Genomic DNA, 71,635 nt, shown 5'->3' with positions numbered 1-71,635 from the left:
CTGTGGACGACTAAACACTACTCACGCGTCTCTACAGTCAGGAGGGGAGCACGCTTCCTGATGTCCACAGCGCACACCTCTCAGCAGCCGTCTGTAGCCAAGTCATCAGGGCGAGGATGGGGCTCGGTTGGTAGATTGCTAACATAGCTCGCACAAAGCCCTGGGTTTCATCCCAGCACTGCATAATCAGTAGTTCACACTTGGAATCTCAGCACTGGGGATATATATGGAGGCAGGAAGACGAGGAGGTCACAGCTGTCCTCAGCGACACAGTGCTTGAACCACAGTCTGGGCTACAAGAGACCACCCGGAAGAACAAATGCAAGATGGCTCAGATGCCCATGAACACACTGAGAGGATAAAGCTCAAGGGGTCCCTGGGTGGGGAACCATGGCAAATTCCATGGCAGGCGAGGGTGACCGAGGCAGAGGGGCAAACACTCCAGGCAGACAGAGCTTAAGTGAGGAGTTTTATTAGAAAGGGGAGGGGGGGAAGGAAAGAGAACAGAGGTTAAAGAGACACAGAGACAGAGAGAGGACAGAAGAGAAGAGGGAGACAGGAAAAGTCCTGTCTGCCCCAGGGGAACAGCGGGAACAGTGGGAAGAGGGCTGGAAAAGAGCAGAGAGAGAGAGAAGAGCAGGAAACAGAGAGTAAAAAGAGAGCACAAGTGGGCAGGCGTCTGTCTTTTAAAGGGGTGCTTTGGGCCTGAGTGCAGACTGGAACTCATGGAACCCTGGGCTGACCAGAGGACAGTCTAATCCTTACACACACAAAATAAGTAAGTAAATGTAAAGCAATAGGTTCAGCGAGACGGCTGAGAGCGTCAAGGAGTTCGATCCTCAGGGATCCACGAGGTAGAAGGAAAGAGCCAACTCCCACAAATTGTTTGACCTCCACAGGCACAAAAAACACATTTGGAAAAAAAAGTTTTGAGTTAAAATTACTCAGCTGAGATAGACAGCTCGGCACTAAGAGCAAATTACAGCTTTTCCAGAACCCATACCAGCTGTGTTCTTGGAGAGGACCTGGTTCAGTTCCCAGCACCAACATGGTTTCTTACTATCTCTAACTCCAACCCCAGGGGACTCTGATGCTGACCTCTGGCCTCCTCTGATCCACATTTTGGCTCCCAGAATCCACACCATGTAGCTTGTCAGACCACTTGATGCTCTTTTCTGCTTTCCAGGGGCTTCTGCACACATATGTCCAAACCCACATACATACACACACGAAATAAAAAAATAAACAGTAAGAGCTAGAGGCATGGCTTAATGGTTAGGAGCCCTGACTGCTCTTCCACGGGACCTGGGGTCTGAATCTCAACACCCACATTTCAGCTCACAACCATGTATAACCCCAGTTCCATGTATAACCCCAGCCCCCCTTTCTGGCTTCCATGTGCTCTGTACATACTGTGCAGTGTAAGGCATGCAGGCAGGCAACAGACCGCAGACATAAAAATAAAACTTTCCTTAAAATGTTCCACTCTGGGGGCCGGAGGGATGACTCAGAATTAAGAGCACAGGTTGATATTCAGGAGAATACCATTCCACTCCAAGCACCCACGTGGGTCTTTCCTGCCCTTGCCTGCTAAGCTTTCACACAGATCCCGATGCCAAACGTTAGCTATTCTGGCAAGAGATGCCAGCAACCACTGGTTCCAAAAAATCCCAGATATGGCATTGCCCCTGTGGATCATCCTGAGGATCCAAAAAATGATCCAGGGATCCTAAGGATCATATTAAAATAAGATCAAGACTCTAAGGGAAGAGGCGTATCTGTGGGTGTGGTTAAACAGTACTTAAAACCACATCCGTACCTGCCATACCTACCTTACTTGCAGAACGAAGTACCTGGGAGCAGCTAGCGTCAAGATGCGACCCTCTTGCGTTCTTTCTGAAGGTAAGCCAGGAAAAAGGGTTGTTGCCTAGTTACCAATAGAGTCAGAACCAGTAGGTATCAGAGACATCATTGCTGATGGAATTCTCCACTTAGGTATTTGTCAACTACAGAACCCAATATGGAGAACGAGTTCTGTCACTCAGCAATTCCTCCTTGCTTTTTTTTTTTTAATTTTATGATCTTTTACTTTTGTTGTGGTGGTTTTGGTTTTGTTTTCAAGACGAGGTTTCTCTGTGTAACCAACAGCCCTGGCTATCCTGGAACTCACTCTGTAGACCAGCCTCTGTCTGGTTCAGAGATTCGCCTGCCTCTGCCTCCCAAGTGATGGGATAAAAGGTGGGCACCACCACCACCTGGCTTTTGTTGGTAAAGGTATCATATTATGGCCAGGAGAAGCCTAGTTAGAATTGGTTCTCTCCTACAGGTACTGGGATTTGAACTCCGGTAATCAGTCAGGCATGGCTGCAGTTGTATTTCTTACTAAGCTATCACTTTGGCTTTTCTACTTCGGTGTTTAATTTCCTAGTTAACCAACTTGGGTCTGCAGAGACCACTGGGTGTTTAGAGAAAACTGTGTGATGTTGTGCCAGGTTCTTGGAGCCCAGAGACTAACTCAAAGAGTCCAAATTCTGATGCAAAAGCAAAAGTTTATTTTATTTTATCTTTATTTCAACCTGGCCAGCCAGCTGCATGGCAGGCAAATGAGGTCAACCAGCTAAAAAGAGACGCTTTTAAGGGGGCAGATTATAAGGTTGAAGGCCACAAATTACAGTTTCCATGGTTACTTAAGGTCATACAAAGGACAGTCAGTAACTATATATGTTAAGGGAGATACATTTGACTGAGATTAAGCTATGCTGCACACTTCCCTTTAACCCTACTGTGGTTCAGAGACCATCCTTCATATGACTGAAATCCTTTTACATGCTTTGAGGCTTGCAGTACCAAGCTGAACATGGGACTCCCCACCAACAACTCTGACTTGACAGATTTTGGTGGGAGGGAGAAGGAAATTAGATTGTTTCTAATTGAAATAAAATGTATAAAATTGTTTCCAATGTAAATAAAATTTATGAAGAAAAACAAGAGTTGTCATAGACTGACAGTATTGCTGCGAACCTTTTAATCCTGGCCCTCAGGAAGGAGAAGGAGGCAGACGTCTGAATTTGAGACCAACCTGGTCTACAGAATGAGTTCCAGGATTACCAAGACTACATAGTGAAGCCTATATTGAAAAAGACACAAAATAAGAAATAGAAAAGACAAGACAGGCATGGTGGTATATGCCTTCAATCCCAGCAGTCAGAAGGCAAAGGCAGGCAGGTCTCTGTGAGGTCAGCCTGGTCTACAAAGAGTTCCAGGACAGCCAGGGCTGTCACACAGAGAAATCCTGTGTCAAAAGAGTTGCCATGGTTCTGATGTCCTATCTGGAATGTACATTAAATAATATATTAAACATATCTTATGTTTCCATATATCAAAAGAAAAGAACAGATCGGGGGTGGTTCAGCAAGTGGGGACAATTTGTCTACAAAGCCTGACAACCTGTTAAATCCCTCGACTCACACAGTGGAAGAAGAGAACCAATTCCACAGTGTCCCTTGATGTCCACAATCATGCCATACCACGTGCATGCTCACACATGCACACAAGAAATATTTTAGATGGCTGGAGAGCTGGCTTAGTTGAGAGCACTGGCTTGCTCTTCTAGATGACCAAGGTTCAATTCCCAGGACCAATATCATGGCTCATGACCACCTGTAACTCAAGTTCTAGGGGATCGAACACTCTCTTCTATCCTTAGCAAGTGCCAGGCATGCACTGGTACACAGGCAAACATGCAGACAAAATATGCAAACAAAAAAATTAAATGACATTTAAAAAATCAGAAATCAGAAGAGAAACAGAATATGGTGGTGCAGGCCTTTAATCCCAGCACTCTGTAGGCAGAGGCAGACACATTTCTGTAAGTTGGAGGGCAGCCTGGTCTGAAGAGCAAGTTCCAGGACGGTCAAGGCTACACAGAGAAACCCTCTCTCAAACATGAGAAACAAGCCAGGCGGCGGTGGCACAAGCCTTCATTCCCAGCACTCAGGAGGCTGAAAGAAACAAAAAGCTGGAGAGGCCAGGAGACAGAGATGGAGAAAGAAGCAGGAGACATGGAGGTGAGGATGCTTCCAGCTGCCTTGGTAGAAAACCCTCCCAAAGTCCTGTCTTCTCTCCCCACCTGTGTATGGGCTCAGGAATGTTGCCAAACTTGATGACCATAAAGAATCATCAGGTGCTGTTAAGTGCAGACTCCTGGTCTAGAATGAGAGACAAGTCTCAGAACGGAGGCTTGATTCAACCCAGGTTGTACTTCCTCAAAGGTCCTGGCCCAGAAAGCATCACAAAAGCTCCACGACTGCTGAGGTCCCCAAACCCTTGGAAATTCCAGAAAGCAGAAATTGTCTGAGGCCATCTCCAAGGTGAGCAACGGTGGGTGGGGGAAAGGCATAGAAGGTTAGAGAGTGGATCCAGCTGCCTGGGTGTAAGTATGCATCAATGCTAGGGCTGCGTGTTGGGCTCCCCAGAGCTGGGGACCCCATCTACGGTGTGGCTTCATCGCCTAAGGAACATAAATTACGGTGCACGTCTTGGGAGGTCCTTGCTCTGTCCCTGTATTTTTATTGTTGGTTGAGGTTGGCTCTCGTGTAGCCCAGTAAAGCCTCCAAGTCACTGAGCAGTTGTAATTCTCCATCCTGCTGCCTCTACCCACTAAGTGCTGGTACTAAAAGAATCCACAAGAACTCTAGGTTTGGTTTTGTTTGATGTTGAGACAAGCTCTCACTAAGAAGCCTTGGCTGGCCTGGAACTCAATGTAGACAAAGCTGGCCTGAAACATAGATGCAAGTGGCTCCGCCCTCTCAATCCTGGGATTTAAGGTATATGTCCTAACACTTGACTTGTATGTTTGGTTTTGAGTCATAGTCTCTCTTTACCCAGGCTTCCTTTGAACAAATGTAAGTCAAGGATAACTCTGAATTCAATTCACTTTAACTAAACTTCAGAATACTGAGATTCTTGGTTTTCTAGAATATCCAGATTCATGTGTTGTTGTTTTCAATAGTACTGGGCATTGAACCCAGGATCTCTTAGCTGCTCCTGGTAACTCACAGTTAATTGACAATTAAAGCAGGTCCACAGTAGCCCAAGCCTGTACCCCAGCACTGGAGGCTGAGGCAGGAGTCACAGTCCACCCTTGTAATTGGCCCGACCCTCGGGATATCAACCTAGGGCAAGATGTCCAGGGAGGGGAATGGGGACAAGCGAAGAAGAGAGAATGACCACAAGACAGGATTCTGATCAAGTGGTAAATTGTTTTTTTCCCAGGCTAGCTTATATAGTCAGCAGAGCAGGGCAAAGGGAAGGGAGAGAAGAGGCCAAGAGCCAAGTGTTAGTTTAAGCACGGTGTCAGAAAGCCATAGGAGGAGGATATTGGCAGGGTGAAAAGTTCTTGGGTGGTGGGGTGAGGGAGGGTTGCTGAGGTAACTGAGCCTGTGGTTGGAAAAAGGGATTTGTTGTTCCTTCTGGGTGCTCCTGCTTCTAGAAGCCATTTATAATCAAAAGACAGTTCTATAACCATGTAGCCGGCTAAGGTTGGCCTAAAGGTTCATGCCAAGCTGTATGGCTCCCAATACAGCCTGGGCTAAATAGTGAGGCCCTGTGTCAAAGAGCAAGATGACCCAGCACTCGGGAGGCAGAGGCAGTCGGATCTCTGTGAGTTCAAGGCCAGCCTGGTCTCCAGAGCGAGTGCCAGGATAGGCTCCAAAGCTACAAAGAGAAACCCTGTCTCGAAAAACCAAAAAAAAAAAAAAAAAAAAAAAAAAAAAAAAAAAAAAAAAAAAAAAAGGCAAGATGAGGGGCTGGAGAGATGACTCTGCATTAAAGAGCACTTGCTGCTCTTCTAAGTGCTGAATTGGATTCCCAGCACACGGCATATGGAGGCTCACACACAACCCTGTGTAAATCCAAGTCAAGGGATCTGCCACCTTTTGTGGCCTCCGGAGGCACTCATGCCCAGCAAATATATTATATATGCAGGCAAAGTACCAATGTATGTGAACTAAAAATCTTCTCTTTAAAAAGGAAAAAGAGTGGGGCAGTGGTGTTTGTGGTGCACACTTTTAATCCCAGCACTCGGGAGGCAGAGGCAGGGGGATCTCTGTGAGTTCTAGGCCAGCCTGGTCTACAGAGGGAGTTCCAGGACAACCTCCAAAGCTACAGATAAACTATGTCTGGGTGGGGGAAGGGGGTAAAGGCAAAATAGGTGCCATCCTTGCGGTTTTCCTAATGATACACTGCAGGCTTTAAATTAAAAAACAGCCAGGTGTGGTTAAACAGAGCCATGGGCAGGTGGATCTCTGTGAGTTGGAACCCAACCTGGTCTTCAGACCAGCCAATGCTAAAGTTGAAGCTGGCAGAGCCATTGGCTAGCATCTGAGAGGCTAGGGGTTCAATTCCCAACACTGCAAGTCAAATAAGATAATGATGCCCTAGTGTGAGAACTATAGAGAAAAAGTTCTTCCAGGCCCAAGGTGGTAACCAGTTAGCTGACAAGTTGCTATGTTAGCCTACTGATGGCATCTGGATGTTGATGGATGCAACCAAGTTTTAAGCAGGTATTCTGGGGACCAAGTAAATGGCTAGGTGACTGAGTATAGGGACCCGTCACCAAGCCCAAGTACCCGAGTTCAATCCCTTGGGCCACATGGAAAACAGAACAGACTCCTAGAGCTGTCATCCATGGGACCTCTACATGGGTGTGACATTGCATGTTCACCCATGAACATGAAATACACGCCCAAAAATGTAAGTGAAAACAAGCTTATTGCTGCTCAGTGGTGGCTCATACCATTAATTCCAGTACTAAGGAGCCAGAGACAGGCAGATCTCTGTAAATTCTAGGTCAGCCAGGTCTACCTCAAAAGCTCCAAGCAGCCAAGGCTACTACATGGTAAGACTCTGTCTCAAAGGCAAGCAAAACAAGAAAATGGATTTTGGTACCAGGTACATTCCTAGCACTTAGGGATAGATGCCAAAGGCCAGGCTTTGGGGGCTGGAGACATGACTAAGTGATTAAGAGTACTGGGTTTTCTATCAGAGGACCCAGGTTCAATTCCCAGCACCTACATGGCAGCACACGACTGTCTGTCATTCCAGTTCCAGAGGATCTGACACCCTCACACAGACAAAATAACAATAAATTTAAAAACAGAAGGCCAATATTTAGATTGTGTGTGTGTGGGAGGTGGGGGTCAGGTCTCATTTATGTAGCCCTGGCTAGCCTAGAACTGACTATGGAGACCAGGCTGTCCCAGAACTCTCAAAGATCTACTGGCCTCTTCCCCCTAAATGCTGAGATTAAATGCTTGTGCCCCAAGTCCAGAAAAGAAGGGATTTGGAGCTTATTAGAAACAGATCTGAGGGGCTAGCGGTCTGAGGGACTCTATGGTTCAAAGACTCAGAGGGCAATTCCCGGCACACATGGTGACTCACACTCAATGCTACAGCTCCGGAGGACCCAACACCCTCTTTTGCCCCCCACCCCACAAACACCAAAGCATTTTATTCAATCAGTGAAGAGACTATATGCCATCTAGAAAGACACTCACACCATAAAGGTTTTTTTTTTAATTTAAACCTTTTACAAAAAAGTAAAATACTTGAATAAAACCAGACACCCCTCTGTATGTGTGTTTGTCTCTCTTTTTGTGTGTTTGTTTGTTTTTAAGACAATCTCATGTAGTCCATGCAGGCCTCCAACAAGCCACCTAAATGAGGATATATTAAAAAAAAGAAAGAAAACCAACAACCGCTTTCTTATTGTTGGAGTTTTGATTGGTTTTTATTTTTTAGATTTATTTACTTTTCTTTGGATCTCAGTCCTTTTTTTTTTCTTGGCTTTCCAAACACGGTATCTCTCTGTAGCTTTGGAGCCCTTTCCTGGAACTCACTTTGTAGACAAGGCTGCCCTGGAACTCACAGAGATCCCCCGGCCTCTGCCTCCCAAGACTTGTGCCTCCTCCACTATACAGAGTCCCAGGCTTATTTTAGAGGTGGGTGTTTATTGTTGCTGTTCTTCTTTATCATTTAGTAAGTATGTACTTGTATGTGTGACATATATGCTGTGAGACACAATTACTGCATCTGTGCAACTCGGATGAGGGCTTCAGGGGGCGGGGTCTGTCTCTTAAAGAGGTAGAGCCTATCAGCATTAAAGCCTGAACCTTTCACCTACCATAGGAATGGACTTTAGGAGCCCATCCCACATGGAGGGATACTCCCTGAGCCTAGACACAAGGGGGTGGGCCTAGGCCCTATCCCAAAGAATATGACAGACATTGAAGACCCCCCCCAATGGAAGGCCTCACCTCCCTGGGGAACAGAAATGGTACTGGATGGGTAGGGGGTTAGTTGGGGGGGGGCAGGGGAGGAGGGGAGGGAAAGGGACCTGGGATTGACATGTAAAATAATTTTCTTTCTAATAAAAAAAGAAAAAAAAAGTTTGTCCCAATCTCAAAAGACCTCAATGTTGCCTGTTACCTTGGCCTAAAATCTTTTCTATTAAGCCTTGCATGGGGAGAGGGCAGGGACTTGAGGGGGTGAGGCACAGTGGGGCAAATCTCTATGAGTTCTAGATCACCAAGGTCTACACTGAAAGCTCCAGTCCAGCCAAGGTTGCTTCCTAATACCCTGTCTCAAAAAAAGAAAAAGAAAAGAAAACAAGAATGGAAGTTTGGAACCAGGGATAATCTTAGCATTTGGGAGACAGAAGCCAAAGGATTGTTGTAAATTCAAGACCAGGCTTGTTTACATAGTCAGTTCCAGGCCAGTGGACCTACAGATCCTCTAAAAAAAAAAAAAAACAGCAAAAACCAAAAACTGAACAACTACACAGAGAAACTCTGTCTGGAAACAAATTAAAATTAAAAGCTGGAGAGATGGCTCAATGATTTAGAGCACTTGCTGCTCTTACAAAGATCTCGTAACCCATAAGGTCCAAATTCTTCTCATGGCTTCCAAAGGCACCAAGGACTTATGCATTTGTACACAATCCCACAAGAAGGCAAAAACACATCCACGTGATGTAAAGTACTGAGCAAATTGGGAGCATGGGGGGAGGGGAGAGGGACTAGGAGAATGAGAAGGGGTAGAGAGGAAGAGGAGGAGGAGATGAGGGAGCAGGAAGATAGAGCTGGGTGAAGAATGGAGGAGAGCAAGGAAAGAGATACCATGATAGAGGAAGCCATTATAGATTTAAAGAGAAACCTGGCATTAAGGAAATATCCAGAGATACACTAGGATGGCCTCAACTAGGAATCTAAGCAATAGGGGAGAGGCTATCTTAAGTGCCGTTCCTCTATACTGAGACTGATGGCTACCTTAAATGCCTTCATAGAGTCTTCATCCAGTAGCTGATGGAAGCAGAAGCAGACACCCACAGCTAAACACTGAACTGAACACCTGGAATCCAGTTGCAGAGAGGGAGGAGTGATGAGCAAAGGGGTCAAGACCAGGCTGGGGAAACCCACAGAAACAGCTGACCTGAACAAGGGGGAGCTCATGGACCCCAGACTGACAGCTGGGAAACCAGCATAGGACTGATCCAGACCCCTGAAGGAGGAAGTCAGTTTGGAGGTCTGGACAATCTATGGGGCCACTCGTAGTGGATCAATATTTACCCTTAGTACACAAATGAACTTTGGGAGCCCACTCTACGTAGAGGGATACTCTCTCAGCCTAGATACACTGAGGAGGGTCTAGGCCCTGCTCCAAATGATATGATAGACTTTGTAGATCCCCCATGGAAGGCCTCACCCTTCCCATGTGCAGAAAGGGTTAGGATGGGGGGGTGGTGGTCAGTGGGGGAGCAGGGGAGGAGGGGAGGGAGAGGGAACTGAGATTGACATGTAAAAGAAGCTTGTTTCTAATTTAAATAGAAAAATAAATTACAGAAAATAGAAGAGCCTATCACTGCTTAGGTGAAATCTTCTGAGAAGTATTTCCTGAGGTGCTGTGGTCCAGAGGCAGACAAGCCCACCCCAAGTGATACACTTCCTTCAATAAGGCAACATTGACTCCAAGGTGGACACATCTCCTAATAGTGCCATTCCCTATTAGCCTATGTGGACCATTTTCATTCAAACACCATAGTATCTATTAAGTATATTTGAAGTATGATATCAATTAAATTTAATGTTTCTCTGTTTATTTCTCATCTTGATGACATGTCTACTGGAAAAACTGGGGTTACAGAAGTGACCTATGGATTGTTGTTAATCCGTGTCTTTAATTCAAGTAGCAGCTTTTTAAAAAAGATTTTATGCCAGGCGTTGGTGGTGCACGCCTTTAATCCCAGCACTCTTGAGGCAGAGGCAGGCTGATCTCTGTGAGTTCGAGGCCAGCCTGGTCTCTAGGAACGAGTGCCAGGATAGGCTCCAAAGCTACACAGAGAAGCCCTGTTTCGAAAAAACCAAAAAAACCAAAAGATTTTATTTATTTATTATGTATACAACATTCTGCTTCCATGTCTATCTGCACACCAGAAGAGGGCACCAGATCTCATAACGGATGGTTGTGAACCACCATGTGGTTGCTGGGAATTGAACTCAGGACTTCTGGAAGAGCTGAGCCAGCTCACCAGCCCAAGTAGCAGCAGCTTTTTTTTTTTTTTTTTTTTTACAAAATTGATTGCCCTGAGTTTGCTGTAAATTTGTTTATAATAATACTGTCTTCTTGGTTAACTCTTCCTTTGGTTGGAATGAAGTATCCCTGACTTTTTTCTTCTGATTTGTTATAGTTTGCTGTCTATTTTTTAGCTATTAGACTGTTGTTTCTGGCTTGCCCTCTGGATCTCATTTAATTGGAGCACTTTTGTCTATCCTTTTCTCTAAGGCTGTGTCTATCTTCAAAACTATGATGCTTTTCTTTATAGAGAAGAGAGAGTTGGATTTGCTTCTTTTAATTTTTTATTCATTTTACATACCAGCCACAGTTCCCCATCCCTCCCTTCCTCCTCCTCCAAACTACCTCCTCCCAACCCACTTGCATCCAGTCCTCAGAATAAGGCCTCCTATTTGGTGTCAACACAGCCTGGCACATTCAGTTGAGGCAGGACCGAGCCCTCACCTCCTCCCCTACATCAAGGCTGTACAAAGCATCCCACCATATGGAATGGGCTTCAAAAATCCAGCTCATGTACTCGTCCCACTGCCTGGGGACCCACAAACAGGCCAGGCCACAAAACTGTTGCCCACATGCTGAGTGCCTGGCTCTGTCTGCAGACTCCCCAGCTGCCAATCTAGAGTTCATTAACTCCTGCAAGTTTGGGTCAGCTGTGTCTGTGGGTTTCCCTGTCATGATCCTGACCCCCACGCCCTTATAGTCTCCCCTCCCTGTCTTCCACTGGACTCCTTTAGCTCGGCCTAGTGCTTGGCTGTGGATCTCTGCATCTGATTCCATCACTTATTGGATAAAGATTCTATGATGACAGATTTGTCACCAATCTGATTACAAGGGAAGGCCAGTTTAAGCACCCTCTCCACTATTGTTAGGGGTCTTAGCTAGAGTCACTCAGAATGATTTTTTTCTAGCTCCGTTTTTCTGCAAATTTCATTTTCACAGCTGAGTCATACTCCATTGTGTAAATGCACCATATTTTCTTTTCCTTTTGTTTTTTGGTTTTTCAAGACAGGGTTTCTCTATGGCTTTGGAGCCTGTCCTATAACTAGCTCTTGTAGACCAGGCTGGTCTCGAACTCACAGAGATCTGCCTGCGTCTGCCTCCCGAGTGCTGGGATTAAAGGCTTGCGCCACCAACTCCCGGCTAGCACCATATTTTCATTAACTTCAGCTGTGGGACATTTATTTTGTTTCCAGGTTCTGGCTATTATAAATAATGCTGCTGTGAACATAGTTGAGACCTTTGGGTATAAGGCCGAGTGGTAGTGCTGAGTCCTGAGGTAGACTAGACTGACTCCATTTTATAAGTAACTGACATACTGATTTCCAAAGTGGCTGTAAAAGTTTGACCCTGTTTTGACACAAGAGGCAGAGACGTAACAAGAAGATTTTTAGGAGTCTGCAGAAAAGTGCTTTGGTTTGAAATTGTTTCTTCCTGTCATTTCAAACTGGCACTTAATACACTTCCAGGATGTAGTTAAGAGCGTGGCTATTGGCCTTTACAATGGTAGTGTCTTGATGCTTCACAAAATCTCTAAGAAGCAGAGCAGTGAGTACAGAGAAACACAGGGCTACACAGGCTACAGCCATCCCTAAGGAGTCTCCATAATCCAGAAAGTTCATAGCTTTGTGGAGGCCTGCTGCTCAGTGTTGCCAAACTAGTCCTCAGGGAATTTCACTTACTACTAATCCGGGTCACCTGGGGGAATGAAAGCATCAGTTCAGCCTCAGCCTTTCTTGTTGATAGTGCCCTTTCAGTAAGTGTGTTGGAAAAGCTTTGAAACATCCCCACTCCTTGTTGGTGAGGATGTAACTGAAGGACACTGTTGCATAACAATTCATCCAGTTCATAATGTCCGTCGTCTTCAAGAGGAAAGCAACCAAGATAATGCTTCTTTTCTTTAATTATGCCGTATGGTACCATTATTTATGTTGCCCAATGCAAATGTTTCCTAGCATCTGATGGAGGTGATGAGAATATAATTTGGACTAGGAAATTCACAGAAGTTAGAAATAGTTATCCATTAGCACGTGGTTAGTGTATTTTGAAATCACAAATCTCATGCCATGTAATCTTTCTATTTTATGAATGGCCTTATAGAAGATGAAGACTAAGTCTTCTCCAGGGAAGAAGGTCTTTGACAAATTTTCTACTCCCTAGTGGTTGGATCTAAACATATATATCAAGGAGCATCCTTAATGGACATAATGGGGCCTGACTGTGTGTGAGTGTGTGTGTGTGTGTGTGTGTGTGTGTGTGTGTGTAAAATACACAAAGAACTCATGAATTTAAGAATACGTACAGGTTTAGGGAGTTGGTAGGAGGTGGAAAGGAGGAATGAAATAAGTATCAATATATGATTAATTTATAATTCTCAAAAAATAAAATGTTCAAAGAAAATGATACCCATAGTTGTGTCTTCATGTAGCTAAGGGATATCCATTTCACCAGTATTTTTATGAATAGCAACAATCAGCACATCCTTAGCACCAGAGCACTACATTTCAGTTTCAATTGGCAGCACACAATACCTTCCTTTCCCCTGTATTTCTATCTCTATGAGATACGGCTGCACTCAAGGGTGAGTAAGATCGGTAAAATAACCTGAGCGAGATAAGAGAAGAATTTCCAGGGGAGAGCGGTCACACGGAACATGAAAATTGAGCAGTAATATCTACATTTTAAAAATACTTTATTTAACTATGTGCATTGGTGTAAGGATACCAGATCCCCTGGAATTGGAGTTATACACAGGTGTGAGCTGCCAAGTGGGTGCTGGGAATAGAACCCGGTCCACTGGAAGAGCAGCCACTGCTCTTAACCACTGAGCAATCTCTCCAGCCCAGTAGCCACATTTTTAAGTTGTAATTTCCACCATGGCAAGTGTAGGAAATGCCATTACAGTTGTATGGAGTTGTTAGATAATAGAGGAGAGTGATTTTATGCTTCCAAGATTTTAAATCTTTCTGATCTCTCTTGTTTTCCAGAGTGGCACTTCTCTTCCTCGTGCAGTCTGCACCTCTGTCCCGACTAGAATGATGGTGACAGCTGAGGTACTGAACATCGGGAGAGAACTCTATGAGGGCAAAAGAAGTCTATGAATTGTTAGATAATCCAGAAGAGTCCTTCTGCAGTCCAAGGACCAGATTACAGCAGGAAATGCAGCTAGAAAGAACCACCTGGAAGGCAAAGCTGCAATCTTCAATAAGATTACCAGCTGGGGCTGAAGAGACGGCTCAGAGGTTAAGAGCACTGACTGCTCTTTCAGAGGTCCTGAGTTCAATTCCCAGCAACCACATGGTGGCTCACAGCCATCTGTAATTTGATCTGGAGCCCTCTTCTGGCCTATAGGCATACATGTGGGCAGAACATTGTATACATAATAAATAAATAAATAAGTCTTTTTTTAAAAAAAGGTTAGCAGTTTTTCAGTTGTTAAAGGAAGCTGACATCAAAACTGACTTCACCAAGTAATGTGGGGAGACTGCTTTCATTGCACTCCAGTGTGAAATGACTCTAATGGAACGTGAGTGCCAAAGAATGGCAACCTCATCTTTTCTCAAAAGGAACCCTGGTGTAAAGGAGGGGTACAAGTTTTACCCACCAGAAGTAGAAGTGTTCTTCAAGGACGATGCAATAATGAGGAGGAACTCGTTTCTGCAATGTTTTGTTTTGCTGGACTTGAGCTATAGGCCAGACTGAAGTAGACATCATGAGCCATGCTACACAAGCTACTTTTGAAATACCAGAGAAATCCTGGCTGCCCCAGAACTGAACGCTGGTTGACGTGAAGACTGAATTTGGTGTTGGTGTAACCACCAGAGATTGTTCTCGCTGGTGTTATTGATTCCTGGAGACTCTGGCAATCGGGAGTTTAGAGCCAGCAGAAAGACAGACAGTCCTGCTGTGATCTCAAAATAACAACTCTAGAAGGACTCCAGATGTTAAAGAAAACCTCTGAGTGGGTTGCAGATTGTGTGGATTTGCCTCTGAAGTCAGTTAGTCAGCGCCAGGGTTGTAGTACTGGTGGATTCAACTTCTGACCTTGACCACTGAGAGAGAACTAAGAAGACTTGTGGAAATTCTGGGATTCCATGTGAAACTTGAGTAACATCTTCCCATAAAAGATTAGATGCAAATTAGAGCATTAAAACAGAGTATGAAGGGGATGGCAACCTACTGTACTTGTTGCAGTGGCAAGCAGAGCAACGGTTTGGACCCAGTGGTGTCTGGTATTACTGTATATCCACTTATCAGCTGTGCCTTCATCACACCAGGCTTGGATGCTAAGGATGTGTGGTCCTCTCTTCAATTGCCTAGTGGTCTTGAAGTTCAACTATACTTCCTCTGGAAGGATCAGCCCAGTTTCTTGCTCAGATATTTGAGTTAAACCACCATTTCATGGGGGCTAAACTTTGAGCAAGCATATAGAACATGTGGATATCATTAAAGTAAGCTGACAAGAAAATCAGAGAATGCAATTTGTAAAAAAGTAACTTATGGGCTGGAGAGATGGCTCAGAGGTTAAGAGCAGTGGCTGCTCTTCCAGAGGTCCTGAGTTCAATTCCTAGCAACCATCTGTTATGAGATCTGGTGCCCTCTTCTGGCATGCAGACAGAATCCTGCATACATGATACATGATAAATACATCTTAAAAAATTTAAAAAACAAATAAAAAGTAACTTATTATTTTTAGGAGAAAAGTTATATGTTCCGAGTTTGGATTTAAAAAGAAAAAGAATTCAAGCAAAATGATTTCACATCAGAGAAGGCAATTCAATTTACTAGGGAACAAGTGGTCCTCTAGATTCATGGGTTAACAAATTGTCAGTGAGCATTTGTTATTAATATTTTCTAGCCCGGAGTAGTGATGCATCCTTGTAACCTCAGAACTCCAGAGGCTGAGGCAGCAGGATCACCAAGTCCAAGGCTGCCCTGGAGAATGTGTTGAGACCCTGTATTGAAAATAAAAGACTTTATAGTTAGTAAAACTTGTGTGACACTGTTAAATTATATCTCACCTACTGAGAGGTCATTGTTGGGTAGTTATATAACATTAGCAAACAAATGCCATTCATGGAGCTGGAGAGACGTCTCTGTGGCTTAAGAACCACTATGGCTCTTTTGTAGGGGACCTGAGTTTGGGTCAGTGCATCCATGTGGGGTGGCTCACTTTCACCTACCTGTAACTTGTACGTTTATTTCTAAATGATAATAATGATTTTCTGTATATCAGTAGTTACTGCTTGATCTTCTGTGGTTCCCATTTTGAAAATTAAAATTCTTGTATGCTAGTAACATAAAAACACTCATCAAAAAGATCATCCACAATGGTCAAGTAGGCTTCATTCCAGAAATGCAGGGATGGTTGAATATATGAAAATCCGTCAATGTCATCTATCATATAAACAAGCTGAAAGAAAAAAAATCTTCCAGGGCTGGAGAGATGGCTCAGCGGTTAAAAGCACTGACTGTTCTTACTGTTGATCAGTAAGGACATTTCTGAAAGTTTCTGTGGCTTCAGGTCAACGTTACAGAAAGGCTTTTTCCACAAAAAGACCGTCATTTGCAAGGAACTGGGTGTGGTTTATTCAGCCTCATGGCATAGCCGTGCATCTCAGATTTTGCATCCTCAACCACAGAATTGTAGTCTGCCAGTGTCAAGCAATACAGAACAAAGTGTCCGTGGCTTTGTCCCCAAGCATTTGATTTATGTAAATTCATTTGATATGACCAGACCGTGGAAATACCTGTCACGTCATTTATCTCCTGGAAATGTCAATACTTTCTTCCTAACTATAATAAAACATCGGTAGAATACAGTAAAAAAAAAAAAAAAAGGAACATCCAAAACTTCAGGGGAAAACAATACATGGTATCAGTAAAGGATATTATGCCGGTGGAGTATAGGAACATAAAGACTGATTATTTGTTGGTTAATGTCTTCGTTGTTTCTTTCTTTCTTTTTTTTTTTTTTTTTAAATTGCTGTGAAAAGACACCATGGCCATAGCAACTCTTATATGGAAAACATATTAGATGTTTTCCATATAAGTTATGTATGGAAACTTTTCCATATAAGTTATATACAGTTATATAACTGTAAGCGAGGGGGCTCGCTTACAGTTTCTGCGGTTCAGTCCGTTATCATCATGACGGAGAGCATGGCAGTATGCAGGCAGATGCTGTGCTGAAGGAATAACTGAGAGTCCCACGTCTTGTGGGCAACAGGGAGTGGAATGATTGTCACACTGAGGGAAGCTTGAACAAAGCAACCCTCAAAGCCCACGCCGCCCACAGAGACACACTTCCTCCACCAAGGCCATACCCTCTCCAACGAAGCCATAATTCCTAAAAGCGCCATTTCCTGTGAGGTTCCGGGGGCCAATTACGTTCAAACTACCACAGTTGTTCATGCTACTTCTGTTACATAGTGTGGACAGGTAACAGAATTGATACGTTAGTGGGGTTATTATTGCTGTGATGAAACCTCACAACCAAATGCAACTCCGGAAGAAAGGTGTTTATTTGGTTTATGCTTCACCATCTCTGCTCATAATTAAAGTGAAACTCAATTAACGAGCTAGTTCGATGAGCAGATGTTATATTAGGAAAGTACTCACGAGATGGAGTCAGTCCTGTACAACCAGGCAGGTGAGGGAACAGAGAGAGCCGCGTGTGTGCCACCCTCATATTTAAAGTCTTGCTACATCACTCTGACCACACCCAAGTGTGCGTGGTCTGCCTCACGCGTGCCAGCCCCCGAGAGCGCTTGGCCAGCATTTCCCTCTAGACATAATTGAAGAAGTTAGGACAGGAACTCAAAACACTTCAAAAACGTGAAGGCAGGAGCTGATGAAGAGGCCATGGAAGAGTGCTGTTTGCTGACCTGTTCTTCATGACTTGCTCATCCTGCATTCTTACAAAACCCAGAACCACCAGCCAAGGATTGGGCCCTCCAACAATGTGCTGGGTCCTCCCATATCAGTCGCTAAATAAGAAAATGCTCTACAGGCTTCCCTGCAGCTCAGCCTTCAGGAAGCATTTTCTCAAGTGAGGCTCCCTCCTCTCCAACGACTCCACCTTGTGTCAAATTGACATAAAACAAGCCAGTACAATTGTAATGGATAATTCCACTTCTGAATTTATGTTCCACGCCTAGACTCCCAGTACTTGGCAGGGAGTGGAGGCATGAGTTTCAAGGCCCACCCTCAGCTACACAGTAACTAAGGCCTAGGCTACCCAAGTTTTGTCTTCAGAAACTGACTGTAGCATGAATAATAAAAACCTAGAGACAGATATTTGGGTTCAAGCTGAAGATCAGAAAAGCAAAGCAGCTAAGCCACTAGAGAGTTCTTACCTCTACCAGGGCCCGGGTGATCCTGTCCTCAGCATGGCTAGAGACTGAACGCCAGCTCTGAGACCCTGCTCCTGTCTTATATACCTCTCTAGTGCTGGGATTGGATCCCAAGTGCTGAGATCTCCTTTGTCTTAGCCCTGTTTCTCTTTTAGACTGATTCACTCTCGTGTAGCTCAGGGTGACCTTTCCTTCCCCTCCCCACCCCCAACTAACACCCTACCTATCCCATACCCATTCTGTGCTCCAGGGAGAGAGAGGCCTTCCATAGGGGGGGCATCAGAGTCTGTCATATCCTTTGGGATAGAACCTAGGCCCACCCCTGTGTGTCTTGGCTCAGGGAGTATCCCTCTAAGTGGAATGGGCTCCCAAAGTCCACACCTATGGTAGGGATAAGTACTTATCTACTACAGGAGGTCCCATAGATTTCTGAGGTCTCCTCACTGAAACCCACATTTCTCTGGTCTAGATCAGGCCCGTGCTGGTATCCCAGCTATCAGTCTGGGGACCAAGAGCTCCCTGTTGTTCAGGTCAGCTGTTTCTGTGGGTTTCACCAGCCTGGTCTGGACCCTTTTGCTTATCACTCGTCCTTCTCTGCAACTGGATTCCAGTTCAGTTCAGTGTTTAGCTGTGGGTGTCTGCTTCTACTCCCACCAGCTGCTGGAAGAAGGCTATAGGATGGCATATAAGTCAGTCATCAATCTCATTATCAGGGGAGGGCATTTAAGGTAGCCTCTCCTCTGTTGCTTAGATTGTTAGTTGGTGTCATCTTTTAGATCTCCAGACATTTCCCTACTGCCTAATTTCTCTTTAAACCTAAAATGTCTCCTTCTATTATGGTTTCTCCTTTCTTGTTATCTTCTATTCTTCCCCTGACTCAACCTTTCTGCTCCCTCATGTCCTCCTCACCCCTCATCTCTTTCCCTTCTCATTCTCCTAGCTCCCGCCCCCTTCCTCCTATGCTCCCACTTTGCTCAGGAGTTCTTGTCCCTTTTCCCTTCTCCAGGGGACCATGTATGTCTTTCTTAGGGTCCTCCTTGTTTACTAGCTTTTCTGGCAGTGTGGATTGTAGGCTGGTAATCCTTTTCTCTGTGTCAAAAATCCATATATGAGTGAGTACATCCTGTGTTGGAAGACAGAATTTCTTATGGGCAGTTCTGGAGGTAGGAAGATTTTCAGGCTAATTCACCCCCAAGTTGACAAAAGAGGAGCGAATTGCATGCAGCCCAAATTAGCTTTCCACAGACAGAAAAGAAAAAGTCTCCATCATGTGTCTCCAGTGGCAAGGTTTGGGGGCACAGAAGGGAACTCTGCTTTATGTGGTACAAAGACTTGCTCTTCATATGGATTACAGAGATTCTCCTGGGTTTGTTTTCAAGCAGATCTCCTCACTTTCATTTATTCCCCTTTGTCTCATTTTAGTGTGCATCGGTATCTGGTCACTGTCAGTGTTGCCTCTGCCCTCATCCTGAGCTGACAGCTGATTCACAGGACAGGTTTAAACTCAAGCCAGATTCTCCCAGTCCTTCAGTGTCTTAGTCATTTTCTATATCTGACCCATCACCTCCAAACCTGTTCCTTGACTGGGAGCTTGTACATTCAGAGTTGCATGCGTTCTTCATTCTGGCAGACTGCCCTGCACTGGTTTTCATACCTGTAATGAATCTTCTCTTGAGCAGTCTTTGTCACCCAGCCACCCTGGGAAAAAAATAATTGTCACTGAGAATTTCCCCATCACCTACTAGGAGTTTGAGATCAGGAGCTCTGCACGCAATGGTAACACTATGCATGTGTGTGTTTACAGAAAATTCCTAAAAGATGGAAAGGGGCTGGGCGTTGGTGGCGCACGCCTTTAATCCCATCACTCAGGAGGCAGAGGCAGGCGGATCTCTGTGAGTTCGAGGCCAGCCTGGTCTACAAGAGCGAGTGCCAGGATAGGCTCCAAAGTTACACAGAGAAACCCTGTCTCGGAAAACCAAATAAATAAATAAATAAATAAATAAATAAATAAATAAATAAGGACAGGGAGGTGAATGTGGTGTAAATGTAAAGAGTGGAAGTCTTGCAAACAGCAGAGACACACATCTTCAATCAGTTCAAAGATGACAGTTTGCAGTCCTTCTATCCCTACTGTGTAATGTTGGCAGCTACAACAGGCAGAACCAGTCACCCTCTGTGAAGTGTTGGCAACTGTGGCAAGTAGCACCACCCAATCTTTGTGAAATGTTGGCAGTTAGTACATTATCATTGTTATTATCATTGTAACATTACTGTGATATTATTTTATTATCGTTGCCCACTGGAGATGTCACTCATCTGTCTCTAGTTCCGTTTTCTCTAAGTGGCTTTATTCCCGCTGGAAAAATCTGGGATATTATCTTCCTCATGGCTATGCATTTCAGGTTGAAAAAAAATCATGTCTGAGGATGTCTTATCCTCAGGTGTAATGGTGTTACTCTCATACGCACACAGTAAGGCTTCTGGGAGAGCCAGGAGTGGTGGCTCACGCCTTTAATCCTAGCACTCAAGAGGCAGGCAGATCTCAGTGAGTTCGAGGCCAGCCTGGTCTTCAAAAAGAGTTCCAGGATAGTCTCCAAACCTGCAGGGAAACCCTGTCTCAAAAAACCAGAAAAAAAAAGACTCCTGGGAGGAAGCCATGTTGGACATACCAGGCCACTATCTATCAACAAGCTATTTGTCTGAACAGCATTAGAAGTGCTGTTACAGGTCTCAGAAGATTCACAGTTACAAGTGAAGTTGTGTTTCTTGAAGGACCATGGCAGTCAGACTTTGTGTGTAAACTCTGGGTGTTCCATTCCAAGACACAGAGAAGCAACCCCATTCGTAGAGCATCCATCATGCATAGAGAATGTACAGTGGGACCCATGCTGCACCAGTCACAGACACAGAATACTTAACCGGGACCTGTGCTCCGCACTGAGTGGAGAACCAATAATCAGGCAAATTCCAGAAATTCCCTGACTCATGCTGAATCTCTTAACATCCAATTCATCATTTACCATGACAAGTTATAAAACTTGACCTCCTTTCCAGACCCTTATTTCCTACAGATCAATACCCTCCAGTGATTCATTTATGAACATCAGTGATTTCCTCCTTTGTTTATGCTCGTCTTAGAAGCTAGTGTCTGGGAATCAGGCTGTGTTTAATACTTACAACACAATAGTAGCTGGAAACGTTCCTTAATGTGTTAACTCTTTTTTTATATAATTTATTTAACTTTATTTTATGTGCATTGGTGTGAAGGTTATCAGATCCCCTGGAACGGGAGTTACAGACAGTTGTGGGCTGCCGTGTGGGTGCTGGGAACTGGACCCAGATCCTCTGGAAGAGCAGTCAGTGCTCTTAACCCCTGAGCCATTTCTCCATCCCCTGTGTTAACTCTTATTGTATTTCCTGGTTAGATTTTTTGGGCTAATTTCATTATAGTTGATTCATGTGTAAATCTTGTGCAAGCCTTCATGTCTGCTGTTAGTTCATGTGCACAATGGCTCAGTTCAAACCTGATAGATGATGTTTCTCTGCAGAACCCACTATCTCTGTGACAGCCTCTTTAGCAAATGGTGGTGGTAAATGTGAATAACTGAGCCATCTGTGGTAGCTTGCACCTTTAGATGCAACATTCACGACACAGATGAAGGTAGATCTCTGTGAAGTCAAGACCATCCTGATCTACAGAAGAAGTTCATGTCCAGCCGGGCGTTGGTGGCGCTCGCCTTTAATCCCAGCACTTGGGAGGCAGAGGCAGGTGGATCTCTGTGAGTTCCAGGCCAGCCTGGTCTCCAGAGCGAGTGCCAGGATAGGCTTCAAAAGCTACACAGAGAAACCCTGTCTCGACCCCCCCCCCAAAAAAAAAGTTCATGTCCAACTAGGGCTGTGCAGTGAGATCCTGTCTCAAAAAGGGGGTGTGGATCTAGAGAGATGTTCAAAGGTTAAAAGCATTTGTTGCTTTTGAAGAAGACCCAAGTTTGATTTTTCAGGACCTACATAGCCAGGGCATCTGACTTCCCCTTCTGTCTTCTCGGGGTAATAGGCACTGGCATGGTGCATATCCATGCATGCAAAACACAAAAACACTTAAATTCAAATAAGTAAAACTAAAAACAATGCCAGACAGCCATATGCATAAGAATCAAATCATTTGTTTATCAACTCTGAGGCCACCGAAGACCTTCACTGAAGAGCTGACAACCTTAATCTGCTAAAGGAAAACATAGGGCACTAGAGAGATGGCGCTCTCTCCTCTCTCTCTCTCTCTCTCTCTCTCTCCTCTCTCCTCTCCTCTCTCTCTCTCTCTCTCTCTCTCTCTCTCTCTCTCTCTCTCTCTGTGTGTGTGTGTGTGTATGTACCATTTCTTTTGCTGAAGACCTGGAGTCAGTTCTCAGCACTCACATGGTGGCTTCCAACCACCTATCCATGCAATCCAAGGAGAGTTTATGCTCTCTTCTAAACTTTATGGGCATCAGGCATGCATGTAACGCACATAAGACATGTTAACAACACACTCATAAAGAATGAATACAGAAAAACAACTTAATAGAGGCACAGGGGAAGGCTTTCTAGACAGGACTCCAGTTGTTACAGAGATAAGAACAACAACTGTCAATTAAGACTCATAAAATTAAAAGGCTCCTGTATAGCAAATACACACACACACACACACACACACACACACACACACACACACACAAAGCAACTGAGTCAATAAGCATCCCATAGAATGGAAGAAATTCTTTGCACACTGTATATCTGACAAAGAACTAATGCCTAGATTTTATAAAGAACTTGGAAGAGGAAACAACAAAAAATCAGACAATTCAGTTACAAAGTAAGCTAACGAACTAACAGTTCTCCAAAGATGAAATAGAGATGGTCATTCCACACGGAAAATATGTGCAAGTTCACTAACCTTTGGAAAACTGCAAAACATTTAGTTTCCAGCATATCCTAGTCAGAAGGACATCTAAGAAATCCATTAACAAACGCTCCAGTCTGTGGGTTTGTATCTCCCCAGACCCGAGCATGCCTTGGGTGGGCAGGTAAGGTAATGATCCCAGGATGAGATTAGAGAAAGTATTGTGTAGGGGACATCTTAAGCACGCCTGCTCGGGGCTGGTTACAGGCGTGCCTGGCCTAGCGGGCGTGGTCAGGGTGACGTGAGGGAGGTTTAAGAGTGAGGGGCACGCAGGTGGGAGCCTTCCTTCCTTTTCTTCATTGGCTTGTTCTAGTTACCTCGTTCCCTGCCGGCTGGCTGGCAAGGCTGCTCTGAGTAAGTAGGGCACTCCCTAATAAATATTCTAATTTCTATACCTGACTCCGAATTGATATTTCACTTTAGCACTGTGTTAGGGATCCTTGTGGAGGGATGGGCGAGCATTGGGATGTTTCAGGGTGTGGATTAGGGGAGGGGCTTTAGTTCAGATTTCACCCAGGAATGTGTGAGGGTGAGGTTCAGGTGGCCTTTGGTCTGTAAGTGAGTGAGTGCATATCTGAGGCTCCTGGGTGGGTTTCAGTGAGTGAGATGGGGAGAATGGAACGAGACAGGACAGAGGTGTCCTAAGGAAACTTTACTCCCACACCCCTCCGCACCCTGTCCTGAATCAAGAGCACCTCTGGTGCACAATATCGGGACCGTGTTCCTCATACTGCTCACGCCGGATCCAGCGGGACTGGAAGGCACACAGAGAGGCCAGAATGGAACCCCCAATCCACACCGAGAGGTTCCTATTGGGGTGGGCCCCCACAACCACGTTGGCCCGCGGACTAAGACGTTTCAGCAGCTCCGTCTGGAGGCGGCCTTGGAAGCCGCTGAAGAGAGAGGAGCCTCCGCACAGCAGCACGTTCTGCTCCATGTCGGCCCGCAGCTCCTGGGGCACCGTGCAGAGGCTGCGTTCCACCATGACGGGGAGGCCGGAAGATGATGGTCCCAAGGTCTCCGGAGGATGGAATAGTAGTTCAGGGCACTGGAAGAGCTCCTTTCCGACTGTGACCGTCTGTCCATCTGGCAGCTTCAGGCGCCGCCGGAATTTGTCGTGGGGACGACTCTGCTCCTTCTGGAAGTCTGAGGCCACATAGCAGTATTGATGCTTGAGGCTCTCCATGGTGTCCAGGTCGTCCCACTTGAGCGGCAAGCTCGATCTCAAGATTTTCTCTGCCAAGAAGGTGGTCAAGTAGTGGCCAGCCAGGTTCAGGCGCTGGATGCCACTGGGTAGGTTGTAGCCTTGGAAGACGGGCACTGTGTAGCTGACCCCGTGGCCAGTGTCTACCACCAGCCCGTTAACGCACCCATTGGCATAGACCGACAGCACCGACTGGGATGCCACATACAGGGCCGGGGAGTGCAGGGACTCGAAGGCTACTTCCGCCAGCTTCTCACGGTTGCTGGCAGGGCTGAAGGGCGGATCCGTGAACAGCAGAGGATGTTCCTGGGTGGCCACTTGGAGGCCATTCTCCAGGATGTGGTGCATGATGAGCTCAGCGGCTTCCCAGTCCACCACAACACCGTTAAGAACTGGCTGCGTCAAGGTTAACTCCGGGCAAATGTGGGCGGCCTCACCAAAATAGGTGTCCACCTTGGTGGTTTGTTTCCTGGGTTTGCGGCCCACAGCGTTGGTCACGATGTAGCTGGGCCGAGTCTGTCCGGCAAAGCCCATCTTACACGTGCCAGAACCCATGTCGATGACCACGGCACGCATCTTTGTTAGCAGCTTGTTACCAACCCCACCACAGGGTTCTTGCAGCAGATTCTTGTTCATCGGGGTTGAGCGAGGGTTCAGATCAAGTGACCTGTGGGGCTCCCAGCGCTTGGTACCATTTACATCCATCTCTGCAAGTCGATTCTGTGAGGTTGATTGACAAAGTTGAGACCTTTTCCCTGGGGTGTAGGAAGGGGCCCAGCTAGGACCAGGGTGAGCAACGTGAGAGACAGGAGCACCATGGTATCTGTGAGATCACTCTACCTGCCTTTGCTTCACAATGCAAGGACAGGGTGTGGTCAGAAGAGGTGCAACCTGCCTGCCCCTGCGTCCAGAGCTAATTGAGACCGCAAAGCCAAATATGAAGAGGTAGATCTGGCCTCTGCCCAACTCTTTGATTCCGAATCCTCTCGCACTACCGTAGATATCTGCCACCCATCATAGACAGCCAAATGCTCACTGATGATAGAAACCAGAAGGTGACAAGCCAACTTGGGTTTCTGATTTTCGTCTTAGCATAGGCATATGTGGGCATAGTGTCCATTCATATGTGTAGGCAGGTTCATCTGTATATGGGTATGTTTTTTTTTGGGGGGGTTAGGAGTGGTCCATGTGTACATATCTCCCTGTGTGGGTGGAAGCCCCATGCTGTTCATTTTTTTTGTTTGTTTGTTTTTTGAGACAGGGTTTCTCTGTGTAGCTTTGGAGCCTAACCTGGCACTCGCTCCGGAGACCAGGCTGGCCTCGAACTCAGAGATCCGCCTGCCTCTGCCTCCCGAGTGCTGGGATTAAAGGCGTGAGCCACCAACGCCCGGCTTCGATGCTGATCATTCTTATCGCTCATTCTGTGATGTAGGCTCTGTCTTACTTACTCTTAATTGCCAGGACTAGACACCCTGACAAAGTCAACTATATGAGAATGCATTTAATTTGGGGGCTCAGAGTTCCACAGCGATAGATTCCATGACCATCCCGTTAGGGAACATGGCAGCAGGCAGGCAAGCATGGTGCTTAGCTGTAGCTGAGAGCTAACATCTGATCCACAGGCACAAGGCAGAGAGAGCTATCTGGGAACGGTGTGGGCTTTTAAAACCTCAATGCTCACCCTTAGTAACACACCACCACCAAGGCCACACCTCCTAATCCTTCCAAGATAGCCCCTCCCCCTCCTGGGAACCAAACATTTAATTAATTATATGTGGAAGTATTGCCGTTCAGATGGGAAGGTTTCCTGGCAGTCGGGAGCCAAGGAATACCACAAAGACATTGTAAACATAGCAGCTTCCAGCTCTGCTCCAGGGAAAAGTTTTTCTCAATGCAAGCCTAACAGCTGGAGGATTTCCCAGCCAAGTTGTCACAGCTCTGCTCAGACCATGTGAAGTGTTACAGCTCTTCTCTGCTAGGGGAAAATTTCCCCAGTGAAAGTGTTGCTTCTCAGTTAGGAAAGTGGCTGCTTCTAGGGTGAGAAGCAGCAGCAAAACTGAACAGGGCACAGAGCTTATATAGGGTTTCTTGGGGTAACAGATCTTTCTAGGGTGGCTTGAGATTTGGAGGATTTTAGTAGCCTGATTGGGGGACAAGCTCAGGGATTGGTGGGATTTTGATCCCTGGTCCTGGGATCAAGTTAGGGTCAGGGTGTTTTTCCTTGGCCCAGGTCGTGGGTGTAGTCAGAGGCAGGGTGTTGTTCTCTTGGTCCTTCTCACCCTACAATATGAGCCTACGGGGCGGGCTGCCTTCTCATTCAGAACAGCACAGAACAGCCTTCTCATTCAGAATTCTCATTCTGAATCACACCAGAGCTTGCTGAAGCAGGTAGTCTTGCAATTCAGCTTGTTCTGGGATCTCCTTTCTCTGAATTCCCAGGCATAATTACAGGCAGGCTACTGTGCCTACATGGATTGTTGGGTCCTTCTTCCAAATCTTTTAGTTTCTTAGTCATGGAGCCATCTCTTTGGCCCCAGCATTCTGATTTTTTATGGGACTGAGAGGCTAGCATGGAAGGAAGAGAGAGGGAGATGGGAATAAGTAGGTTTATTAAGGTCTCAAATTCCTTATCCTTTCTGTTAGCAGTTTTCTCAAAAAATTCTCATGATTCCCTTTTATTTTTTTTTAAAAAACTTATATGTATGCGTGTTCTGTCTGTTGGTATTTATGAATATAAAAGGAGGGGCTGGAGAAGAAGGCTCAGTGGTTAAGAGCACTGACCCTTCTTCCAGAGGACCTGGGTTCAATTCCCAGCACCCTAGTGGCAGCTCACAACTGTCTGTAACTACAAGTCTGACACCCTCACACAGACATACATACCAAAAAAACCCACCAATGCAAATAAAATAAATTAAAAAAAAGAAATATAAAGGGGGGGCTGAGAGGTGGCTCCGTGGTTAACAGCATTGGCTGCTCTTCCAGAGGTCCCGAGTTCAATTCTCAGCACCCACATGGTGGCTCAAAATCATCTATAATTCCAGTTCCAGGGCATCTGATACCTTCACACTGGTTGGGGCATATAAGACAAAGTTAAGTAAATAAATTAAAAAAAAAAAACGAAATAAAAAGGAAAGGGGAGGATATGGCTGTTCCTAGGGATGGGGTAGGAGAAAGTTTATTACAGACAAAAGGGAGAGTGTAGACAGAGGTATGGACAGGGACAAGTGGAGAGTCCAGAGTGGACATGAGCGGACTGAGCTGGGCCATGTGGAGGAGGGGAAGGGACAGGGAGAGAGGGGACCCGGGTATGACAGCCAGGATGCCAAAGGTGTAAAGGAGTCAGGTAACCAAAATGTCTGGATTACATAGGGAAGAGCCTCTGGGGGAAGGGTAGCCTAGGCCCTGCCCTGGAGAGGTCGGGGCATGCCAGCGATACCCTCTATCAGATAGGGGCTGTGGGGCGCTGGGAAAAACTGGGAACCAGGTCCACTTTGATATGTTAAATAGGCACCTCAGCCATTTGTCCCAGTTTTGAGACTTTACACTGACCCCTGACTTCCTGAGATATCTATTTCCTCTTAAAACCCAGAGTTCCTGAAATGTCTTCCTCCAGGTCAATATTGCTAATAGTGTAGACCTGGACATTTGACTGGCCATTGTGGAGGTCCAGAGTGAGTTGCTGTGTCTACAATTTAGAATATTTCATATTAGAGTAGAACGTGCAGCTAGAATTTCACTTTCATCTTCAGTGCTACTTGCATGGAATTTTTTTTTTCCGAGACAGGGTTTCTCTGTGTAGCTTTGGAGCCTATCATGGAACTCGCTCTGGAGATCAGGCTGGCATCGAACTCACAGAGATCCATCTGCCTCTGCCTCCCGAGTGCTGGGATTAAAGGCGTGCGCCACCAATGCCCGGATGTATTTTTTTGTTTGTTTTAATTCATCTTTTTCTCTGACTGAGCCATCCTGCTCCTCTATCTTGCCTTTAAGCTTGATATTCTGTCTCCTACCTGATCTCTGAGTTACTATTAGGTTTATTGCATGTTTCATTTTTGGTTTCATTTCCATTTTTGTTTTCAGTGTTTCTAACTATTTCTTGAATTCAGTTTTCATGGAAAGATACCGGTGACAGGCAGGAGCCAAGGGATACCACAAAATAACACTATACAACAAACCTCACACAAGACATTTATTAGGGGGGAAAAATCAGGAGGGCGGCTGCTTCTGCTGGAGCAGGGGAAAAAGCAGCAAACTGAACAGGATACAGGGTTTATAGAGAGTTTACTGGAAAGGGGGTGGAGCTTTCCAGGGTGGAGCTTTCGGGGTGGAGATTAGTTGGATTTCATGCCCAGAAATTGGGCTTTTCACTCTGTAGGGTGGGGACAGGTTCCAGAACTTAGGGCAGTTAGAGTATTCTGGTGTAGGAGTTTAGCAGAGTCGCTATATCTGGGGTAGATATTAGGATGAACAGCTGTTTTCTACAAGTACTTTGACCTTGAAGAATCCTTGTGGAAAACAGTGATTGTTTTCCGTGATTTGTAGGATTGCTTTTACTGAAGGGGCACTGCAGGCATCCCATGACTTGGGTCACAAGACACCTCAAGCACACCTGGGGATCTTGTATTATTGTGTATTACAAATGATACTCAATAAAGGACTGAAGTCATGGGGACCTGTGATGGTGTCCTTATATGTGAATTAGAATAGGGACCTCGGTATGAAGAAATACTGTGTGTAACCATCAATAAATACGCCTTTGTATGGTGTCCCGCGTGATCGTCTCGCCAGCAAGAACGGCACAGGACACTCGGATCCTTCTGCAGTAAAGCTTTAATGCATCTTGAGAGACAGATGATCAGCTTCTGATTAGGGAGACCGAGAGCCAAGAATCCCGTCCCCTTATAAAGGCTCATAAGCTCCGAGCAATGCGTGTACAGCTGGGATAGGTGGAGGACTCATCACCCTATATGACGCCACGGGAGAGGCAACACTAGGCAAGTGGAAAAACACTTGGCACATGCGCACCAACGTTGTTTACTTGATCCGGCAGCGGATGTCAGCGCCATCTTGTAATGGCGAATGTGAGTGCGGCTCCTCACAGTATGGCTGTTCCTGGTTCAGTCCACCAGAGAGGCTGGACCTTCCTGCTGCCTTATAGGCCTTCAAATTTCATCTGTGAGTGTCTTCTTTCTTTAAGCAACCTGCACGGCACCATGCCCGCTGACAGTATTCTGTGGGTAGAACCTGGCTGTTAGAGGTCCTCGGGGAGGGGCCTGGCACTCCTGTGGCTCCAATGATATCTTACATTGTCCTCATCCCTTCTGTCATTTGCTCGAGTTTGTCATCCATCCATCATTTTCTCCCACTACCTTCGAGTTCGTTCACATGTTTTACCTGCTTTGGCCTCCTTGGACATGGTGTTTTACCTGCTTTGGCCTCCTTGGACATGTTGTTTTACCTGCTTTGGCCTCCTTGGACATGTTGTTTTACCTGCTTTGGCCTCCTTGGACATGTTGTTTTACCTGCTTTGGCCTCCTTGGACATGGTGTTTTACCTGCTTTGGCCTCCTTGGACATGTTGTTTTACCTGCTTTGGCCTCCTTGGACATGGTGTTTTACCTGCTTTGGCCTCCTTGGACATGGTGTTTTACCTGCTTTGGCCTCCTTGGACATGGTGTTTTACCTGCTTTGGCCTCCTTGGACATGTTGTTTTATCTGCTTTGGCCTCCTTGGACATGTTGTTTTACCTGCTTTGGCCTCCTTGGACATGGTGTTTTACCTGCTTTGGCCTCCTTGGACATGGTGTTTTACCTGCTTTGGCCTCCTTGGACATGGTGTTTTACCTGCTTTGGCCTCCTTGGACATGGTGTTTTACCTGCTTTGGCCTCCTTGGACATGGTGTTTTACCTGCTTTGGCCTCCTTGGACATGGTGTTTTACCTGCTTTGGCCTCCTTGGACATGGTGTTTTACCTGCTGTTTTGGCCTCCTTGGACATGACTGGTTTTGAGTTCTGTGTACTGGATATCATTTAACTTGCTCTCCTTAGGGGACACAGCTGCAGCTTGTGATTCGGGCCAATGGAATTATGTCTTACTTTTTGAAAAGGCTCTAGCGAGCCTCAACATGGCAAACTCGGTTCTGTCAGGCCTTTCCCATCCCTCCTCCTCCCTAAAGACCACTAAACTACAATTTTAAAGCTAGCCACCACGGTCCATTCCTTGATTTGGCCATTTCCTCCTCGTTCAGAGTTTGACTAACAAAGTCTAGCTATTATGTACTTAAGTCCAGCAATCAAAAACCCCACTTTGGCTATCCTAGTTAATATGTCCAATCAAAACAAACCACTGCATCCCAGCCCATTCTAACACAGACCTCCACCTTTTTCCTCTTAAAAAAATCACACCTTCAAGGTCATCTACTGCTGTTTTTCTGCTTGAGTCATAAATCAGCCACCTTAATACACCCCCTCCCACCAGCGTTTAATAAAGGATCTCCCTGTGAAGATAGGTGTTTGTGCTTAATCCAGGGTCAGGGAGGGAGCACCCTGACGCGGGCGGGTCTCTTCGGTTTTAATATTGTGTTTTGGGAATGGAACACAATCAGATTTTAGGGTGTTTGTTGTCTTTCGCTGTGCGTTTTTAGGCCAGAAGGCCACTCCAAGATCAGAAGTTAGGATAACTTGTCTCTGAAGGTCTTAGAAACCGGGGTGCAGCGTCCTCCTGGCTGCAGCTCTGGTCTAGGCTGCAGCAAGCGTGTGTGGAGCCTGTGCAGAGCGGGTCCAGGGCGGCCTGACGGCTGAGCTGTGTGCAAAGCAGGGGGAGATGCGGGGGGAGGGACCGGTCTCCGCAGGGCGGGGGCAATCGCCAAGGAGACACGGGTGATGAGCAAGAGGAAAAAGCTGAGTGGACTTGGAAAACTAAGACGGGGAGAGCGCCTGGCGTGGGCGGGCTTAGGCGAGTCTTGGTGACCAGATCCGGGTTGCAGTGGGCGGGTCCAGGGATGAGCTCCAAGGAGCCAGGGCAGAGTGACAGGAAAACCCACCATTCACTGTGGGAACTCGGGGAGCCCGGTCGTCCAGAATCCGGGGCGGAGGACACTGGCTCCTGCAGGAGGAGGTGACAACTCCCGGTAGCTACAGGTCCCGAGTCCGGCGGCCCTGGAAAGTCAGCAGTCAGCAGCGCAGTGGCGGGAACCGCAGCCCGGCGGCCCTGCAAGCTCCCAGGTCTGCGGGGAGCTGCGGGGCTGGGACCCGGGAGGGAGGGAGACACCGGGGCTGTGCTCGCCGAGGCTGCTCACAAGGACACGGCTTTCAAAATTCTGTTGTCGTCGGTAAGTTTGAGTTCCTATGGACTGGGGCTTATCGTGATTTTGTTTTAACAATGTATCTTAATGTTGCCAGAATCTTTATACAAAATAACCTGGTAGAGCCTTTGGGTTCTATGCTGTCTGCAAACTCGGGTTGTCTTTGCTATTATTGTGCAGTCACAAAGCTCCTGGAATTCAAATTCGTCCATGCCTTCTCAACTTCCCGGGTTCTACCCCTTCCCTTTTCAGGAGAGCGTGGCCTTTGCCCCCGGGATGAGGCACGCAGAGAGCTCTGCAGGCAGCAGTCACAGAGGGACCAGTGCGGGTTTGATTGAATCAGAAACTGCACTGTGACAGGACAAGACAGCGCAGCGGCTCCTCCATCTTGTATTCTTGCTCACTCAGGCCGTTTCCAGGGTTAACAAGAATCCGATGTCCTTGATGGAGAATCCCGCGTAAACTATCCAACTCTATTCTGGGAACCAAAAGTCAGGATGTCCTTGCTAACCTGTCTTACTCAGCCTCTGTCAAAACTGCTTGTTGGTGGAGAACCTCCTCCAGACTAACCTTTTATCCTAGCTGCCTGTGTGTGCGGGATCCTCCCTCAGGCAGGCTAAAGTTTCTCTTAAAAACTGGTTGCTTCAAACTGCTTATGCTGCAAAACTTCCCCTGAAATTGCCAAGCAGGACTCCTGGGCGGAGGTATCTGCCCTTAAAAACTCCCCAAGTTCTGAGCCGGGCAGTAGTGACACACTCGGGAGGCAAAGGCAGGTGGATCTCTGTGAGTTTGAGACCAGCCTGGTCTACAAGAGCTAGTTCCAGGACAGCCTCCAAAGCCACAGAGAAACCCTGTCTCGTAAAACAAAACAAAAACAAACAAAAATTAATCCCCCTCCCCCAAATTCCATGTTCTGATACTTGGAGTCTCCCTTAGGTCCCCAAACACTAGGGTGTGGTCCCAGCTGGCTGGAATAAAGACTTTGAGATAACTGTAAACTGTTTGCTAATCTCTGGTGGGCTACCCACAGCCATCCTTCCTGAAGTGTCACAGCTTTGGTTGTGATCATTAACTTTTACTAAGCCAACTATTGCTCCCCATTGATTTTCTCTCTGAGATTCGAGTGTTCTAGTATGTAAACGCAGCATGTGACCTCTTAGGTCCAGACAAGTGCACTGTGGGTGCTGTGAGAGAATATCAGGCCACACTATTTTTTATAGTTAGGAAACTTGATATAGATGGGAACAAAATTGGAAAGCACTGTTTGAATAATATGCTCACTCACTGAGATCAGAAAAAAAAAAAGTCTCCTTGGCTCAAGAAAAGTACTCTGCCCATGACATGTGGCCAAACTTTTTTTTTTTTTTGTCATTTCAGGGTTGGTTGATACTCAGTGTTTTGGCAGGGGGTTTCTTTCTTGTAGCGGGAGCGGGAATGCCTAGACCCTGCTCACATGGCTCTATATAGAGATCTTCTGTTTAAGAACTGCAGCAGTCTGGGTTCTGAGGGTGAGAACAGTTTTCTTGCAGTCTCCCTTGCTCCTCCTCAGGGTTCCTGGGAAAACTCCTCTGCATGTGTGTGAGCTCTGTGTGTGAATGGCTCTCAGCATCTCACAGAGCAAAGTGAAATCCTCGGAGAAAGAGAGACATTCTTCCTGATGTTTTCTCTCTCCTTTGTGTTTATCCTTTTGGCAGGTGTTATGCATCATTCATTTTTGTTCCATGAAAAGTTCCTGGTGTTTTAGTAAGAATCTCTTTCTCCTATGCAGTCAGTCAGTCTTACATTGCTCAGTCAGTCATGCTCACCTGTGAAGCAGAGCAGAGAGCCCCGGATGGAGAAGAGAGAGGAGACAGTAGCAAAGGACCCAGGTATGTTAGAGGGACTGAGGAAGGGCTAGGGAAGTGTCTGGTGTTTTGTGTTGTTCAGGTCAGTCCAAAAAGAAGGTTACTCCAAGATGAATTATAGGCCCTTATTGAATGTACACAAACGTGGTTTTGGGAAAGATAGGTTTCTTATACCATAGTCCTGATCTAATCTATACGTTTTCTGAAGGAAAACATCACACCCCTGTATCACCAAAAGTAAAAGACCTGGAGATAGATATTAGGGTTCAAGCTTTAAGATCAGAGAAGCAAAACAGCCAAGCCAGTAGAGCTGACCTCTGCCAAGCTGAAATGGCAATCCTTAGTCCACAAGTCCTCAGAGGCAAAACTCTCAGTGCCGGCGTCCTCCTGGCTTTTATTCTTTTCTTGGCCCAGCAATATCACTCCTGTCCACCTCCGTAGGGCTGGGATTAAAGGTGTGGGATCCCCGGTGCTGAGATCACCTTTGTGCAGGTTTCTCTTTACTGTATCTGTGAAGTCAATCATGGGGAAGTTGGGACTCCCTGGTGGCGGCATTTATAGTGTCAGAAACTGCTATGGTGACTGGGGCAGAGGGCGCAGTCATCAATGGCCATACCCAGGTTTGGATCCTGTGTGCTATAATCCCAACCTGCCAGGCAGAGCAAGCCCATTGTGGGATCTTGAGTTAATCGTATAACTCTTTTAACACTGATAGTTTTACACTATGTTCTCTTCCATGTACATGCCAGGGTTTTCCCGCCTCCTTGCGTCATTCTCAATTCCTTCTGGCAAATTCATGTTTTCATGTTAGAGGTCTCTTCAACTTGGTTAGTTTTTTTTTTTTTTTTTTAAATACCTCTGTTGGTTTTCTTCCATTAAGAAACAAAAAACAAAACAAAACAACTGTTGAGGGCCAGGGAGATGACTCAGTGGTTAAGAGCATTGGCTGCTTTTCCAAAGGATCCAGGTTCAATTCCCAGCCCCCAGATGGTAGCTCATAACTGTCTGTAACTCCAGTTCCAGGGGAGCTGACACCCTCTTCTGTCTTCCTGAACACCAGGCACATGGTACATGATACTCATATAGGCAAAATATCTATCTATCTATCTATCTATCTATCTATCTATCTATCTATCTATCTTAAAATTAATTTAAAAACTGTTCATTTTAATCAAATAAATTGAAGCAATAACAGGTAGTATAAAGCTTTTGTAATTGGTTGGTTACATAAGTGATAAAGTTCTGCCTCCAAATAGGTACTGATATCTCCTCTTGAATTCTCTTGGTTTATATTTTAAGTTTTAATTAAGAAATACTGATATTTAACCATTGCATAGGTTTAATTGCTCACCACGACCCCCTCATTACCCTCTTCTGCCATCCCTGGTTAGACATGTTTTCTTCCCTGTTGTCCTCCTCATATTTCATTTACGATTTTGGGCAGGTTGGGACCAGGTAGCCAGACTATCGTGTGTTCATAACTCCAACTGCCATGCCATATGGCAAGAGAGATTTTTACACATCCACTCCCCATCCTTCAGTTCCTCCAGTCTTTGGCTTTCTCTTCTGTGATGCTCCCTGTGATTGAGATTTGGGGATATGGAATTCCCATCAGAGCCTGCGCTGTAAGCAGTCAATTGTTCTCAGAATTCGGTGAGGTAGGTGTCTCTGAAAGAACTGTTGCCCATTGAAAACAGAGTGTCTTTGGCCCAGGCTGAAAGCAGCACCGGGCTATGGGTTTGTAAACAGAACCATTTAAAGGCAGTATAAGTATTTGTACATGTAGCAAAATGTCAGTATTTGATTCCCTCCTAGGCCCTGTGACAGTCCTCATCATTGGCTTTTAGCCAGGTTTCCATCCATGTGTTTCCAGCTGTGGAACCGGCCTCAGTTAGAACCAGAAACCTTCTCTTACCCACAGAATCATCTTGCCCTGCGGCACCAATGGGCATGCCTTGCCTGGCAGGTTGGGATTATGGCACACAGGATCCAAGTCTGGGTATGGCCATTGATAACTCCGCCTCCCTGCCCCAGCCTGCATAGCAATTTCTGACACTATGAATGCTACTACCAGAGAGTCTAAGATATTTTTAGACACTGCGAATGGTCTGCTGACTTCTCAGCATCTTGTTGGTATGTACAAAAACCAAGAGGTGTTGTATTAGATTATGTAGCTTAGTAAGAGGGCTGTCAGACCCGAGCTTTCTCATGAGTGTTTATGGCCTTCGGATCACAGAGTTCTGTTTTTTTCTGTAGAAGGTCCATTTGCTTTTTGACTCTCCCTTTAAATTTTTGTGTTTCTTAAACTGTGTATCCAGTGATGCATGGTGTTGAGTTAGTTTGAAGAGAGGGGACACTCTTCTCTGTCCTGATTACAGTGGAACGACTCCATTGTCCTTCTTTGGTAGTGTTAGGTGTCGGTTTGTCTCACTGTCTTTATTATGTTGAGGTATGCTCCTTCTGTTCTGAGATGCGCGAGAGCTTTTATACTGAGCAAATGTGATATTTTGCTTCGGGTCTTTCATGGATCTGTTTACAAGGTCATGTGTGTCCTCTCACAGAGTCTACAAGTGTGGTGTGTTACATTGATTAGTTTGCAGGTGTTCAAACAGTCTTGTATCCTTGGCATTAAGTCAGCTTGCATTCTGTTTCCCTGTAATTTAGAGCCAGTCTCTGTGTCTATGGCAATCCTGGCATCTGGTTGTGATTTTTTCTTTTTTCTGTTTGCATGTATTTGTTTGGGCTCATTGCTTTGTGTGTCAAGTTAAAGCCAGCTTTGTATGGTCACTTCCGGAGTTCCTTTTCTGTGTGTTTTGTGCAATTTTCTTCTTTTGGCATTAATACGAGGTTTGAATAAAGGAAAAGAGAGTTCCCTGCTGAATCTGTCCAGTCCTGAGACACTGTTAGAGGAACCTCTGACTGCTTCAGTCTCAGCACTGCTTAATGCCTTTTCTAGGTTTATGACGCAAAAATGTTAAATTTGTTCAGTTGTTTCTAGGTACTTACCCTCTTCTTCTTGAATTCTGATTTATTTACCTATGACTTTCTCCACCACTCCATGGCATACACTGCAATACCCCATTTCAACTCTAATCCTAGGACTTGGGGCTTCACTCTTTTAGTTTGGATAAGGGGGACATTGCTTGGTCAGTAGTTTTGCCTCTTCGCAGAAGCAAGTCTGTCCTATCCCCTTGACTCAGTGTATTAAGTCTCTAGTTCATTGATTTCTACACAACCTTTTTTTTTTTGGTTTTTCCAGACAGGGTTACTCTGTGGCTTTGGAGGCTGTCCTGGAACTAGCTCTTGTAGACCAGGCTGGTCTCGAACTCACAGAGATCCGCCTGCCTCTGCCTCCCGAGTGCTGGGATTAAAGGCGTGCGCCACCAACGCCCGACTTTTCTCGATACTTCTGAGGTGCCTTTTTCACTCACTTCAGTGTGACCGTCTTTTATGACCGCGTACTCACCTGGTCACTGTAAGAAATCGTCCTCGGTGCTCCAGGAATTTTGTACCCCCTTTCCCTTGATTTAAGTCTCCACGGTAGCTAATCAAGAAATAGTAAACAAGGGACTGCAGAGGTGGCTCAGCAGTTAAGAACCTTGTTGCTGCCAAGCAGGGGTCTCTAAAGATGCCATTGTTCCAGGCCCAGCCCCGGGGACCTTCTGTCATGGGCTCGGCCACAGTGCTTCACAGCTTCCTGTTGTACCAAGGAAACTGTGACCACTTTGGTGGATGGAATCTAATGACGTAGGTCTGGGAGGAAGCCCAACATGTAGGTCTCTGATAACAGACATTTGCTGTGCTCTTCTGGAGTGGCAATGGAGTTTGAAATGGAGTATTTCTTAGCACTTCTGATGGGCCTTCAACCAAGGGGCAGCTCCTGCTGCTTACTGACCTGGTGCCCTGGGCCTCATGGCTCTGTCGCCGGAGGACATCAAGGGGCAGCTCTGGGCTGGGCAGTGTGCCTAGACTGTGTTGGGAAGCACAGTGTGCATAGTCTAGCATTGTTTGTGACAGGGTTGTATTAATTTTAACTTTTTTATTTCTGGCATTTGGATGTGCAATGTCAAGAAGAGTTCCAGTCTTTGTTCCTAAGACAGAAACTCAGAGAAAAGCAACAGTGACGATGGCTGCTTCTTCAGTAACTGCTCCCCAGGTAAATTTCGTGTCCATAATTCTTTTTTTAATTTTAATTTTTATTTATTATGTATACAGCGTTCTGTTTGCATATTTGCCTGCACACCAGGAGAGGGCACCAGATGATAGGTGGTTGTGAGCCACCATGTGGGTGTTGGGAATTGAACTCAGGACCTGTGGAAGAGCAACCAGTGCTCTCAACCTCTGAGCCATCCCTCCAGCCCCCATAATTCTTTGAAAAAGTTTTTTTTTTTTGAAACCATGCAAGCTTTTAATTCCCTGCCTCTGGTAAACCTATCTAAAGTGTTTATTCCCTATCATTTTTTTCTTCTCTGATAATTGAGATTAAACCTTTAAATTTTGTCATCGACATAGCTCAGCTGTGTCCGACGGTATCCTCCCTTGATTATTACAGTGAGGATCTATATTTTCCATGCTCTTAAGACCTGCAGTTCTGAAAGATTCCAATGTGAATGATGGTCAAAGAAATATATTGATGTCCATTTCCTATGGAGGATGGATTTGGGCCTTTTGGTGAGGAGTAAAGGTCTCATGGGTCATATACATTCCATTTCAGGAATGATAAGGTTTCCAGAACCTTCTTGTGAAAGTATCCCTAGAAACACATGGATCTTTTGGCCTATATCACTGAGCTCTTTATGGAAAAGTAGAACTAGAAGAGACTCAGAGTCTTGAACCGTAGTTCAGCATCCTAGAGAGTAGAACTGACGGATGGAATTTGTGCCTTGCTCTTGCCATAAAACTGACTTTTCTGAGAGGAGATGCAGATTGCAGTGTAGTGGATTTTGTTTTAGTTTTCAGACAAGGCATAAGCAGTTCTGTCCCCACCCCTATACTATTTTTCTCCATTTTTAAAAAATTTAAATTAGAAGAATTCAATGAAAATGAAGACACAACATACCCAAACTTATGGAACACTTTGAAAGCAGTGCTAAGAGGAAAGTTCATAGCTCTAAGTGCTCACATGAAGAAACTAGAGAATAGTCACACTAGAGAGTTGACATCACAGCTGAAAGCTCTAGAACAAATGGAAGCAAATTCACCCCAGAGGAGTAGACACCAGGAAATAATCAAACTGAGGACAGAAATCAATAAAGTTGAAACAAAGAAAACAATTCAAAGAATCAATGTTACAAAGAGTTGGTTCTAGCAGAAAGTCAACAAGATAGACAAACAAAATCAGAAATGAAAAGGGGGACATAACAACGGACACTGAGGAAATCCAGAGAATCTTCAGGTCACACTTTGAAAACCTGTACTCCACAAAATTGGGAAATTTAAAGGAAATGGACAATTTTCTGGACAGATATCACTTACCAAAATTGAATCAAGGACAAATAAGCAACTTAAACAGACCTATAACCTCTAAGGAAATAGAAGCAGTCATCAAAAGTCTCCTAACCAAAAAAAGCCCAGGGCCATATGGTTTCAGTGCAGAATTCTACCAGAAATTCAAAGAAGAGCTAACACCAATACTCCTCAAATTGTTCCACACAATAGAAGCAGAAGGTTCCTTGCCAAACTCTTTGTATTTAAATTAGAAACAAGATTGTTTTACATGTCAATCCCAGTTCCCTCTCCCTCCCCTCCTCCCCTACCCCCACCCCAACTAATACCCTACCTATACTATACCCTTTCTGCTCCCCAGGGAGGGTGACGCCTTCCATAGGGGGGTCTTCAGAGTCTGTCATATCCTTTGGGATAGGGCCTAGGCCCTCCCCTGTGTGTCTTGGCTCAGGGAGTATCCCTCTATGTGGAATGGGCTCCCAAAGTCCATTCTTATGCTAGGGATAAGTACTGATTTACTACAAGAGTCCCCATAGATTTCTGAGGTCTCCTCACTGACACCCACGTTCATGGGGTCTGGATCAGTCTCATGCTGATTTCTCAGCTATCAGTCTGGAGACCAAGATCTCCCCCTTGTTCTGGTCAGTTGTTTCTGTGGGTTTCACCAGCCTGGTCTTGACGCCTTTGCTCATCACTCCTTCTCTGCAACTGGATTCCAGTTCAGTGTTTAGCTCCCCACCTCTATATTATATTAGTAAGAATTTTCTAGATGTATTGACTTGGTGCTGTACATAAGCCATCAATTTTCAAGCATAAACAAATATTCCCCCTTTTCTTTCTTTCTTTTTTTTTGAGACAAGTTTTCTCTGTGTAGCTTGGAACTTGTCCTCGCACCCGCTCTGTAGGCTAACAAATGTCCTTCTTAATGATTTGCTCTCTTCTTTGGGCAGACAAAGGCTCTCCCCGCCCATATGTTTCCTTTCCCTGTAGCTATGTATGGCATTGGTAGAGATTCTGTAAAGAGGTGACCATGGACACCTTCTTTTTTCTTACATTAAAGAAGTCTTTATTCAGCCGGGTGTTGGTGGCACATGCTTTTAATTCCAGCACTCAGGAGGCAGAGGCAGGTGGATCTCTGTGAGTTTGAGGCCAGCCTGGTCTACAGAGCGAGTGCCAGGACAACCTCCAAAGCAGTACAGACAAACCCTGTCTCGAAAAAACAAACAAACAAAAATCCCCCCACACAGAAAATAAGTCTTTATTCAGTATATGACTTACAGAACATGTTCAAATACAAAAGAATAGAGTTGAAGCCTGGCAGGGATGGTGCACGCCTTTAATCCCAGCACTTGGGAGGCAGAGGCAGGCGTATCTTGGTGAGTTCGAGGCCAGTCTGGATTACAGAGCAAGTTCCAAGACAACTAGGGCTGCATAGAGAAACCCTGCCTTGAAAAAAACCAAGAAAGTAGAGTTGAGTTTATAAGATTCAAATTTTGAGTTGAGTCAGTGCCACGAGCAAAAATATACTCAACGTTAATGAAGAGTTGGCATCATTCTCACACAACTGTGGCTCACAGAAAATCTTTCCACTTCCTCAGAATGCATTGTCACACAGGACATGCATTTATACATATTTTTCTAGCTATTGTGTAGTGAACCCCCCATAGGGAATTTCTGAAATTGTAACTTATCTCTGTTGGTTTTGTTGACTTTTAGAAAAATGTAGAAAGTGTTAATAGTGTCTAATGCTGATTTTTCTATTTACTTGATCGTAGTGAAAATATTCTCATTACAATAACCTCACAAAGTACTTGAGCCTATGTGTTGTTTGGAGTGTTGAATGCCTGCACTGATATGACCCTCCTTACTGTTTAAAGAAACCACTCTTGTAATTCATCCATGAATTCTGCATTCCATATTCTACCTCTTTGTTCTAGAAAGGCTACTGCATTGCATTTAGGCCTCAGGATCTCCACCGAACATGTTAGAATAGAGTCAGGTGAGGCCCAGCCGTGGACAGGATTGATACAGTGTCCACATTAAGCAAGGTCGACATTTGTGTAATTTGGAAGCACAGTTTTGCACATAACTTTTCCATTTATGATGAAGCAATGTGATCCTGTTTGAATTCAACATTGCCTTCATAAAGATACATTCGGCTCCTAGACCTCAAAGGTGTATCTTACATTCCTTCAGAATTTGCTGATTGTGGGTCTATTATGCCATCCTGTTTTCAAAGAGATAGAAAACACGATATTGATTTTGACTATTCTAGAATGTGTCTTTTACTAAGATTCACTTTCACTTTTATGTGTGTGTATATATTTGCCTGAATGTTTCCATGAGTAATATTTGTACTTCTGTCCCATAGAGTTCACAAGACAGCATTGAATTGAACTGGAGTTATAATCTATTATGTGGTTGCTGGGAACCAAACTTGGGTCCTCTAGAAGAGCCACCAGTGCTCTTATCTTCTGAACTATCTCTGAAACATTTTTAGAAAGCTTTTATCTTTGAATAATGTTATGCCTTATCTATATCATGAAAGTGTCTTTAATTGCTTAAGTCTCTTTTACCTGGCAAAGTATTTTGTCCCCCAGCACATGGTAAATGTGTAATTTTCCATTACAGGGTCTGTTGACATTCAGGAATGTGTCTGTGGACTTTTCCCAGGAGGAGTGGGAATGTCTAGACTCCTCTCAGAGGGCTTTGTACATGGATGTCATGTGGGAGAATTACAGCAATCTAGTTTTTGTAGGTAAGAATGCTTTTCTTGTACAATTCCTGACTCTTTCTTTGCATGTACTTACTTTGTAGGTATGTGAACTTTCTGATCTGTCTAGAGACTGCCAGGAATAATGGAAATTCAGATAATAATACTTATAACTTTACATTTTCAGTGTTCTCTGCAAGAGCAGCCAATGCTATTACACTGTAAATCTCTCCAACCCCCTTACCTATGTTTTAATCCTAAGTTCAGAGTTCAAAGAAATTGAATGTTCAAAGCAAGGAGATGCATTGTGGCTCATATAGGTGTTGGATATTAAGATTTTTACTGTTGGATTAAGATATCCCTTATAGCTGGGCATTAGTGGCGCACGCCTTTAATCCCAGCACTCAGGAGGCAGAGGGAGGTGGATCTCTGTGAGTTTGAGGCCATCCTGGTCTCCAGATTGAGTGCCAGGATAGGCTCCGAAGCTACACAGAGAAACCCTGTCTCGAAAAACCAAAAAAAAAAAAAAAAATCCCCTTATTTCTGATTTCAAAAAAAATGAAGAGATTTTAAAATAGAGAAAGAGCTGTTGGTGGTGGCATGTTGTAGTCTTTGTTGTTGCTATTCTGAGATATGGTCTCTAGTCCTGGCACAGTGTGATTTTAATCCTATCACTGGGGAGGCTGAAACAAGTGGATCAGGTGAGTTCCAGGCCAACATGTGTTATATAGTGAGTTCCCAGTCAATGAAGGCTACACAGTGTGATTCTCTGAAAAATAAAAGCAAGAAAAAAGAGAAGCATTCTACAAAGGATTAGTAAGAGAGCTCCTTCCTCAAAGTACATTTTTGCTCCATCACCTGTTTGTTCAAACTTCTGCAAAGTGTGAGGACTGGATCAGAATGAAAAGACTATTATTGGTCCTTGTGGGTTGATGGAGATGCGAGTGGAGGTTCTTCTGAGCATCCATTTAATGATAGTGAAACACAAAAGGCCTCCAGGGAAAGTTCTATTCCTCTGATTTGCTAACTTGTTTGTCTTAGAGAACTTCAGGGTGCATCACTTATTGAATCTGTTTCATCAAGCATCAATCCTTATTATCCCCAATTATGCTCATTTTCCAGAGAACCATTGCATATGTGGTAAAAATGAGATTGTCTTGAATCAAGGCTCAAAGCACATTGTCCATGAGGATGTGAAGACCCAAGAGAAGTCTCACAGTTGTCATGAGCTTGGCGTAACAATTCATGAATCCTCCCAATGTATACCTTATAACACAAGTGGTACTACGGAAAACTGCCAGGGCTACAGAAGTGGTAACCACAGGGATGCTTCTACTGACTCATCAAACCTAAGGAGACATGGAAGTGGGAACACTGGAGAAGAACAGTACAAATACAAAGATTATGGGGAGTGTTTAAATATGTGTTCCACCATTAGCCAGTCTCCACAAATACACGCTGGAAAGGAAGAACACAAAAATGCAGAATATGATGAGCTTTTTGATTCTAAACGTGAGCTTACAATGAAACTGATCCGTAATGGAAAGAAACGGCCCCAATGCAGGAAGTGTGGAAAATGCTTCAGGACCCATTTGAGCCTCAGTAGACATCAGAGAGCTCATCCTGCAGAGAAACCCTGCAAGTTCATAGAATGTGATAAGTCCTCTTTGCTTTTGTCACACCGCAAAGTACAGAAAACCCATTATAGAGGAAAACCCTCCAAATGCACAGAATGTGGCAAGTGCTTTTATCATTCATCAGGCTTTAAAAGTTGCAGAATCCACACTGGAGAGGAGAGTTACAAATGTAAGAATTGTAGAAAATCTTTTATCTGTTGCTCGGGTCTTAGAAAACTTCGTGTAAGCCAGAGGCCTTATAAATGTAAACAGTGTAGTAAGTCCTTCTATACATTGTCACACCTTGAATACCATTACAGAAGGCACAGTGGAGAAAAACTTTACAAATGTAATGAGTGTGGCAAATCCCTTTCTACCTCCTCAAGTCTTAAAAAACATCAGAGAATTCACACAGGAGAGAAAATTTACAGATGTAGTGAATGTGGGAAATCCTTCACCTTTCGCACGTCTCTCAGACTGCATCAAAGGATTCACACCGGAGAGAAACCTTACAAGTGCAATGAATGTGGCAAGTGCTTTATCCAGAAAGTCAACCTTAGAACGCACCAGACAATCCATTCAGGAGAGAAACCGTACAAATGCAGCGAGTGTGGAAAGTCCTTTACTGTTGGCTCTGGTCTGAGAAGACATCAGACAGTTCATACTGGAGAGAAACCTTACAAGTGTGGCAAATGCGGGAAGTCCTTTCCCATTGTCTCAGACCTCAGAAATCATCAGAAAATTCACACTGGAGAGAAACCTCACAAATGCAGCGAGTGTGAGAAATGCTTCATCTGGAAAGCTGATCTTCGAACTCATCAGAAAGTCCACACAGGAGAGAAACCTTACAGATGCAGTGAGTGCGGGAAATCCTTTACCACTGGCTCAGGTCTTCGGAGACATGAGAGAATTCATACGGGAGAGAGACCGTACAAATGCACCGAGTGTGACAAATACTTTGTCCAGAAAACCAACCTTAGAAGGCATCAGAGAATTCACACAGGAGAGAAACCTTACCATTGCAGTGAATGCGGGAAGTCCTTCAACACTGACTCATATCTCAGAATACATCAGAAAATCCATACTGGAGAGAGACCGTACAAATGTGGTGAATGTGACAAATACTTTATCCAGAAAGCCAAGCTTCGAATACATCAGAAAATTCACACGGGAGAGAAACCTTTCAACTGCAGCGAATGTGACAAATGCTTTATCCAGAAAGGCAATCTGATAAGTCATCAGAGAATTCACACAGGAGAGAAACCTTACAAATGTAGTGGATGTGACAAGTCCTTCACCATTGGCTCAGTTCTTAGAAAACATGAGAAAACTCATACTGGAAGAAACACACTAATCCTTTATCCAGGAAGCCAGGTTTAGAACTCATCAATGAATTAATACAGGAGAGAACCGTATCAATGTAGTGTATATAGCAAAGTCTTTACTACCTCTCAGGTCTAAGAAATCATGAGAAAATTCAAACTGGAGATCAGAGTTTCCAAATTAAATACTGTGGCCTATGCTTTATCCAAACTCTGCTCTCTGTGGACCAATGCAGGCTCCACACTAGAGAATCATTATGAGCACGAGAAACTTGTGAAAGCCTGTGAGTCATGTTCAAATCTCAGAAAAAATGTCAAGCCTTTACACCAAGGGAAAATTCCAGAAATGTGACATTGTAGGAAAAATTTTCATTCAAACATTTTACTTTTTCCGCCCTCCAATACTTCATAATGAAAACAAAATGGAGAAGCCTGAAGACTGTGAGTTGTGTAGCAGTTTTCTGGAGCCTGAAGCATTCCATCCAGGGAAGCTGATTAAGACAGGAAATGAATCATTCAAAATAGCTTCAATAATTTACTGAAACTGACAGGATTCACTATGCTTATTACTACCATTGAAGAAACCTGTATTGGTCTTGCTGCTTAGAAGAGGCTTTGATGAATTGAGCCAATAAGGTATGATGCCCTTAACACATAGATATGCCTGCAGGTGTGTATGCTGTGGGTGGTCAGTGTTCAAATGCTCTATTTCATGCTGACTTGTAGTTTCATGATGGCAACTGTCCTTGAGTAACTTTTGCTCTTGTAAGCAACTCCAGTTGCTATTTATGTAAGTAACCCCAATAAAGCTCATTATTTCAACAAGATGGATTTCAGTGGCAAATGTTGTGATGTCTTGCTTGTACAAATAAAGTCTGCCTGGGGGAGAATAGAGCTTGCCACTAGCTAACCACAGAAGTCCGGAGGTCTGTGCGGACAGACAGGAAGTGAGGTAGCTGGGCAGAAACAAGATGTAAGCGGGGACACTAAGGAGGTAAGGAGTGTTGTGGCTTGCTCCTTCTCTCTGGTCTCTCAGCATTTCCCTCTATATCTGACTCTGGCTTTTTATTATCTAGACCAATTAAGAACTCCATTTACAGGCAAGTATACTTGGTTCTTGGTCAGTTCCCATTTTGCCTGAGTGGGTGCATATGAATGTTACGTCTCCTCAGGAAAAGTGTCTCATGCCACATGGGCTGAACTCACCAATTGTTCCTCCAAGCTTGTACACCAGAAAAATCAATGTTAGAGATGAAGCATTTGAATCAACTAAGAAAGGGAAGAGTGATTATACTAACTGCTTCAGGCTTACTAGTACAGTAAGTAGTACGTGGTCCCATGGAAAGGGCTGGACACAGACAGAATGTAGAGGCTTAGTGAGCCGAAGAAAGAAGAAGACTTCCTTGCATTCATGCAAGAGAGTGAGAGGTCTTCAGTGGGACAAATGAAACTATGGGTATAAGTCTTTGTTACTAACAGACATCCTCTAGACTGGGCTTTGTCTGTGCATGGCTCTGAAATCATGCTTTGACTCCGTGATTCAGTCAAACTGCCGTGACCCTCAGAACCCTGATCTCCATGGGTAAAAAACGGAATGCCACTGGGCCATCCTCATGTCCTGTTGGACCTTAGAAATTCCAGTCTACAAGCCTCAACAAATGAGTTAAATTCCTTTCGTTACATCCTTTCCACAGTGCTGATATGCGGACATCAGAAAACTCAATATGAAATAAAACTAAAGAAAACAATTTAATAAAGACTTGTGTTCTGCTTAATTTCATGTGTGAGTCCATCCATACAGATATCGAGAGACTATGGAGCTTGAAAGAGATGAGCTGTGAGTGAGAAGAGATGCACATGCTCATATACAGCTTAGAAATCCCCAAGGTTGTGCTGGAAGATCATTTTGAAGGACTGTAAAGGATGGAGAAGTGTTTAATCCAATTGCAAAGTACTATATTAGAGTATTGATACTAAAAATAGCAAGACTCAAAAGTTTTAGACCATAGACAAGGTAGCATGTTACAGTGAACAAAACCATACCACTATCATGGGTTTCAGTACAAAAGGATAGTTATATAGTTTGAGAACATTGTCAGTACTGGAGTTTGTAGAAATGTGAACTCAAATGGTTAGTGCAATTGTGAGTAAATTTAGGCTCTTGCTGGCAAATAATAATTTGTATCAGTTACTTCTGTATGTGGGGCGATTAATCAGAGACAGGATACGGTGGAAGCTTAGGCTTCTAGACTGGTCCTTAGCAATCTGGTGAATGCAACCAGCTGGACAGACTCTTGGGATGCCAATTTTAAGTGTTCTGTGGATCAAGGCTTCTCTGCTTGGTGACATTAGGTGATTATTCCACCTACTTTATCACCGATACCCAGCGGTAAATTTGTAAACTTGTGCACAAGGAAGATTCCTCACTTTGTATCCCTCACACAGTATCGTTTTCTTCGTTCTGTACTCATTTTATAAGCACAGTTCTGGTGTACGCCAGCAGCAACATGTGGAGAGGCTGGGTGGAGCAGGTCCAGGGCAGCCTGACAGCTGGAGCTACACTGAAGGTAGCCTGGAGAGAGTTGGACGGATAGATACCATTGTGGCTTTGGCTGTGATCAGATCCCTGTGGCTGTGATCTGAAGAATGATGGAGACATGAAGTTGACAGCATGTGGGCCTGGAAAGTTCAGCAGAATTTATGCAAGTGCATGGTGAGATCTACATTATAGGAGCCGTGTTACCTGAACCATGGCATGAAGGTCTGGAAAACCCAGTTTTCCCAGAGGGACCTCTAGGGGATACATTGTTCAGAACCAAATAGAGGACACAGATGGCATCTCTGTATCTTATATGGAGAGGAAAACTCCCCTCGGCTGCAGGACACCCTGTGCAGCTTCTGGGAGAGTTATCAGCAATGCTCTGGGGAAAACTGCCGCCCAGTGGATCCTCAGGGCTAGGAAACAGGCATTGTGAACCTATCCAGGGGTTTCAGTACTTTTTCTGCCACTGTGCAGGAGGACACTGGCTCTCAAATTCTGTTGTGGATGACTACCATCATCTGGGAAGTTTAGATTGTGTGTACTTGGGTTTATAGGGATTCTTTTCATTAATCCTACGGTTGCAAGCATAGTCACACAAGAGTAACCTGGCAGGGCATTTGTATTACCTCTTGTTTGCAGACAAGGTTGTCATGCTATTGGGGCAATCACAATGGTCCTGGAATTTAAATTCATCCATGATTCATCCATTTCTACCACTTGCCTATGCAAGAGAGTGGCATTTGCTCCTGGGACTGGTATCCCAAGAGCTGTTTAGAAATTGGTCCCTAGAGGAACCAGTACAGATTTGATTGAATATGAAAATATACTTTACAGAACCCCACACTAATGGTTGAAGACATGAACATTTGCTAAGGACATTTTTTTACTCATTAGTTCTGTGAGACATGCACTCTAGTATGTAAATACAGTATTCAAACACGTGTCTTCATTAAAAACTCCTATGGTACCTTCTTAGTGGTACACCTTAGAGTGTGGAAAAGTGCAGTGTGTGTGCTGTGGGTGAATAATATCAGGCCACACTATTTTTTTTTTTTTGTTGTTTTTTCGAGATAGGGTTTCTCTGTGGCTTTGGAGGCTGACCTGGAACTATCTCTTGTAGACCTGGCTGGTCTCGACTCACAGAGATCCACCTGCCTCTGCCTCCCGAGTGCTGGGATTACAGGCATGCGCCACCACCGCCCGGCCTCAGGCCACACTATTTTTACAGTTATAAAATGCACTACAGACAAGGACAAAATTGGAAAATATGTTTTAAATAATTCTGATCATTTAAATGTATGAGAAAAAAGACTCCAATTATCTTTTTGTCCAACAAAAAGCAGCTTTTCCCTGTAGGCATGGATAAAATGGTTTGATATTGTTTGGTTTTTGCTTTGTTTCATTCAATAAATATGCTACTCTGTTTGTCTGTCTGGCTCAGAACTCACCATGTAAACCAAGCCTAGTCTTGCATGGGATTTGCCTGCCGCTGCCTCCTTAATGGTAGTGTTAAAGCAGTGTACCAATAGAGCTGACTCAAACACTCACTTTTAATTTCAAGATCTGATGACATTCAGTTTTATGGCTTTGCACTCCTCTCAGTAGGAATGGCAATGCCTAGATCTTGCTCAGCAAACTGTAGAGATTGGATGCTGCAGTATTACAGTAGTCTGGTTTCTGTGGCTAAGAATGGTTTTCTTTTGAGAATCTTCTGGCGAGAACTCTCTGTTTAGTTCTGTATCCAACATTTTTCAGTTGGATTATTTTGTATTTTGGTGTCTAGGAAGTGTCCAACAAAATTAATCGTTGGAAAATGCACATCAAAAAGACTCTGAGATATCATTTCACACCTGTCAGAATGGCTAAGATTAAAAAATGCTGAGGACCGCCTTTGTTGGAGTGGATGTGGAGCCAGGGAACACTCCTCAAGTGTTGGTGGAAACGCAAGCTTGTACAGCCACTTTGGAAATCAATATGGTGGTTTCTAAGAAAATCATTCTACCTCAAGACCCAGTGATACAACTCTTGGACATTTACCTAATGGACGCTCAATCATATCACAAGGACATTTGTTCAACAGTGTTCATAGCAACTTTATTTGTAATAGCTAGAACCTGGAAACAAGCTAGATGCCCCTCAAACAAAGAATGGATAAAGAAAATGTAGTACCTTTACACAAAGGAGTACTACTCAGTGGTAAAAAAATGACCTCATGAAATTTTCAGGCAAATGGACAGAATTACAAAAAACCATGTTGAGTAACCCAGCCAGTTATACCATATTCATTTATTGAATATGTTTCCTTTTTTTCCATGTTGTACTTTTAGCGTCTTTGTCAAAAATTAGATGTTCGTAGGTGTATGGGTTAATATTGGGGTCTTTGATTCAATTCCATTGGCCTACCTGTCTGTTTTTTATGCCAATACCAAGCTGTGTCATTACTATAGCTCTATAGTAGAGCTTGAAGTCAGTGATAGTGTTGCCTCCAGAAGATCCTTTATTGTACAGGGTTGTTTTGGCTATCCTGGGTTTTTTGTTTTTCCATATGAAGTTGAGTATTGTCTTTCAAGGTCTGTGAAGAATTGTGCTGGCATTTTGATGGGGATTGCATTGAATCTGTAGATTACTTTTGGCAAGATTGCCATTTTTACTATGTTGTTGATCCTACCTATCCAAGAGCATGGGCGATCTTTCCATTTTCTGATACATTCTTTAATTTCTTTCTTTAAAGACTTGAAGTTCTTGTCATGCAGAACTTTGTATGTCTATCTTGTTGAATTTCTCACAGAACCAACTCTTTGTCTCATTGAGTCTTTGCATACAAAAACTGTCATACAGTGTTTTGTTTGTTTGGTTAGTGGTACCCCAAGTTATTTTATGCCATTTGTGGCTATTGTGAAGGGTGATGTTTCTCTGATTTCCTTTTCAGCCTATTTGTCATCTGTATATAAGAGGGCTACTAATTTTTTTGAGTTAATCATGTATTTTGCTATATTACTGAAAGTGTTTATCAGTTGTAAGAGTTCTCTGGTAGATTTTATTGGGTCACTTATGTATACTATCATATCATCAGCTAATATTGACAGTTTGACTTCTTTTCCAATTTGTATCCCTTTGTTATCCTTTTCTTATTTTTATGGCTAGAACTTCAAGTACTACGTTGTATAGACGTGGAGAGAGTGGACAGCTTTGTCTCATTCATGACTTCAGTGGCATTTCTCTGGGTTTCTCTCCATTTAGTTTGATGTTGGCTATTGACTTGCTGTATATTGCCTCTAACATGTTTATGTTTGTTCCTTGTATCCCTCCGAGACCTTATCATGAAGGGGTGTTGAATTTTGTCTAAAGATTTTTCAGCATCTAGTGAGATAATCATGTGGTTTTTTTCTTTCAGTTTTTCTTTATATGGTGGATTACATTGACAGATTTTCATATGCTGAACCATTCTTGCATCTCTGGAATGAATCCTACTTGATCATGGTGGATGATTTTTCTGATGTGTTCTTGAATTCAGTTTGCCAGTATTTTATTGAGTATTTTTTGCATCTATGTTCATTAGGGAAATTGGTCTTTAATTCTCTTTCTTAGTTGTGTGTTTGTGTGGTTTGGGTATCAGTTTAATTGTAGCCTCATAAAAAGTTCAGAAATATTCCTTCTGTTTCTGTTGTGTGGAATAATTTGAGAAGTATTGGTATTAGCTCGTCTTTGAATTTCTGGTAGAATTCTGCACTGAATCCGTTTGGGCCTGGCCGTTTTTTGGGGGTTGGGAGACTCGATAACTGTTTCTATTTACTCATGGGATATATATATATATATATATATATATATATATATATATATATACTTAAGTTGGTTATCTGTTTTTGATTTAATTTTAATTTTCATATGTGGTACTTATCTAGAAAACTGTCCATCTACTTAAAGTTTTCCAATTTTGTGTGTTACAGGTTATTGAAATATGACCTGATGATTCTCTGGATTTCCTCAGTGTCTGTTGTTGTGTCCACCTTTTCATTTCTGGTTGTGTTAATTTGGATATGCCATCTCTGCCTTTTGGTTAGTTTGGATAAGGGTTTGTCTATCTTGTTGAATTTCTCACAGAACCAACTCTTTGTCTCATTGAGTCTTTGCATTGTTGTCTTTGATTCTGTTTTATTGATCTCAGCCCTCAATTTGACTATTAATTGCCATCTACTCCTGGGTGAGTTTGCTTCCTTTTGTTCTAGGGCTTTCAGTTGTTCTGTTAATTCATTAGTGTGAATTTTTCTCAGCTTCTTTATGTAGGCATTTAGTGCTATGAACTTTCCTCTCAGTACTGTTTTTATTATGTCCCATAAATTTGTGTATATTGTGTGGTCATTTTCATTAAATTTTAGGAAGTCTTTTCTTTCTTGATTTCTTCCTTGACCCGGTGGTTGTTCAATTGATCTTTGTCCAATTTCTATGTATTTGTGGAGTTTCTGAAATTAATGTTGCTGTCAAATTCTAACTTCTAGCTGTGGTGATCTGATAGGTTTATTCCATTTTTTTGTATTTGTTGAGGTTTGCTTTGTTACCAAGTATGTGGTCGATTTTTGAGAAGGTTCCATGAGATGCTGAAAAGAAAGTGTATTCTTTTGTGTTTGGGTGGAATGTTCTGTAGATGTCTCTTAAGCCCATTTGAGTCATAACCTCTGTTAGTTCTCTTATTTCTCTGTTAAGCTTCTGTCTGGCAGATCTGACCAGTGGTGATTAATTAATGTGTGGGGCTTGATTTGCTATTTAAGCTTTGGTAATGTTTCTTTTACAAATGCAACCAGGTAGGCAAATTGAGCAGAAGAAAAACCACTTTGACTCAGAGCTTTGGGTTACTTTGGGCGCATGCCTGAGAATCCAAGGCACTCAAAAGGCATAGTGAAGTAAGTACTGGCTTTTCTCTGGACAGGCTGCAGAAACTGTGCAGTCAACTCAGTAGCTGGAGCAAAATGCAAAAGCCCTGGGCTGTATAGCCAGCCATGAGGTGGTCACAGGGACCAACCCAAGCCCCATATTTGGTGCCATTTGGAAGTGAGGATATGATTATATCACAAGACCCATGATAAATGATAAATGGGTGCTTATTGGGGACAATTACACAGAAAAATACAAAGAATTGCCAGAGTGTTTCTCTGCTCCTCCTACCAGATCAGCTGACCCACCAGAAAAAAACACGCAAAGGGAAACCATGCCTCAAGCTCCTCTCTTCTGCTTCTGTCCCCCTTAAGTCATGCCCAAAGGGGTGTGGCTTCCATTTCATGTCCACAGGACAGATGCCTACATAGAGTAGATCTTCTGGTGAATGTTCCTCCTGCTGGAAGTGGGTCCAATGCTCAGGGGGTCACTCCTTGAGATGCAGGTGGGGCTACAGCTCACATGGATGCTCCTCCCATTGAAGGTATAGATGGGGCTGAGTTGATGTAGTAGTGGGGTATTTCCCACTGAGAAATGGCAGTGGATGCTGGCTGGGACACAGGTGATTTTTTTCCCAGAGGAACTTTTTGCAATAGTTTCTGGAAGCTACTGCTGGAAAGTGCTGCTGTTGCTTTACCCTGTGACCACTCCTCGCTCCTGGGGCTGAGGCTAGGATGTCCATCTAACACTGCTCCCAGTTCTGAGGCTCACGGCTCCCTTTGACACTGCTCTGGGCTGGGATTCAGGCCTCTCACTGAAGGATCTTATGTCAAATGCATGTACAGAGGCCCTGTCATCTCTTCTAATATCCCATCCTTCATCTGTAGATTCTTTCGAATTCTGATATCTTAAGAGCACATTGAAAAGGTGAAACCCACTGGAGAGTCTTTAATATTTTTCCTATATTTAAAAAATGTATATTGTGGGGAGCCACAGCCCCAAGATGGCACCTGGCTGGATGCCAGGGAGACCGAGCTTAGCTGTAAACAAGCCTTATTTGGAAGCGCTTAGTGGATCTGGTGTGCCTCCTCCAGCTGTGACCTATCCAGGATCGCCAGGTGGCGTGAGCTAAGTGGGTAATGAGCTTGCTTTTAAGGGCTTGCCAGGGGGCTGGGATATATAGAAGAAGGAGAGAGAGAAGTAGAAGGAGAAGCTAATGTACAAGGTTTCTGAATAAACTGCTTGAAGAAGAGTCGTGGTCGTGTCCTTCTTGCTGGTCGAGATAGACACAACGAGTGGTGGCCCTTACGGGGAACCTCCGAGGGTGAACGGCTCAGAACTTCCTGCAGTCAGGGCAGTCGACTGGTAAGTCCCAGGTAAGTTGGGACCAAGTTAAGGACCTCGGTAAAGAGGCAATAAGGTCTCCAGTGAGGAGCGATAAAGTTCCGGGAACGGACAAAGCAGAGGTAACCAAAAGTGAAAGTATGGGAACTACAACATCGCAACCAATTTTCATTGCTCTTCAAGAGCTGTTACGGTCTAAGGGATTGAAATTAAAGAAAAGTACTTTAGAGAGATTTATCCAAGAGGTTGATGTGGTAGCCCCCTGGTTTGCTGATTCCGGTAATTTAACCACCAGTTGCTGGGACAAGCTTGGAAAAGATCTAGATTTTGCCTGGGCACAGGGAACGCTGAAACCAGGGACTCGGCCTATTTGGAAAATGGTTCGCAGCTGTCTAGAGGATCAAAGATGCCGCAAGGCTGTAGAAGAGGGGCAGGAGACGTTAGAACAGCTGAAGGAAATAAACAGATGTAAGTCATGGGGCCTGTGCAGCTCGGTTTACCATTGCTGTCAGCCCTACCCAATCATGAAGAACCTGATTTGTGATGTGTGCAGGATAGTGTTAGGTTTGCTTTTACTTTACCTTCTATTCTCCATACCATTGTATGAGTGGGTGGTTTTACCCCAGGGTATGGCCAATAGCCCCACTATGTGTCAGCTTTTTGTGTGTCATGCTATTGCTCCTATTAGAGAGAAATAACCTGCTGTGAGATGTGTCCACTATATGGATGACATTCTGTTAACTAGTAAGGAGTTGAAATTGCTGCACTTAGCATATGGAGATTGCGTTGGATATCAAATCTACCCTTAATGCTCAATTGAAAGGTGGCATTATGGTTTTGAATCAACGCATTGATCTAGTACAGGAACAATTGGATACTTATGGCAATTGGCACAGTTGGGATGTGAATGGAGAATGCCTGGTTTGTGTGTAACAGCTGTTTCCTATCAGAATTATTCCTTAGCAGCAAACATGTCTAAACAACCTTCACAGTATCTTCTAGGCAACTGGTCTGGGGATTTTGACAAGCTGATGCAGCAGCTGAGACTCTCCATAGTGCACGTGAATTCCACCAGGGTAGACATCTCGGTTGCGGAGGGGCTGTCTGCATGGATCACTCAAGCCATGAATCATCTGAAAGAGTGGGCGGGAATGGGTGCCCTGGCAGGAATGCTTATCCTAGTTAGTTTCATAGCCTTATGGTGTATCTGCAGGATGAGGGTCACACAGCAGAGAAGTAATGCCATGAATGCACAAGCCTTCACAGCCCTGGAGGCAGGGCAGTCACCTCAGGCTTGGCTAACAGTACTAAAGAGCTAAGCAGTCATCCCACTCAGGCGAGAAGTACTGCACTTGAAGTCAGCGTTCCGAGCTTCATGAAGGGCATGTCTGATTGCATGTGGGTTGGTATCGTACTCCCATCTCTGAGAAAAGATACCGGACAGGTGTGGCACCAGCTCGACTGATAACTGGGCGTGGAGTCATTACAAAGTCCCTTGAATTCAGGGATCAGACCTCTACCCTTGCCTGTTGTGTTATTTTTAAAATAAAAATAAATAAAATAAAATAAAAAAGGGGGAACTGTGGGGAGCCACAGCCCCAAGATGGTGCCTGGCTGGATGCCAGAGAGGCTGAACTTAGCTGTAAACAAGCCTTATTTGGAAGCGCTTAGTGGATCTGGTGTGCCTCCTCCAGCTGTGACCTATCCAGGATCGCCAGGTGGCGTGAGCAAAGTGGGTGATGAGCTTGCTTTTAAGGGCTTGCCAGGGGGCTGGGAGATATAGAAGAAGATAGAAGAAGCTGAGGAGAAGCTGAGGTAGAAGTAGAAGGAGAAGCTAATGTACCAGGTTTCTGAATAAACTGCTTGAAGAAGAGTCGTGGTCGTGTCCTTCTTGCTGGTCGAGTTAAGCGCGACAGTATATAATTTTAGGTGTGTGTGTGTGTGTGTGTGTGTGTGTGTGTGTGTGTGTGTGTGTTAAGTGCACATGTGAGCCCAGGTACATTGAAGCCCAGAAGAGGCCATCTGATCCTTTGGCTATATTGCTCTAGGTGGTTCTGAAGCAAATTTTGAAGATGCATATTGATTAAGGTTCCCTGCAAGAACAGCCCATGATATTAAGTGCTGAGCCATCAATTCACCTTCTCTAATATTCTGTCTATCTGTTTACCAAAACATCCCTCTCATCTTCTATGTTGTACTCTTCTAATGCCTAGGAGCATCAGGATCGATCCTGTTCCCTCCCCCTTACAATGGGGAATATTGTTTTAACTCTGTCTTCAAAACAAAGCTCACCTTTTCAAAATTATCTGGTATTTTTCTCTCAGCACTCAACTGCCATCAAAGTTATTCATTCACTCAGATACTTCAAGAAATATTGCGTGTATTTTGAACAGTTTTGTGTTTTAAAGCAGAAAAGAATATTTCCACTCATCACTATAGATCAATGCCTAGGTCTTACGAAATCAGTAACTGAGTGAAAGATTATAGGAGACAATGTAGACAGCAGTAGTCCTCATGATACTTCTAGGCAACATCGTTAGATGTAAAAGTGAGAGAGAGTCAGTCTAAAAGAGATAGGTCTTGCATTGCAATTCAACATTTGATAGATATGACCTAGCTATATATTTGTCAGTTGTAGTTAGTTAAATATCAGTTGTGGGAGATGATTTTTTTCTATGGTACTTTGAAGAGAGTTTTTTTGCTGGTTTTAACAAAATTATGTAGCACTTGGGAACAAAAATGCACCCCAGCATGCCAGCACTGGAAGCCAAGATGGAGAAAATTTCCACAGCTACCATGACCTTACCCTTGGTACTATGGTACACAGGGAGGAAAGTGACCCAGACACAGCAGAACAACAGCATGCTGAATGTCAGGATCTTGGCTTCATTGAATGTGTTAGGCAAATTCCTGGACAAGAAAGCCACAGTGAAGCTCACCTGAGCCAGGCAGGCCAGGTATCCCAGGACACAGTAGAAGGCAGTGACAGAACCCTTGCTGCACACAATGATGATGTGGCCATGCTCAGAGTGGGCATCAATACTAACAGAGGGAGGAGAAACTCCCAACCAGACTGCACAGATAATAACTTGGATGAGAGTACAGATGGCAATGATGTAGTTAGGGGCCCCTGAAACCAGCAAGTATCTCATTCTTCTTCCAGGGGCTGTGACTTTGAAAGCCAGAAGCACAGTAACTGTTTTGGCCAACACAGTGGAAACAGCCACAGTGAATACAACTCCAAATGTGATTTGCTGCACCATGCATGTCGCTGTGTTTGGGTGGCCAATGAAGAGCAAGGGGCAGAGGAAACAAAAGAAGAGTGAGATGAGCAAGATGTAACTGAGCTTCCTGTTATTGGCCTTCACAATGGGAGTGTCATGGTGCTTGACAAAGACTCCAAGAACCAGAGCTGTGAATGCAGAGAAGCACAAGGCCATTAAGGCAAGAGCCATCCCCAAAGGGTCTTCATAGCTCAGAAATATCACTGCTTTGGGAATGCACTGGTTCTGCTCTGTGTTGGCAAACTGGTCCTCTGGGCACTTCACACACTGATCCACATCTGAGGGAGAGAGTAATATATCATTAGTTCACTGTCAGAATTTTTTTTTTCCGAGACAGGGTTTCTCTGTGTAGCTTTGGAGCCTATCCTGGCACTCGCTCTGGAGACCAGGCTGGCCTCGAACTCACAGAGATCCGCCTGCCTCTGCCTCCCGAGTGCTGGGATTAAAGATATGCACCAGCAACGTCAGCATTTTTATCGACAGGGCATTTCAATTCATGTACAGAATAAGCATTGCAATTCCTGCATTTTGATGTTGAGGATGTCTTTGAAGAACCTTGCTGAATAGAAATGCTTCCATTTCATAATGGATTCTGTGCCTTCTGAGGTCTTTGTCACTTTCATAGATGCTGTCCCCATAAGATATGGAGACTGTGTCTTCTACTGGTGCCAGAACTCTGATACAGTTTCTATTTCAAATTTGCTGGCCAAAACACTTTGAAGTAAATCAACTCTAAATGAAATCAGCAGGTTGTATATATTTATAGGTGCATGTATATTCATATAAAAGTAACAAAAGATCAGATGAATTTGAAAGTGGTTGGGGTTTTAAGTAGGAGGATGGAAATGAGAGATGAATAATGTCTGAGAACTGAAAAAATAAGAAATATAATAAATACAGCCTTAGTTCTACCTTCTTTTGGCAGTAACAACAGCAAACTCCCAAGTCTTGTTCAGAAGAGGCTGTAGCCTATCACTGAAAGTAGAAACCTCTGTACATACTTAGTAATAAAACACCCCTACATCTTTATTCTGCCCCATTTGGGCACAGACAACACCTTCCTCCTTCCTTAATTTCCATCTCTGTGAGACCCAGACACTGCAAATGTACTCAACGGTGAAGTAGATCTGATAAACAACACGAGAAAGATAACACAAGAGACCTTACCACGGAGCGTTAACACAGATGTTGTGTTGATTAATATTACCCTATTTATGAGTTGTGACAACCATGATAGTAAGTGTAGGAAACCATGTTTATTGCTTTGAGTCACTGGATAATTGCAGACAGTGATGGTGGGCTTCCAATATTCCAAAGGGTTTATCTAGAACAATGATTTTATTCAGTTAAGTCGTTCAGTGGTCTGGGAATTTTGTCCAACTGTGAGAGAGTGGACTACTCTCACAAAAGACCTTGATTCGGTTCATTTCAAAATGTCAGGTGTCTCACAACTGTGTGAAACTAACTACAGAGGCATGGGATGGCTCTCACAGCACTGTCCCTTGTGTGCACATAGCCACCAACCTTAAACACATTCACATACTCAAAGTAATAGTAAAGACATTTTGATAATTTTTCATAAATATTCATTATTCGTATTGGTTTTTACATTTGAAGCAGTCAATGATACTTTGTTGAATTACTTTGGAGTATATTTTGGTGAGACTGCATGGAGTTCCTAGTACTACATGACTCCTGAGGATGAGCTCAGGTCATCAGTGTTCGTGGCAAGGGATTTAACTCCTGAGTCATCTCACTCGCTATGCAAATCCCATAAGGACTTTCCTTTCATTATGTAGGATAACAGACAAAAGCAATGAAAAACTAATAACCTACCATTTGTATTTAGTCCATCCTGAATAAATAATCATTTGGCTCATATGGGCTTTATCTGTGATAACATTGTTTGAATAATTGTGGCTAATTTTGTGACATTATTACTGGGTGATTGTGTATAGAATATTGAATATATTTCCCATATCATGTGCCAGTATGTATCCTAAATTTCCTAAATTTCCAGTCAAGAAGAACCTTTGATAAGAGTTCTCTGCATATTGCAGTTCTCTGTCTCATTCTTGGACTTCCTGAAAATTGAACAAGTAATTATTTTCTCTCTTAATTAATCTTACAGAGGACTTGCATTTGATTACCAGCACCTGTGGAACCAAAAATTAAAATTAATAAAATATTAAAAACTTAGGCCCTGAAAAGGGAACTTCTAATGGTAAAGGAAACTTTAACTCCTTAAATCAGGAAAGTCATGGCGGGTGCCTGATCCCCTGCTCTGAGAGCAGGGGAGGTAACTGTCCACCACTCCAGTTAACATTCCTTTGCTAATTGCTGTCAGTTATCTCCAGCCCAGGGGATAACTGACAGACCCTGTGACCCTGTCACCCTGCAAGCTCATGCCCTGCCTTATCTCACTCAAATGTATCTCACTTAAAATATAGAGCTACTGCTTTACTCAGTATGACCTGAAATAACCATGGAAACTCTGAAATTTGTGGCCTTTAACCTTATGGTCTGTCCCTATAAAAGCTTCTATTTTTGGATGGTTGACATCTCCTTTGCACACCATGCAGTGAGATCCTAGCTGGCCAACTTGAAATAATGATAATGATAATAATAATAATAATAATAATAATAATAATAATAATAATAATTAATAAAAACCTTTTGCTTTTGCATCAGAGTGTCAATTCCTTGGATTAGTCTCAGGGTTCTGTGAACCTGGCAGAGCCTGGGCATAAAACACCCCCATTACACAGTAAAGCAGATCCATTGCCCTATTCTGTTCTCTGCGGGTGCCTATGAATACTCGGTTTGCATTAACTTATGTAGGCACACATATATGCAAAAACATTAAAACTTTTTGGAAAGATTCAAGAGCAAAGTCTAATCTACATGTAATTTCAGAGGCGATTAATCACCAGGAAAGACCTGGTGATTTTTACACTGCCGTCTCTCACACTGCAGATTGATAATTATAACTGTGTCTTTGAGAAAATGCCACCTGCCATGAATTTACAATGATTCAAGATGTGAGTCACAGCAAGAGGAGTTTTGTAGAGGTCTTTCAGTGAACTTGTAATGGTGGCCATGCCCAAGGGGGTGTGGCCGAAGGAAGCAGAAAGAGGGAAGCCTGAAGCATGGCTTCCCTTTGCCCTTTGTGTTTCCGGTGGGTCAGCCGATCTTGTAGACAGAGCAGAGAAGCACTCCTGAGGTTCTTTGTACTTTTATGTGAAATCGTTCCCCAATAAGCACACACTTATCATTTATCTTGGGTCTAGTGAAATGATTACATCCCTGCCTTCAGAGTTTTATAAAGGGACTTAGTGATCATATTCTTATAAAGCCTAACGTAGGAAAATGATTTATTATGTTTGTGCAGTTCCCATTTAGTCCCCTTCAGCATCCCAGCATGGAGGGTTGGAGGAATGATCAAAGTGAAGGAATTATATCGGCCTCAAATACTCACTTGTCTCATTAGAGATTTCATTTTCCGGGCAGGGGCTGCATTTAAAACAACAGACTGCCATTCCCTCCTGCCAGAATTTTCTGAAGCCAGGACCACAATCAGCACTGCACACAGAGGGTGGCATCTGATGATAATTAGACACACAATGATATTAGAAGTATTTTCACCTCTTTTCACACTTACATAGCATGATTAGATACTACTAAGGTGATTTCATATACATCAACTGCTTGACCATATTACAAAAGTACAGTTTAAAAAAGGCATAGAGATGCTAAATAAAAATTCACTTTTTCAGACTAGTTTGTCACCCTATCTGTGAAGCAATTTATTAATTGTTAATGGGCTGTGTTGTCCCTAATCACAGCTGTATGACCAAAGCAAGCAGAACAATCCAATTAGGTCTACACTTTAGCTGCAGTCTCCAAATTCCTGCCTGGCCTTCCATTGAGTATAACCCCTGTAATGTGGGAAAATACCAATACGGAGCCAGGTAGAAATACCAATACGGATACCAATACGGAGCCAGGGTATTTAATAGGGAAAAGCCTTACTTACAGAGTGACCTAGCCAGCTGGTAGGGGAGCAGTCTGTACAGCAAGGCAAAAGTGAAACCGGAACCAGACACCAGCCACCTGACCAACTCTCACTCTACATCACTCTGACCACGCCCTCTCAGGTGTGGTCAGGCACACCTGTAGCCAGCCCCTAAGCAGGTGTGGCTACAGCATTCCCTACACCCCTGAGCCACATTGATGTTTCGCCTCAGTTTACTTATGGTCAGTGTTTGATCACAGCAACAGAATAGCAAACTAGGAAGAATGAGCACCTGAACCAAGGGAAATATCTCCTAAAATCTCAGACAACAAACATTAACTCCAATAGCACTGCAAAGCATGACAGACAGAGTGTGAAGAGCAAGGAGATGAACAGGCAGAGCCCGGTGTATTTTGTGACGAGGAAGTGATGAATTGATATGGATCAAGCAGGAAGGCAGAGTGCTCCCCAATGTGGAAAGTCCTATAAAGACTACCAGTACAGGGGAAACCTGAATAAATGTTAGATTGTTTAAAGTTAATTGAATGATTTCTTAATTTAAAAATGTATGGATCATCTTTGTATTACCATGGATCTGGTGGTGGGCCTCTAGTTGTTGCTTTAGAAGCTTCCTGATTCTTGCTTGCTCATTTGCATCTTTTGTTTGTGTTAAGGCCTATGTCAAATGAATAGCATCTCCAAGGCACAGAATCATCTCATGCCCCCCCCCCAAATATTGAGAACTACAATGCTTCATTTTCTGTTGTTTTTGTTGAAACAGGGTTTCAGTGTGTTTCTTTGATTTACCTATCACCCCATGTAGACCACACCATATTTCTTTCCTTCATTTTTGTATGTCTCTTCATTTCTTTAACTTTGATAATATTTAAAGGATGATTAAGAAGAAGAGTGGAGACAATGCATGACATTGTCCATTTTCTGCTCATTTCAGTTAAGTTAGGGGATTCATATGGGTCTCTGTCTTACTTGAACTCACCATATAGGCCAGGATACCTACAAAAACAAACAGTTTCCATCCTTACAAGAGCCTACCTTTTCAACATCTGTGTCCAAGATTCAGCATACAGGAGGAAATCACTGTACTGTAATCAGTATGGTCCCAAAAGAGTTTTGCTCACTTTAATGGAAATAATATTAAATCATTTTACTACTGGTTCATATTCATATTTAAAACCAGCAAAAGGTTCGGGTAAGAGAAAAATTGGAAATCCTCAAAAGTTTAATAAATTGTCACATCAAAATGGCAAAAGGAAGAATCATAAATCAGTAGGCTAGATATTGGTTCATAATATGACAATTTATCACAGTAAGTTACAAGGAAGCACAAATGGTCCCACTTGACAGTGTTACTGCTGTGTAATGGAAATCAGTACAAGTTGGTCAGACCCACCTGTCTATTTCCTGTGGCCCATTCTATCATGTCTTCAGATACATGGAGCTGTTGACCATGTGGAAAATATGGGCTATACTTTCCTATCTTCACCTTAAATCTAATGCCATGTGGGGAATTCCAAATCTGGAAAACATCATACTCTTCTTGATGTTCTTCTTTTTGGTTCATATTCACTCTGTCCCCAACAGGATTCGTGAATTGGGTCTTCTTCAGAAATGAGTTCAGCTGAAAGACAGGTAGCATTCTGTAGTGTGCGTGCCCTCCCTTGAAATATAAAAACTTTCTGATTTTTTCTTAAATGCAACATTATTGAAGGGGAGAAATATCACTGAAAGTAAATGGATAAATAAGATTATCATAATGTTCCTAGAATTTTATTTCCCTCAGATGAGACTGCCAAACACAGACACATACATGCAGACACCAAAGAGAGGTATGCAATACATTCACAAACACAAGAGACAGAGACTCAACATACATCCAAAGATTTACACAAAATACAGCCCCTAACTTATTTGCACACACACACACACACACACACACACACACACACACACACACACCTCTAATACTTATGCATATGCAGGAAAACAGACAAGCATATTCATCCAAACATACATACAGAAACACAGGAAACGCATACACAAGAACACACTTGTACATAATGCATACAGGGAAAAGCACACAGATGCAAACACCAAGAGAGAAACATTGAAAAAAGAGAAAAAAATTGTGCCCAAATCAAAAGACCCTGGGGATCCTGTCTTAGAGATCAAGCCCATCCAGAGACTGCTAGCATCCTAGTCCCTTTCTCCAGCCTAAGGACTAGTTAGGCAGGGCTCTTTTTCTGTCCCACCTTCTGCTGCCCTGCTCGGAGCCATTTGAGGCCTGGGGACTGCTCATTGGAGATCTCATCCCAGAGGTCCAGTCTACACAGAGACTGCTAAGGCCCCGGTACTAATCCCTCCTCCACTCACAGGAAGAGGAGAGCTGCCAGAGTATTGGACCTGCTTCCACCCACTGGAAGGGTACCCACCAGGAGAGGAAGATACTCATCCATCTTGCATCCACTAGAACAGGGGATGGGAAGAAGACAATATAAAAACATATTCAACAACAGAAAAGCCAATATGACACCACCAAGGTCTAGGGAACCTACACCAGAAAGACCTGAACATCCTAACATAGATGAAGCAGAAGAGAATGACCTTAAAAACAACTTCATGAAAATGATAGAGGCCCTCAAAGAGGATATGAGAAAATCCCTTAAAGAAATGGAAGAAAAAAAAAACAAAAAATACAAGAAATCAACAAATCTCTTAAAGAAAGCCAAGAAAATACAATCAAACATATGAAGGAAACAATTCAAACAGATCAAGACCTGAAAACTGAAATAGAAACAATAAAGAAAACACAAACTGAGGGAATGCTGGAAAGAGAACAGCTGAGTAAAGAATCAGGAACTACTCAGTGTGGCTGGACAAGGACTTTGGGTGTCAGAAGCGATTCTATTCCTGGGGCCAAATTGCATGGGAAGGTTGTGCTCCAGGGCCACATGCAAGTGGCCAAAGTCCTACCTCACAGGCAGTGTGGGCAGAGGTGGTATGTAGGGTGCTGGCACGGGACCTATGTTGATGGAGAAGTTGTTGAACCCAGGCCACACAGGTGGCAGGGGAAAGGTGGGAGCACCATGACAAAGGGTGGCATCTGTGGGTGCAGGTTCTTTGGGACAGGCCATGGCAGTCCTCCCATGTGCTGTTCTTTCTTGGCTGTCTTCTCCAGTGGAAGGCCTAAGATTTGAGTTGTTCTCTCCATTCTTCCTTCTCTGTTCCTCTTCAGCCTCCTTTTAGGTTTTTTCAATCAGCTTTTCATCATCTTCATTGGGGTCTCTCCAGAGGGAGCACCTGGAACATTCCTGGCAAGAGGCTCCTGGAAAGTGAGGATTCTGGCAGAAATGGTCACAGCCGTTGATAGAAACTTGACAGACATAGCACATCTGAGCACCATAGCAGCAAGACATGTAGTTGCATCCTTCAAATTTGATGAGGCCAGTCCCACACTGGTGGCATTTTCTAATGTGAGCAGCAGTCATTTTTTTTCTTGATTGGATGTCCGGTACTTGATGTCATCTTTTTCGGCCACCTCTTCACAGGTGAGGCCGTTATGCTCTTTCCAGAGTCCCTGACACTTCCTACAGGTCTCCTTCTGGCAGCCAGGATTAGGGCAGCTGAACCTCTTCACATCCCTGTCCAACAGAGCAGGGAAGCTACAGGAAGGGCACCTGACGAGCTTATCACCACAGGCTGCAGTGACTTCTTCAGCTTTCTGTTCATAGTATTTGCACAGAATGGTCTGGGGGATCACCTTCTCCAGTTCACTGGTTGGGAAGGAACATGTGCAACTGCCCTCCATGCAGCAGAGTTCTGACTTTCCTTACCCGAACACTGCCTCTCCCTGGTGGCACTGAAAGATGTTCAATTGAATGACCTCCTCTTTGTTGTTCCCCTCTGCCATTTTCAAATTCGCTGGTGATTGGCAGGAATTCCTGTCTTCACCAGATTGCTGCTGCTGTTTGAAACTGACCTCCATGCTTTAAAGTTAGAATTCAACAACAAAACAAATTTCAGAAACCCTATAAACTCACTTCCTGAGCCTCCCCCTGGACAAGAGTGGACCTGCCCAGACCGGAAGGCCCAACCTGAGTCTGGACGTACCTCACTTTTGGTTTCCCCTCTGCTCTCTGCCCTCTGCCCTCTGCCTGCTGCCTGAGAGAGGGAGAGATCCCACCTGCACCCACTAGAAGAAGATGGGAAGACGACAGAATAAGAACACACTCAAAAGCATAAAGACCAATATGACACCACCAGAATCTAGGGACACATCTCAACTTCAAAGACAGACTGTACCTCAGAGTAAAGGGTTGGGAAAAGATTTTCCAATTAGATGGGCCCAAGAAACAAGCTGGTAGCTACCTTAATATCTAACAAATTAGACTTCAAACTAAAATCAATCAAAAGAGAAGAAGAAGGACATTTTGTACTCATCACAGGAAAAGTCCATCGAGATGAAGTCTCAATCCTGAACACTTATGCCCCAAATACAAAGGCACCCAAATTTGTAAAAGAAACATTACTAAAGCGCAAATCACACATAAAACCTCACACACTGATAGGTAGGATTTTAGTTGGGGGGTGGTAGAGGAGGAAGGGAGGGAGAAGGGAACTGGGATCATCATGTAATTCAATCTTGTTTGTAACTCAAATATATAAAAATAAAAAAATACTTAAACAAAAGAACAAACAGAAGTTATGACTTAATTGGGTTTAACAGATATCTATAGAACATTCCATCACAAACACAAAGTATACCTTCTTCTCAGCACCACATAGAACCTTCTCTAAAATTGACCACATACTTGGTAAGGTAGCAAACCTACACAGATACAAAAAAATCGGAATAACCACCTGTATCTTATCAGACCACCATACTTAAAAGTTAGAATTCAACAACAACACAAATTGCAGAAACCCTACAAACTCATGGAAATTGAATAGTGCTTAATTGTACCATTATTGGGTCAAGGAAGAAATAAAAAAAAAGAAGTGAAAGACTTCCTAGAATTTAATGAGAATGAAGACACAACATGCCCAAACCTATGGGACACTTTGAAAGCAGTTCTAAGAGGAACGTTTATAACACAAGTGCCCACATGAAGAAACTGGAGAATAGTAACACTAGAAAATTAAGAGCAAAACTGAAAGCTCTAGAAAAAGGAAGCAAACTCTCCCCAAAGGGGTAGACACCAGGAAATAATCAAACCGAGGGCTGAAATCAATAAAGTAGAAACTAGGAAAACACTACAATGACTCAATGAAACAAAGAGCTGGTTCTTTGAGAAAGTCAACAAAATAGACAAACCTTTATCCAAATTAACCAAAAGGCAGAGAGAGAGAGAGCATGCTAATTAAAAGAATCAGAAACAAAAAGGGGGACATAACAACGGACACTGAGGAAATCCAGAGAATCATCAGGTCATACTTTGAAAACCTATACTTCACAAAATTAAAAAAAATCTAAAGAAAATGAACAATTTTCCGAATAGATACCCCTTACTAAAATTAAATCAAGACCAGATAAGCAATTTAATTAGATCTATAATACATGATGAAATAGAAGCAGTCATCAAAGGTATCCCAACCAAAAATATCCCAAGGCCAGAATGCTTCACTGCAGAATTCTATCATAAATTCAAGAACAGTTAACACCAATTCTCCTCAAAGTATTCCACACAACAGAAGCAGAAGGGTCATTGGCAAACTCTTTCTACAAGTCTTCATACCTTGCTACCCAAGCCACAAGAAGGCACAACTAAGATAGAGAACTACAGACCAATATCCCTCATGAAAATTGATGCAAAAATACTCAATAAAATACTGGCAAATTGAATCCAAGAACACATCAGAGAAATCATCTACCATGATCAAGTAGGCTTCATCCCAGGGATGCAAGGATGGTTCAACATATGAAAATCCAACAATGTAATCCACCATATAAACAAACTGAAAAAGAAAAACCACACAATTATGAGACTAGATGCTGAAAAATCCTTCAACAAAATCTAACACCCCTTCATGATAAAGATCTTCAAGAGATCAGGGATAACAGGAACAAAATGAAACATAATAAAAGCAACATACAGCAAACCAACAGCCACTATCAAACTAAATGGATAGAAACTCAATGAGATTCCTCTAAAATCAGGAACAAAATAAGGCTGTCTACTCTCTCCATACCACTTCAGTATTGTACTTGAAGTTCTAGCTGAACAATAAGACAACAAAAAAAATCAAGGGGATACAAATTGGAAAAGAAGTGAAACTTTCACTATTTGTAAATGATATGATAGTTTAAGTGATCCAAAAAACTCTACCAGGGAACTCCTACAGCTGATAAACAACTTCTGCAAAGTGGCAGGATACAAGATTACCTCAAAAAATCAGTAGCCCTAATATAGACAGAAGATAAATGGACTGAGAAAGAAATAGAGACGCATCACACTGTACAATAGCTTCAAACAACATAAACTACCTTGTGGTAATGCTAATCAAATAATTGAAAGACCTGTATAGCAAGAACTTTGAGTCTTTAAAGAAATAAGTTAAAGATACCAGAAAATGGAAAGATCTCCCATGCTCTTAGATAGGTAGGATCAACAAAGTAAAAATGGCAATCTTGGCAAAAGCAATCAACAGATTCATTGCAATCCCCATCAAAATCCCAGCACAATTCTTCACAGACCTTGAAAGAAGAATTATCAACTTTATATGGATAAACAAAAGGCCCAGGATAGCCAAAACATCCCTGTACAATAAAGAAACTTCTGGAGTCATCACCATCCCTCACTTCAAGCTCTATTATAGAGCTATAATCCTGAAAAGAGCTTAGTATTGGCACAAAAATAGATGGGTAGACAACTGGATTCAATTTGAAAACCCTAATATGGACCCACATTCCTACAAACATCTGATTTTTGACAAAGAAGCTAAAATTATGCAATGGAAAAAAGAAAGCCTCTTCAACAAATGGTCATGGAATAACTGGATGCTGGTACATAGAAGACTGCAGACAGATCTATATCTATCGCCATGAACAAAACTTAAGTCTAAATGGATAACAAGACCTCAACATAAATCTGGCCATACTGAACCTCTTAGAAGAGAAAGTAGGTGGTACCCTTGAAGGAATTCGTAAATGAGAATTTTCCTGAACATAACACCAGTAGCACAGCCACTGAGATCTGCAATTAATAAATGAGACCTCCTGAAACTGAGAAGCTTCTATAAGGCAAAGGACACTGTCAGTTATACAAAACGGCAGCCCACAGAATGGGAAAACATATTTACCAAACCCACATCTGACAGAGTGTTGATCTACAAAATTTACAAAGAACTCAGTAAGCTAGTCTACAGAACACCAAATAATTCAATTAAAAAGTGGGGTACAGATTTAAATAGAGAACTCTCAATAGAGGAATCTAAAATGGCTGAAAGACATAAGAAAGTGCTCAATATACTTAGCCATCAGGGGAATGCCAATCAAAACACTCTGAGATACCATCTTACTCCCGTCAGAATGGCTAAAATCAGAACTACCAATGACAGTTTATGCTGGAGAGGTTGTGGAGAAAGGGGAACACTCCTCTGCTGGTGGGAGTGCCAACTTGTACAGTCACTTTGGAAATCAATATGGCGGGTCCTCAGGAAAATGGGAATCAGTCTACCACAAGATCCAGCAACTCCACTCTTAGGCATATACCCAAAAGAAGCACATTCATACAACAAGGACTTCTGTTCAACTTGTTCATAGCAGCATTATTTGTAATAGCCAGAACCTGGAAGCAGCCTAGATGTCCCTCAACTGAATAATGGATGGAGTAAAAGTGGTCCATTTACACAATGGAGTACTACTCAGTGGAAAAAACAATGGAATCTTGACATTTGGAGGCAAATGGATGAAACTAGAAGAAACCATCCTGAGTGAGGTAACCCAGTCACAAAAAGAGAAACATGGTATGTACTTAATCATACATGGATGGTAGACATAGAATAAAGGAGTACCAGACTACAATCCATACCCCCAGAGAAGCTAGGATAGGAGAAGAAACCTAAGAGGAACATACGTATTCCCCCTGAAAGGGGAAAGAGACTAGATCTCCTGAGGGAATTGGGAGCATGGGGGAGGGTAGAGGGAGTTAGGAGAAAGAGAAGGAGAGAAGAAGAGGGGAAGGGAGGACATGAGAGATGATGAAGATTGAGTCAGGGGAAGAATAGATGAGAGCAAGATATGATAATAGAGGGAGCCATTATAGGTTTAAAGAGAAATTTGGCAGTATGGAAATGTCCAGAGATCTAAAAGGTTGGCCCCAACTAGCAATCTAAGCAGTATTCAAGAGGCTACCTCAAATTCCCTTCTCTGATAATGAGGTTGATGACTACCTTATATACCATCCTACAGCCTTCATTCAGTAGCTGATGGAAGCAGAAGCAGATACTCACAGCTAAACACAGAGCTGAACACCTGAAATCCATTTGCAGAGAGGGAGGAATGATGAGCAAATGGATCAAGACCAGGCTGGAGAAACCCAGCAAAACAGTGAATTTAACAAGGGGAAGCTAATGGACCCCATATTGAAGCTGGGAAATAAGCATAGGACTGTCCCAGAACCCCTGAACATGGATGTCAGTTTGAAGGTCTGATTAATCTATGGAGCATTTAGTAGTGTATCGGTATTTATCCCTTGTACGTGAATGGCTTTTGGGAGCCAACTCCACATAGAGGGATACTCTCTCAGCCTAGACACATGGGGGAGGTATAGGTCCTGCTTCAAATGATATGACAGAGTTTGAAGATCCCCCATGAGTGCCTCACCCTCTCTGGGGAGCAGAAAGAGGTTGGCATAGGGGGTTGGCGTGTAGTAGGGGAGGAGGGGAGGGAGAGGGAACTGGGACTGACATGTAAATCAAGCTTGTTTCTAATTTAAATAAAAAATAAAAATTGTGCCCACATCAAAAGACAGACAGGCAGACACAGACACAATATAGATATACATATGTATAAGCACATAGACAGAAACAAGCAGACATCTTAACTGCCAAATGCACAAAGGAAGATACATACAGGAAAAAAAAAGACTCATCCAGAAAGACACAGATAAACTTAATATCAATTCCACAGGAAGACAGTCACTCATAAAAACATACGTATTAACATGTAAACACACACAGATGACCAGAAAAGCACAAACATGCACACATCAAGATTGAAAAACATAAGTTTATGCATAACATGCATACATAGGATAATTTGAAATAGAAAGTATATCAGAGGTCTGCTCACAGTAGGAGACACAGACTCCATATTTCATGGGGACAGCACTCATAAACGTAGCAAAGACCTCAGGAAGCACTGAATCCATGGTATCTGGGATTTTAAAAATACTCAGAAAAATTGAGGATAAAGAATAGCATCTCTCCAAAAATACTCAAAATACTGGCAAATTGAATCCAAGAACACATCAGAGAAATCATCCACCATGATCAAGTAGCTTCATCCCAGGGATGCAAGATGGTTCAACATACGAAAATCCATCCATTTAATCCACCATATAAACAGACTGAGGGAAAAAAAACACATGATCATCTCTCTAGATGCTGAAAAAGCCTTGAGAAAATTCAACACCCCTTCATGATAAAGGTCTTGGAGAGATCAGGGATAATAGGAACATACCTTAACATAATAAAAGTAATATACAGCAAGCCTACAGTCAACATCAAATTAAATGGAGAGAAACTCAATGCAATTCCTCTAAAATCAGGGACAATACAAGGCTGTCCACTCTCTCCATTTCTCTTCAGTATTGACCTGGAAGTTCTAGCTAGAGCAATAAGACAAGAAAAGGAGATCAAGGGGATACAAATAAGAAAGGAAGAAATCAAACTTTCACTATTTGCAGATGATATGATAGCCTACATAAGTGACCTGAAAAACTCTACCAGGGAACTCCTACAGATGATAAACACCTTCAGCAAAGTGGCAGGATACAAGATTAACTAAAAAACATCTGTAGCCCTCCTATTTATTGATGAGACATTGGTTGAGAAAGAAATCAGAGAAACATCACCCTTTACAATTGACACAAGCAATGTAAAATACCTTGGGGTAACACTAACCAAAAAAAAGTGGAAGACCTGTACCATTAGAATTTTGACTCTCTAAAGAAAGAAATTAAAGAAGATACCAGAAAATGGAAAGATCTCCCATGCTCTTGGATATGTAGGATCAACAAAGTAAAAATGGCAATCTTGGCAAAAGCAATGTACAGATTCAATGCAATCTCCATCAAAATCCCAACGCAATTCTTCACTGACCTGAAAGAACAATTCTCAACTTTATATGGAAAAGCAAAAGACCCAGGATAGCCAAAACAACCCTGTACAATAAAGGAACTTCAGGAGGCATCACCATCCTGACCTCAAACTCTATTACAAAGCTATAATATAGTCCTGAAAACATCTTGGTGTTGGCCCAAAAAAGGACAGGTAGAACAATGGAATAGAGTTGAAAACCCCAATATTAACCCACACACATACGAATACTTGATTTCTGACAAAGAAATAAATTTATACGATGGAATAAAGAAAGCATCTTTAACAAATGGTGCTGGCATAACTGGATGCAGGCATGTAGATGACTGCAGATAGATCCATATCTATTGCCATGCACAAAACTTAAGTCCAAATGGATCAAAGGTCTCAACATAAATCCAGCTACACTGAACCTATTAGAAGACAAAGTGGGAAATACCCTTGAATGAATTGATACAGGAGACCGCTTCCTGAACATTACACCAGTAGCACAGACACTGAAATAAACAATTGATAGATGGGAGCTTCTGAAACTGAGAAGCTTCTGTAAGGCCAAGGACACAGTAAGACAAAACGGCAGCCCACATACTGGGAAAAGATATTCACCAACCCCACATCTGACAGACGGCTGATCTCCAAAATATACAAAGAACTCAAGAAGCTAGTCTCCAAAACACCAAACAATCCAATTAAAAAGTGGGGGCACAGAACTAAATAGACAATTCTCAATAGAGGACTCTAAAATGGCTGAAAAGCACATAAGAAAGTGTTTAACATCCTTAGCCATCAGGGAAATACAAATCAAAACAAATATGAGATGCCAGCTTACTCCTATTAGAATGGCTAAAATAAAAAACACCAATGACAGTTTATGCTGGAG

The 71,635-nt window shown here is 43.4% G+C and overlaps 3 protein-coding genes and 1 pseudogene across 8 annotated transcripts in view; 2 read left to right on the top strand and 2 right to left on the bottom strand.

Annotated features, from left to right (window-relative positions):
• The first annotated feature begins 13,664 nt into the window (after positions 1-13,664).
• LOC100768891 lies at positions 13,665-15,114 on the top strand (annotated as a pseudogene).
• An 8,488-nt stretch (positions 15,115-23,602) lies between these two features.
• On the bottom strand, positions 23,603-24,826 carry LOC100768597 (actin-like protein 9). Its single transcript, XM_027430986.1, has one exon. The coding sequence runs from the start codon at positions 24,824-24,826 to the stop codon at positions 23,603-23,605; it is 1,224 nt and encodes a 407-aa protein (XP_027286787.1).
• A 6,331-nt stretch (positions 24,827-31,157) lies between these two features.
• On the top strand, positions 31,158-45,190 carry LOC113837322 (zinc finger protein 345-like). Of its 6 annotated transcripts, none has more exons than XM_035449422.1 (5): positions 31,158-31,450; positions 33,192-33,291; positions 37,342-37,423; positions 41,344-41,470; positions 42,548-45,190. In XM_035449422.1, the coding sequence occupies exons 2-5, from the start codon at positions 33,221-33,223 to the stop codon at positions 44,419-44,421; spliced, it is 2,154 nt and encodes a 717-aa protein (XP_035305313.1). In that variant the 5' UTR covers positions 31,158-31,450; positions 33,192-33,220; the 3' UTR covers positions 44,422-45,190. The 6 variants fall into 6 exon arrangements, with proteins under 6 accessions (XP_035305313.1, XP_027286824.1, XP_027286825.1 ...); XM_027431023.2 differs by having other exon boundaries at positions 37,339-37,423; XM_027431024.2 differs by having other exon boundaries at positions 33,118-33,291.
• A 10,570-nt stretch (positions 45,191-55,760) lies between these two features.
• Positions 55,761-71,635, bottom strand: part of LOC113837920 (vomeronasal type-2 receptor 116-like) — a 60,561-nt gene continuing 44,686 nt past the window's right edge. The window contains exons 5-9 of the mRNA XM_035449148.1: positions 63,951-64,208; positions 62,868-62,901; positions 61,829-62,056; positions 59,881-60,004; positions 55,761-56,680 (exon numbers count right to left, since the gene is read on the bottom strand). Coding sequence (XP_035305039.1) covers positions 55,761-56,680; positions 59,881-60,004; positions 61,829-62,056; positions 62,868-62,901; positions 63,951-64,208 — 1,564 coding nt within the window. The remainder of the gene's footprint in view (positions 56,681-59,880; positions 60,005-61,828; positions 62,057-62,867; positions 62,902-63,950; positions 64,209-71,635) is intronic.

The sequence above is a fragment of the Cricetulus griseus genome, chromosome 9 (assembly GCF_003668045.3).
Source record: "Cricetulus griseus strain 17A/GY chromosome 9, alternate assembly CriGri-PICRH-1.0, whole genome shotgun sequence".
Lineage (NCBI taxonomy): Eukaryota > Metazoa > Chordata > Mammalia > Rodentia > Cricetidae > Cricetulus > Cricetulus griseus.
The sequence above is the reverse complement of the archived record's forward strand: the minus strand, read 5'-3'. Positions and strand labels throughout refer to the sequence as shown.

What these genes read in the sequence shown, in the direction of transcription:
- LOC113837322 (XM_027431023.2), top strand. Translation starts at nt 33,221, where the DNA reads ATGCTCACCTGTGAAGCAGAGCAGAGAGCCCCGGATGGAGAAGAGAGA. An exon ending in CTTCAGTAACTGCTCCCCAG is followed by an intron (nt 37,424 to 41,343) that starts GTAAATTTCGTG and finishes TTTCCATTACAG; the next exon opens with GGTCTGTTGACATTCAGGAA. An exon ending in CAGCAATCTAGTTTTTGTAG is followed by an intron (nt 41,471 to 42,547) that starts GTAAGAATGCTT and finishes CTCATTTTCCAG; the next exon opens with AGAACCATTGCATATGTGGT.
- LOC100768597 (XM_027430986.1), bottom strand. Translation starts at nt 24,826, where the DNA reads ATGGATGTAAATGGTACCAAGCGCTGGGAGCCCCACAGGTCACTTGAT.